Here is a 70414-nt window from a genome sequence, read left to right as displayed (position 1 = left end):
GATACAATGGCCGCATGAAATGAAGTTTGAAAATTTTGAATGAAACTTGTTGGACTTGCTTCATGTGATAAAAGACACACAATGGTGGTGGTGGTTTTCAAAATTAAAAAGAATTGCAAAATTTCAAATTGGGTATGATGTTGAATCTGTTAAAAAGTTCCAACTTTGCTTGAGCATAACTTTAGATCTAGGATGAATTTGCAGGGGTGGTCTTTACCAAAGTTCTTCAACTTGATGTGGTCTTGGATGAGGTGCAAAGAGTTAGATTTGTTTGGTTTAAAAATCTATTAATACAGAGGCTCAAAGTAGGCATCAGGCTAAAATTGGCAGATTTGACCATTAGTGCATGTGAGCACAATTTGATTTCAAATTTGATTTGATTTGAGTTTCTTTGATTCCAAAAGTGTTTATAAGTGTTTAGTAACATTATACAACTAATGGTGCGAGCCAAAATGGTCTAGGTTGAAGATTTGCAAAAATGGCATAAACCATATGTGAGGGTTTTGTGAATTTTCCATTTTCTTTATTTTCATCCTTTTTGATTTGCTTTCTGATCTTCTAAGGATCAAGTTAGGGTTTTAGATGTTAAGCATCATCACACAAACAAACATCATGGCAATCTCATACAATAATGCACCAAACCTTATGCATGGCACTAAATGCAATTAAAAGTTTTTGTTGGTTCTAAATTTTGAGTATTTGACATTCTTCTTCTTCATTGATTTGAAATTTGGGATGTTACACAAGCTAAAGACGAACATCCTTCTTCTCCGGTCAAGGAGAAGTAAAAATCTTGTTCATGTGGGATAGTTATAAACACTACTTCATTTTGGCCCCTTCGAGGGTTTGCGATATAACTTAAATATTCGAAGTAGCTAGGACGAAACGAGTGCATGGGCGGAAAAAACTTATCCTGCTATCCATTTTATTATATATGCATGTTTCGTTATTTGAAAGCAAGTGCTAGTTTCTAAGTTTTTCGGCTTGCTTATTTGACCTTCTACGAGCCGGAAGATCTTTAGCCGGAAATGCTCGCTGACGGCGACGAAGCCCAATGGCGATCCGTCAATAACCGCGGAAACAAGGCCCCAGCCGAGGTGCCGGAAGTCGCTACTAGGAATCCATAAGGTCGCAACGAAAAACTCATCCACCAGAAAACTTAAAGTCACGTCCTAATGGACGATTTTGAAAATCACAACTTTCATACACGCCTAGGCGGGAACATCCAACTCTGCGGTTTTAGTTGGAAAACATACACGATCCATAAAATGAACAAGTAAAGGAGGTAAAAGACTCAAAGAGTGAACCGTATGCTTTACTTCATCGATCATGTATCATAACTATTACAAAGTATGTAAAGTTAAAATTGCTAAGTGTGGAAAGGACGTAGTTGTGCTATATTCCAGGGACGGTTTGTTTCATCGTATACGTCACCCGGATCCTCCCTCTTGAGTTTCTGATGACAGTTGGCAGGTCTATCCTTTAACTCACGAATATCAACGAGGTAGTAAGATCCGTTATGCAGCACTTTGCTAACGACGAAAGGTCCTTCCCATGGAGATTGCAACTTATGCTCTTTCACCTGCCGAAGGCGGAGGACCAAGTCACCTTCCTTAAACAAGTGGTTCCGAACTCGACGGCTATGATAGCGTCGGAGTTTTTGCTGGAAGATGGTGGAACGTTGATCAGCTAGGTTCCGAGCTTCTTCGAGCAGGTCCACATATAGCTGTTGAGCATCATCAGCAGTTTCTTCATTGTAGGCGGAAACTCGCGGGGAATCATGGATGATGTCGGAGGGTAGCACAGCTTCAGATCCAGATACTAGGAAGAAAGGTGTGAATCCAGTCGATCTGTTAGGGGTAGTTCGTAAACTCCACAGAACAGAATCTAACTCCTCAGCCCAAGCTCCGGCTGCTTGTTGCAGCGGTTCTTCAAGGCGAGGTTTGATTCTAGCTAGTATGAGGCCGTTGGCTCGTTCGACCTGCCCATTGGATTGTGGGTGAGCCACAGAGGCAAGGTCAAGCTGAATCCCTACGTCATTGCAATAATCCTTCAGTTCTCCCTGTGCGAAGTTTGTGCCATTGTCTGTGATAATGCTGTGTGGGATGTCGTATCTCACTACGAAGCTGCAAACAAATTTTAGTGTCGTAGCACCATCGGCTTTTCTCACTGGCTTTGCCTCAATCCACTTACTGAAATTTTCAATAGCGACCAAGAGGTACTCAAAACCACCAGGAGATGATTTCTTCAATTTTCCGACCATGTCAGTGATAGGGATGGTCTTCAGCTCCTGAGCTGGAGCGTTTGGTTGAGTAGGGTAGTACTGGCAACCTCGACAAGTTTTGACTATCTTTTCAACATCTTCTTTAGTTGTTAGCCAGTAAAAACCTTGCCGGAAAGCTTTTGCAACGAGGAACCTGGGAGCGGCGTGATGCTCGCAATCACCTTGGTGGATCTCTCTGAGGATTTTGATGCCATCTTGATTGGAGATGCATTTCAGAAATACCCCGTTTGCACTTTGTTTATAGAGCTGTCCATCGACTATTGTGTAGGATCTTGCTCGTCTGACGACCTATCGTGCGAGGACTTCATCCTCCGGCAACTTCTGGTCGATGAGGTAATCCAGGAAAGGTTAGGTCCAAGCTTGAGCGATAACCATCACTTCCTTAGCCGGAGATACCGCCACATCTGGGTTTTATGGTTTAGCGCCCTTTATTGAGGGTGTCCGTAGGTGCTCGAGGAAAATACCATGCGGAATAGGTTTCCTGTCGGATCCGAGCTTAGACAGCATATCTGCCACTGTGTTGTCATCTCTCCTAACGTACTTTACTTCGTATCCGAGGAAGCACTTGGCGATCTCGTCAACTTCATCTCTGTAAGCCGCCATAACGGAGTTTCTGGCGTTCCAGGTTCCGGCTACTTGTTGTGCCACCAGGTCGGAATCTCCGCAACATATGATGTGCTTGATCCCAATTTCCTTAGCAATGCACAGACCATGTAGTAGAGCCTCATATTCCGCGATGTTGTTGGTAGCTTCGAAGTGAATCTGCAAAACGTACTGCAGTTCTTCTCCGGTTGGTGACTTCAGGGAAACTCCAGCCCCTGAGCCTTGATGCTGCTTGGATCCGTCAAAGTGCATGACCCAAGCTTCAGGTTCTTGCACAGGTGTGCCCTCCGGCGCTTCAGTCCAATCGACAAAGAAATCCGCCAAAATTTGGACTTGATCGAAGACCTGGCTTTGTAGTTGACGTCGAAGGCGAAAAGTTCTATCCCCCACTTCGCTACTCGCCCTGTTGCATCAGCGTTGTTGATGATTGTCGACAATGGAGCTTTGCTCACAACTGTCATGGGGTGCTCCTGGAAGTAATGTCTCAGCTTCCGGCTACCTAGGAATGCTCCGTAGGCTAGCTTTTGAAAGTGAGGGTATCTTTGCTTGGATTCCGTCAGGACCTCGCAAATGTAATAGACTGGTCTTTGGACTCCATACTCATGACCTTCTTCCTTTCGCTCCACCACAATAACGAGACTGATGACCTTGTTGGAAGCTACCAGGTAGAGGAGCATAGGCTCTGACTCATCCGGAACTGCCAAGATAGGCGGGGAAGAGAGTATATCCTTCAACCCCTGAAGTGTTGCATCAGCTGCATCATCTCAGACAAAAAAATTTTGTTTTCTTCAGCAGTTTGTACAAAGGTAGTGCCTTCTCGCCAAGACGGCTAACAAATCTACTGATTACAGCAACGCAACCAGTTAATCGTTGCACATATTTGAGACAAGTTGGCCTCTTGATGTTCAGGATAGCCTTGATTTTTTCCGGCTTTACTTCAATGCCTATGTGAGATACAATGAAGCCAAGGAGTTTTTTGGTTGGCACGAAAAAGACGCACTTTAGCGGATTCAACATCATCTTGTACCGTCGGAGATTTTCAAATTTTTCCGTGAGGTCCCTGATCAAGTCGGATCCTTTCCGGGTCATGACCGCGATATCATCGATGTAAGCGTGCACGTTCCGGCCAATTTGGTCCTTCAGGCATCGCTGCATCGTACGCTAGTAGGTGGCACCTGCATTTTTCAAACCAAAAGGCATGGTGACATAGCAGTAAGTGCCAAAAGGTGTGATGAACGAGGTCGTCTTTTGGTCGGACTTCTTCATCCGGATCTGGTGATATCCGGAATATGCGTCAAGAAAACACAGAAGTTCCGCCCCTGCCGTCGAATCAATGACTTGGTCAATGTGCGGCAAGGGGAACGGATCCTTTGGACAATGCTTATTCAAGCCGGAGTAATCGATGCACATTCTTAGTATTTCAGAATTCTTTTTGGGTACAAGGACGGGGTTTGTGACCCAATCAGTATGGATAACTTCTACTACAAATCCCGCCTCTAGTAACTTTGCTAATTCCATCCCTATGGCGCGGCGCTTCTTATCTCCAAAACATCGCATAGCTTACTTCACCAGTTTTGCACCTGGATTTATGTTGAGGTAGTGCTCGGCGAGTTCCCTTGGTACTCCGGACATGTCAGAAGGTTGCCATGCAAAGATATCCATGTTAGCTCGCATGAACTCGACGAGCGCGTCTTCCTATTTGGAATCTAGGCCAGCTCCGACAGACACTTGCTTGGAACTGTCGCTGTGGTGACCCGGCATACCACTGCATGGTGTAGTATGCAAGTCTGATATAACACCAATGAAACACCGTTCCACTAGTATTATATCGCTCAGAGTGGTACAACAGAAACATATGCGGGTCCAAGGTATGTCTATAGAATTACAACATTGACTCTATTACATAAGATCAAGACAAAGCCTCCTACTTTACAATGAGGTAAAACTGCAGATAACTCCAGAAGAACGACTCGTAGTCTAATCCTATCACGAACTCTATTTGTAGAGTTTTTAACTAGCTATATAGGCTAAGAATAGATTCTAGCTAAATAGGAGCTAGATTTAGGAAGCTAGTTCCCTTCTATGGCTAAACTAGGTTTTCTCCATGTTGGATGTGGTATCTGACTCCTCTGACAGGGTCCTGTCTCTTGAAGTAGTTGTTGACTCCTCGGCCTTCAAGTTGCACTGTAGATCCTCCTTCGATGCCTCCATATCTAAGCAGGGGATTTAAGAGTGGGATGAGTACGAGCGTACTCAACAAGTTCATTATAGGAAAGAGGTGTTTAATGCACTAGCTACAGCATTAGACCGGAAAGTCTAATACCAATGCAGGTTTTCATAACCATTTCTTCAAAAGGTTGCTTTTATTCGGAAGAACTATGTCCGTCAGCCTTCACCGGTTTACTAGAACTTCATGGAGCTCCTTTCCGGCCGCGTTCGCAGCTCCATATCCCGGAACGAGGAGTGACAGGTCACGATTCATTACACTCGCGAGAGGTGTGTTGCTTTACCCATAAGAGATCTTAACCTTGGTGCCAACCGGGCATATTCCCCGTCCACACTTCCTATGGTGTGAGGTCCGGTATTAGGTCTAGCCAATCATGTTCCTCCGCTACCTCGAACACCCACCCGTTGCTGCAATCTCTGACCCTGGGTCCACGCCGGTCCCATTATTCCCATATATTTCAGGGTGGACCCCAACCACGACGTCAATGCAGGGCTCTACCATACATTCCTACGCCGGCAGTTGCAACCCATCATAGACCTCATTACCGTTGGGACTTCTACGGGTTCCCACCCCTGCATCATGTCTCTCGAGATCATGTGCACCCAGTAATGAGCATCCGTTGATGAACGAGAGGTGGAAACACTTTTGACTACTCCGTCCCACTCCGGATCTTATGGTTAACACGGGTATTACGGCACAAGAATCACTGGATGACATTTGTTGTCTAATCCTAGATGGATATAAACCCTTGCAATGGAACCTCCACCATATCAACACAATCCATGGTTCCATTGCCCACCACATAGTCATATTCATAGTTATGAAAATAGTGGTTTTGGTTTTTATGCAATAGTGATAAACATAGTACTTTGCAAGTAATTTGATAAAAATACTCAAATGGCATGAGCAAGTGATGAACTTGCCTTTCTTGACTGCAAGATTATGCAGACAAGGTCTTCGATGCGTAATAACTCCAAATTCTGAAATAGCATCATCGTCCGGTAAGGACGATGTTTAAAAGATTGGCAAGGATGCAATAATGCATAAGAATGAGATGCCATCGCTCTAAGCGTGACCTAACCCCGATGATTTAGGATTAGTGAGTGGTAATGATCAATTCAGGGTGTGTTGCACTTTTAGAGTGATTCACAAACAAGGTTCTTATTCAGGTGTGATTACTTGGTATTATAAACATGTGTTGCAATATATCATAGCAATAACATTAATAGCACACAACAATAAGATTTGGTGTAATCCTAACATGTAATGAATAGTGGTTGGTTTTAGCACTATATGTCATGGTTAATGATTGATTATTATATATACTTCAAAAAGAATAACTTTTGAAGAACATGTTCTTGAATAAAGAACAAGTATAATAATCAGGGTTGTGGAGTTCTATGGTTTATTATGGGTTCCAACTAGTTTCTAGGGTAAGTATTAGATGGATCCCAACAATGTTGGATTCATCAACACCTAGGGCTTGTAAGGTTGAATTAAGCCCGGGAATTCTAAGCAATTGTTCATACAAGGTTGCTATCAGGATTGGTTCATCTTATTGGTGATAGCTAGCTAGAGTTTATAGGTCCTTATAAGCAGGGTTGATGATGATTCTTTATTTACTTCAAAAGAATAACTTTTGAAGAACATACTTCTTAAGTAATAAGAAGTATCTCAATTAGAGTTGAGGTTGACTAGGTTTTACTGTTGGTTCTATTAAGTAAGGAATATTTGGCTCCTAAATGGGTTGGTTGATAAGTATCCAACACTGGTAGGGTTTAGTGGAATATGGTTAGGTAATGCTCAGGATTTGGCATAGTTGCTCCTGAGGTTCATCACATTGGTGTGATGCTAAGTAGGAATGATTAAGGATGATGACTTTGGTAATAGGATCTAGGGTTCACACTTGGTTGGCCCTACTTGATTATTCAGGGCTGATGAAGATGAACACATGGGATACCCATATATTAGTGATAGGTCTTCTACATTTTATGTGGCCAAGACAAGTATTTAGTTGCTATTAGGGTTATATGCTTTGAAAGAAGGTACCATGATCACATGTTCTAACCTAGGTTTAGGTTTAGAGGCAATTTAGGGTTCACATGTGATAACGGAACTTAGGGTTCCTAATGGTATTAGGGTTTTAGGGTTTCTCATAAAATGATAGGTTTCTAGTTTTCTCCCTTATGGAACTACGGTTTTCTAATTACCTTAAAATTCTTGAAGTAATAACTTGTTTGCAGAGTTAAAGTTATTAATAATTTTGAATTAAAAATAATATTTGATTTGGTATTTTCTTATTTTTAAAGAGATAATAATTAAGATAATTATTAATCAGGGTTTAAATCCCTCTAATAAGGATTTAACAAATTAACAAATAAAGCAAGTAAATTTTAATGTTTTCTTTATTTATTTACTAGTTTTATTTAATTTAGAAAGTTTTCCTAATTATTGAATTTTAATTGCATTTTGAATTAAAAGAAAAGGCTTAATTAACAAGTATTAAATAATTTTATTTTTATTAAAAATAAAAATTTCATTTTATATTTTTATGGGATAGAGTTTATTTTTCTAAGAATTTTAATATCTTATATTTATTTTTCTGAGTTATATTGGATTTTATATGATTTTGCAAAGTTGCAGTAATTGATGAATTGGAATTTAAACAGAAAAATGACTAAGTGTACCCGGGTGAGTTTCACCCAGGACCACTGACGAGTGGCCCAACGGTCCATTTTAGCTGCCACGCGATATTGACCAAAGTCAAAATCGCTGGCATGGCACGGGCTACTGGCCGGCGCAAACGGCGACGATCGCCGGCGATTACGTGCGCGAGAGGACGGCCGACTGGGTGCTCTAGAACTAGCACACCGAGGCGAACCAGATGGTGGCGGCGCCGCTCCGAAATGGTCGCCGGAGCGTGGCCGTCGACGAGGTGCTGCGGCGGCGCACGGTGACTAACGGTGACAGGGCTCTACGGCGCGACCTAGGGCTCGATAGGATGCTCAAAAGACGTGCAAGATCACCTGGAAGCTTATTGTAGGGTCGTCGGTGTTGATTGGAGATGGAGGCGTCACGGCGGTCGCCATTTCCCTCGCGGTACTACGGAAGGGAACGGCCGAATTCGCCCTCTACCGAGCTCCCCTTGACGTGTGGCTGCACCAGATGAACTAGGACGTCGAGGCGCTCCTACTGAGCTCAACGGCGGGCTCTGGGGTGGTCTGAAACGGTGGGGCGAGATGGTCTCCGGCGAGCTAGGGTTTCGGATTTTGGGCGCAAACGAGACGAAGAGAGGGAATGGAAGGGCTTCTGCGCCTTTTATACGAGCTTCGGCGTGTGCTGGCGGTCAGCGTCGGCGGCGGCGACCGCGGGACGTGTCCTTCCCGTCGCGGTGTCGACCTCCTGTGCGCGCAGTGGAGAAGACGAAGACGATGACCTTCGTCTCGTCCTTATCCACGACGAAACGGTACGTGGGTCGGATTTTGATGGTGGACTGGGTCGTGCTGATGGGTGATACGTCTCGAACGTATCTATAATTTCTGATGTTCCATGCTTGTTTTATGACAATATCTACATGTTTTGTTCACACTTTATGATGATGTTATGCGTTTTCTGGAACTAACCTATTGACGAGATGCCGAAGTGCCGGTTCTCGTTTTCTACGTTGTTTTTGGTTTCAGAAATCCTAGTAAGGAAATATTCTCGGAATTGGACGAAATCAACGCCCAGCATCTTAGAATTGCATGAAGCTTCCAGAACACCCGAGAGCCGCCAGAGGGGGCCACAGGCCCCCCAGATGATAGGCTGGCGCGGCCAGGGGGTGGGCCGCGCCCCCCCTACTGTGTCGTCGCCTCGTCGACCTTCCGACTCCGCCTCTTCGCCTATATAAAGGTCCCTGACCTAAAACATCGATACGGAAAAGCCACGGTACGAGAAACCATCCAGAGCCGCCGCCATCGCGAAGCCAAGATCTGGGGGACAGGAGTCTCTGTTCCGGCACGCCGCCGGGACGGGGAAGTGCCCCCGGAAGGCTTCTCCATCGACAACACCGCCATCTTCATCACCGCTGCTTGTCTCCCATGAGGAGGGAGTAGTTCTCCATCGAGGCTAAGGGCTGTACCGGTAGCTATGTGGTTAATCTCTCTCCCTATGTACTTCAATACAATGATCTCATGAGCTGCCTTACATGATTGAGATTCATATGATGATGCTTGTAATCTAGATGTCGTTATGCTAGTCAGGTGAATTTTACTTATGTGATCTCCGGAGACTCCTTGTCCCACGTGTGTAAAGGTGACAGTGTGTGCACCGTGTGGGTCTCTTAGGCTATATTTCACAGAATACTTATTCGCTGTTATGGATAGCATAGTGAAGTGCTTATTTATATCCCTTTATGATTGCAATGTGTTTTGTATCACAATTCATCTATGTGCTACTCTAGTGATGTTATTAAAGTAGTCTATTCCTCCTGCACGGTGTAATGGTGACGAGTGTGTGCATCGTGTAGTACTTGGCGTAGGTTATGATTGTAATCTCTTGTAGATTATGAAGTTAATTATTGCTATGATAGTATTGATGTGATCTATTCCTCCTTCATAGTGTGATGGTGACAGTGTGCATTCTATGTTAGTACTTGGTTTAGTTGTGTTGATCTATCATGCACTCTAAGGTTATTTAAACATGAATATCGAATATTGTGGAGCTTGTTAACTCCGGCATTGAGGCTTCGTGTAATCCTACGCAATTAGTGGTGTTCATCATCCAACAACAGTGTAGAGTATAGCATTTATCTATTTTGTTATGTGATCAATGTTGAGAGTGTCCACTAGTGAAAGTATAATCCCTAGGCCTTGTTCCTAAATACTGCAATCATCGCTGCTTGTTTACTGTTTTACTACATCTGTACTGCCTGCAATATTACCACCATCAATCACACGCCAGTTGTAGCATCAAGCTATTTTCTGGTGCCGTTACTACTGCTCATATTCATTCATACCACCTGTATTTCACTATCTCTTCGCCGAACTAGTGCACCTATACATCTGACAAGTGTATTAGGTGTGTTGGGGACACAAGAGACTTCTTGCTTTGTGGTTGCGGGGTTGCATGAGAGGGATATCTTTGACCTCTTCCTCCACGAGTTCGATAAACCTTGGGTGATCCACTTAAGGGAAAACTTGCTGCTGTTCTACAAACCTCTGCTCTTGGAGGCCCAACACTGTCTACAGGAAAAGAAGCGTGAGTAGATATCAAGCACTTTTCTGGCGCCGTTGCCGGGGAGGAAAGGTAAAAGGTACTCACACTCCGGATCTCAGCTACTAAGCTATTTTTCGGCGCCGTTGTAAGTACTCGAAGCTATTTCCTTTAGATCCTGCAATTGCATCTTTTTGTTTCTTGTTTTACACTAGTTTGGCATAATGGAAAGCAACATGGAGCTTTTTATTCTTTTTCCTGAGTTAAGACATGGATGGTTTGATGCGAAAATTAAAAAACCCATGGAACATATTAGTATGAACACTTTGAACACCATTGTTGCTAATGATATGGAAAATTCTAAGCTTGGGGAAGCTGGTTTTGATGAGCATGATCTTTTTAGTCCCCCAAGCATTGAGGAGAAAATTTTCTTTGATGATACTTTGCCTCCTATTTATGATGATTATAATGATAGTAGTCTTTTGGTGCCGCCTGTTATGGAGGATAAATTTGATTATGATTACAATATGCCTCCTATATTTGAAGATGAGAATAATAATGATAGCTACCTTGTTGAATTCGCTCCCACTATTACTAATAAAATTGATTATGCTTATGTGGAGAGTAATAATTTTATGCATGAGACTCATGATAAGAATGTTTCATTGATAGTTATATTGTTGAGTTTGCTCATGATGCTGCTGAAAGTTATTATGAGAGAGGAAAATATGGTTGTAGAAATTTTCATGTTACTAAAACACCTCTCTATGTGCTGAAATTTTTGAAGCTACACTTGTTTTGTCTTCCTATGATATTCACTTTGCTCTTCATGAACTTGTTTATTTACAAGATCCCTATGCATAGGAAGCATGTTAGACTTAAATGTGTTTTGAATTTGCTTCTTGATGCTCTCTTTTGTTTCAACTCTCATCTTTATGAGTGCATCATTAAAATTACTGAGCCCATCTTAATGGCTATAAAGAAAGCACTTCTTGGGAGATAACCCATGTGTTTATTTTACTACTGCACATTTATTTTATATTTGAGTCTTGGAAGTTGTTACTACTGTAGCAACCTCTCCTTATCTTTATTTTATTGCATTGTTGTGCCAAGTAAAGTCTTTGATAGTAAGGTTCATACTAGATTTGGATTACTGCGCAGAAACAGATTTCTTGTTGTCACGAATCTGGGCCTAATTCTCTGTAGGTAACTCAGAAAATTATGCCAATTTACGTGAGTGATCCTCAGATATCGAAACTTTCATTCGATTTGAGCATTTTCATTTGAGCAAGTCTGGTGCCTCTTAGAAATTCTTCTTTACGAACTGTTCTGTTTTGACAGATTCTGCCTTTTATTTCGCATTGCCTGTTTTGCTATGCTTGATGGATTTTTAGATTCCATTAACTTTCAGTAGCTTTGTGCAATGTCCAGAAGCGTTAAGAATGATTATGTCACCTCTGAACATGTAAATTTTAATTGTGCACTAACCCTCTAATGAGTTGTTTTGAGTTTGGTGTGGAGGAAGTTTTCAAGGATCAAGAGAGGAGGACGATACAATATGATCAAGGAGAGTGAAAGCTCTAAGCTTGGGGATGCCCCGGTGGTTCACCCCTGCATATTTCAAGAAGACTCAAGCGTCTAACCTTGGGGATGCCTGATACGCGTACAGCACGCGTCCGTTGGGAACCCCAAGAGGAAGGTGTGATGCGTACAGCGGCAAGTTTTCCCTCAGTATGAAACCAAGGTTTATCGAACCAGTAGGAGCCAAGAAGCACGTTGAAGGTTGATGGCGGCGGGATGTAGTGCGGCGCAACACCAGAGATTCCGGCGCCAACGTGGAACCTGCACAACACAACCAAAGTACTTTGCCCCAACGAAACAGTGAGGTTGTCAATCTCACCGGCTTGCTGTAACAAAGGATTAGATGTATAGTGTGGATGATGATTGTTTGCAGAAAATAGTAAAACAGTATTGCGGTTGATTGTATTTCAGTATAGAGAATTGGACCGGGGTCCACAGTTCACTAGAGGTGTCTCTCCCATAAGATAAATAGCATGTTGGGTGAACAAATTATAGTTGGGAAATTGACAAATAAAGAGGGCATGACCATGCACATACATATTATGATGAGTATTGTGAGATTTAATTGGGCATTACGACAAAGTACATAGACCGCTATCCAGCATGCATCTATGCCTAAAAAGTCCACCTTCGAGGTTATCATCCGAACCCCTCCGGTATTAAGTTGCTAACAACAGACAATTGCATTAAGTATTGCGCGCAATGTAATCAGTGACTACATCCTTGAACATAGCACCAATGTTTTATCCCTAGTGGCAACAGCACATCCATAATCTTAGAGATTTCTGTCACTTCCCCAGATTCACGGAGACATGAACCCACTAACGAGCATAAATACTCCCTCTTGGAGTTACAAGCATCTACTTGGCCAGAGCATCTACTAGTAACGGAGAGCATGCAAGATCATAAACAACACATAGACATAACTTTGATAATCAACATAACAAGTATTCTCTATTCATCGGATCCCAACAAACGCAACATATAGAATTACAGATAGATGATCTTGATCATGTTATGCAGCTCACAAGATCCGACCATGAAGCACAATGAGGAGAAGACAACCATCTAGCTACAGCTATGGACCCATAGTCCAGGGGTAGACTACTCACACATCACTCCGGAGGCGACCATGGCGGCGTAGAGTCCTCCGGGAGATGAATCCCCTCTCCGGCAGGGTGCCGGAGGCGATCTCCTGAATCCCCCGAGATGGGATTGGCGGCGGCGGCGTCTCAGTAAGGTTTTTCGTATCGTGGCTCTCGGTACTGGGGGTTTCGCGACGGAGGCTATTTGTAGGCGGAAGGGCAGGTCAAGAGGCGGCACGAGGGGCCCACACCCTAGGTCGGCGCGGCCAGGGCTTGGGCCGCGCCGCCCTATGGTGTCGCCACCTCGTGGCCCCACTTCATCTCCTCTTCGGTCTTCTGGAAGCTTCGTGGCAAAATAGGACCCTGGGCGTTGATTTCGTCCAATTCCGAGAATATTTCGTTACTAGGATTTCTGAAACCAAAAACAGCGAGAACAACAGCAATCGGCACTTCGGCATCTTGTTAATAGGTTAGTTCCGGAAAATGCACGAATATGACATAAAGTGTGCATAAAACATGTAGATATCATCAATAATGTGGCATGGAACATAAGAAATTATCGATACGTCGGAGACGTATCAGCATCCCCAAGCTTAGTTACGCTCGTCCCGAGCGGGTAAAACGATAACAAAGATAATTTTCGGAGTGACATGCCATCATAACCTTGATCATACTATTTGTAAAGCATATGTAGTGAATGCAGCGATCAAAACAATGTATATGACATGAGTAAACAAGTGAATCATATAGCAAAGACTTTTCATGAATAGCACTTCAAGACAAGCATCAATAAGTCTTGCATAAGAGTTAACTCATAAAGCAATAATTCAAAGTAAAGGCATTGAAGCAACACAAAGGAAGATTAAGTTTCAGCGGTTGCTTTCAACTTGTAACATGTATATCTCATGGATATTGTCAACATAGAGTAATATAATAAGTGCAATATGCAAGTATGTAGGAATCAATGCACAGTTCACACAAGTGTTTGCTTCTTGAGGTGGAGAGAAATAGGTGAACTGACTCAACATTGAAAGTAAAAGAATGGTCCTTCAAAGAGGAAAGCATCGATTGCTATATTTGTGCTAGAGCTTTGATTTTGAAAACATGAAACAATTTTGTCAACGGTAGTAATAAAGCATATGTATCATGTAAATTATATCTTACAAGTTGCAAGCCTCATGCATAGTATACTAATAGTGCCCACACCTTGTCCTAATTAGCTTGGACTACCGGATCATCGCAATGCACATGTTTTAACCAAGTGTCACAAAGGGGTACCTCTATGCCGCCTGTACAAAGGTCTAAGGAGAAAGCTCGCATTGGATTTCTCGCTATTGATTATTCTCAACTTAGACATCCATACCGGGAAAACATAGACAACGAGATAATGGACTCCTCTTTTATGCATAAGCATGTAACAACAATTAATAATTTTCTCATATGAGATTGAGGATATTGTCCAAAACCGAAACTTCCACCATGAATCATGGCTTTAGTTAGCGGCCCAATGTTCTTCTCTAACAATATGCATGCTTAACCATAAGGTGGTAGATCTCTCTTACTTCGGACAAGACGAACATGCATAGCAACTCACATGATATTCAACAAAGAATAGTTGATGGCGTCCCCAGGAACATGGTTATCGCACAACAAGCAACTTAATAAGAGATAAAGTGCATAAGTACATATTCAATACCACAATAGTTTTTAAGCTATTTGTCCCATGAGCTATATATTGTAAGGTGAATGATGGAATTTAAAGGTAGCACTCAAGCAATTTACTTTGGAATGGCGGAGAAATACCATGTAGTAGGTAGGTATGGTGGACACAAATGGCATAGTGGTTGGCTCAAGGATTTGGATGCATGAGAAGTATTCCCTCTCGATACAAGGTTTAGGCTAGCAAGGTTATTTGAAACAAACACAAGGATGAACCGGTGCAGCAAAACTCACATAAAAGACATATTGTAAACATTATAAGACTCTACACCGTCTTCCTTGTTGTTCAAACTCAATACTAGAAATTATCTAGACCTTAGAGAGACCAAATATGCAAACCAAATTTTAGCATGCTCTAAGTATTTCTTCATTGATGGGTGCAAAGTATATGATGCAAGAGCTTAAACATGAGCACAACAATTGCCAAGTATCACATTACCCAAGACATTATAGCAATTTACTACATGTATCATTTTCCAATTCCAACCATATAACAATTTAACGAAGAAGAAACTTCGCCATGAATACTATGAGTAGAGCCTAAGGACATACTTGTCCATATGCTACAGCGGAGCGTGTCTCTCTCCCACAAAGTGAATGCTAGGATCCATTTATTCAAACAAAACAAAAACAAAAACAAACCGACGCTCCAAGCAAAGCACATAAGATGTGATGGAATAAAAATATAGTTTCAGGGGAGGAACCTGATAATGTTGTCGATGAAGAAGGGGATGCCTTGGGCATCCCCAAGCTTAGACGCTTGAGTCTTCTTAGAATATGCAGGGTTGAACCACCGGGGCATCCCCAAGCTTAGAGCTTTCACTCTCCTTGATCATATTGCATCATACTCCTCTCTTGATCCTTGAAAACTTCCTCCACACCAAACTAGAAACAACTCATTAGAGGGTTAGTGCACAATAAAAATTAACATGTTCAGAGGTGACATAATCATTCTTAACACTTCTGGACATTGCATAAAGCTACTGGACATTAATGGATCAAAGAAATTCATCCAACATAGCAAAAGAGGCAATGCGAAATAAAAGGCAGAATCTGTCAAAACAGAACAGTTCGTAAAGACGAATTTTAAAATGGCACCAGACTTGCTCAAATGAAAATACTCAAATTTAATGAAAGTTGCGTACATATCTGAGGATCACTCACGTAAATTGGCATAATTTTCTGAGTTACCTACAGAGAATTAGGCCCAGATTCGTGACAGCAAAGAAATCTGTTTCTGCGCAGTAATCCAAATCGAGTATGAACTTTTCTATCAACGACTTTACTTGGCACAATAAAACACTAAACTAAGATAAGGAGAGGTTGCTACAGTAGTAAACAACTTCCAAGACACAAAATAAAAACAAAGTACTGTAGGTAAAAACCATGGGTTGTCTCCCATAAGCGCTTTTCTTTAACGCCTTTCAGCTAGGCGCAGAAAGTGTGTATCAAGTATTATCAAGAGACGAAGCATCAACATCATAATTTGTTCTAATAATAGAATCAAAAGATAACTTCATTCTCTTTCTAGGGAAGTGTTCCATACCTTTCTTGAGAGGAAATTGATATTTTATATTACCTTCCTTCATATCAATGATAGCACCAACAGTTCGAAGAAAAGGTCTTCCCAATATAATGGGACAAGATGCATTGCATTCAATATCCAAGACAACAAAATCAACGGGGACAAGGTTATTGTTAACGGTAATGCGAACATTATCAACTTTCCCCAAAGGTTTCTTTGTAGAATGATCAGCAAGATTAACATCCAAATAACAATTTTTCAGCGGTGGCAAGTCAAGCATATTATAAATTTTCTTAGGCATAACGGAAATACTTGCACCAAGATCACATAAGGCATTACAATCAAAATCTTTAACCTTCATCTTAATGATGGGCTCCCAACCATCCTATAGCTTTCTAGGAATAGAGGCTTCGTGCTCTAGTTTCTCTTCTCTAGCTTTTATGAGAGCATTTGTAATATGTTGCGTGAAAGCCAAATTTATAGCACTAGCATTAGGACTTTTAGCAAGTTTTTGCAAGAACTTTATAACTTCAGAAATGTGGCAATCATCAGAATTCAAACCATTATAATCTAAATCAATGGGATCATCATCCCCAATGTTGGAAAAAATTTCAGCAGTTTTATCACAAGCAGTTTCAGCAGTTTCAGGCAGTTTCTCGCGCTTTGCATTAGAAGTGGAAACATTGCTAACACCAATTCTTTTATTATTAATAGTAGGAGGTGCAGCAACATGTGTAGCATTAGCATTACTAGTGGTGGTAATAGTCCAAACTTTAGCTACATTCTTCTCTTTGGCTAGTTTTTCATTTTCTTCTCTATCCCACCTAGCACGCAATTCAGCCATTAACCTTATATTCTCATTAATTCTAACTTGGATGGCATTTGCTGTAGTAACAATTTTATTTTCAATATCCCTATTAGGCATAACTTTCGATTTCAAAAGATCAACATCGAGAGGCCGGACTATCAACCTTAGAAGCGAGAATGTCAATTTTATTGAGTTTTTCCTCAACATGATTTGTTAAAGGCAGTTTGTGTACTAATAAATTCTTTAAGCATAGCTTCAAGTCCAGGGGTGTGTTCCTATTATTGTTGTAAGAATTCCCATAAGAATTACCATAGCCGTTGCCATTATTATAAGGATATGGCCTATAGTTGTTACTAGAATTGTTCCGGTAAGCATTGTTGTTGAAATTATTATTTTTAATGAAGTTTACATCAACATGTTCTTCTTGTGCAACCAATGAAGCAAACGGAACATTATTAGGATCAACATTTTTCCTATCATTCACAAGCATAGACATAATAGCATCAATCTTATCACTCAAGGAAGAGGTTTCTTCGACAGAATTTACCTTCTTACCTTGTGGAGCTCTTTCCGTGTGCCATTCGAGTAGTTGATCATCATATTATCAAGAAGCTTTGTTGCTTCACCAAGAGTGATGGACATAAAGGTACCTCCAGCAGCTGAATCCAATAGGTTCCGCGAAGAAAAATTCAGTCCTCGCATAAAAGTTTGGATGATCATCCAAGTAGTCGATCCATGGGTTGGGCAATTTTTAACCGAGAGATTTCATTCTTTCCCAAGCTTGAGCAACATGTTCAGTATCTAATTGTTTAAAATTCATTATGCTACTCCTCAAGGATATAATTTTAGCAGGGGGATAATATCTACCAATAAAAGCATCCTTGCATTTAGTCCATGAATCAATACTATTCTTAGGCAGAGATAGCAACCAACCTTTAGCTCTTCCTCTTAATGAGAAAGGGAACAATTTTAATTTTATAATGTCACCATCTACATCTTTATATTTTTGCATTTCACACAATTCAACAAAATTATTAAGATGGGCAGCAGATATCATCGGAACTAACACCAGAAAATTGCTCTCGCATAACAAGATTCAAGAAAGCGAGGTTTAATTTCAAAGAATTCTGCCGTAGTAGCGAGTGGAGCAATAGGTGTGCATAAGAAATCATTATTATTTGTGGTTGTGAAGTCACACAACTTAGTGTTTTCAGGAGTATTCATTTTAGCAGTAGTAAATAAAGCAAACTAGATAAAGTAAATGCGAGTAACTAATTTTTTTTGTGTTTTTGATATAGCAAACAAGATAGCAAATAAAGTAAAGCTAGCAACTAATTTTTTATATTTTGATTTAGTGCAGCAAACAAAGTAGCAAATAAAATAAAGCAAGACAAAAACAAAGTAAAGAGATTGGGAAGTGGAGACTCCCCTTGCAGCGTGTCTTGATCTCCCCGGCAACGACGCCAGAAAAAGAGCTTGATACGCATACAGCACGCGTCCGTTGGGAACCCCAAGAGGAAGGTGTGATGCGTACAGCGGCAAGTTTTCCCTCAGTATGAAACCAAGGTTTATCGAACCAGTAGGAGCCAAGAAGCACGTTGAAGGTTGATGGCGGCGCGATGTAGTGCGGCGCAACACCGCAGATTCCGGCGCCAACGTGGAACCTGCACAACACAACCAAAGTACTTTGCCCCAACGAAACAGGTGAGGTTGTCAATCTCACCGGCTTGCTGTAACAAAGGATTAGATGTATAGTGTGGATGATGATTGTTTGCGAAAAACGATGAAACAAGTATTGCAGTTGATTGTATTTCAGTATAGAGAATTGGACCGGGGTCCACAGTTCACTAGAGGTGTCTCTCCCATAAGATAAATAGCATGTTGGGTGAACAAATTACATTTGGGCAATTGACAAATAAAGAGGGCATGACCATGCACATACATATTATGATGAGTATTGTGAGATTTAATTGGGCATTACGACAAAGTACATAGACCGCTATCCGAGCATGCATCTATGCCTAAAAAGTCCACCTTCGAAGTTATCATCCGAACCCCCTCCGAGTATTAAGTTGCTAACAACGAGACAATTGCATTAAGTATTGCGCGTAATGTAATCGAGTGACTACATCCTTGAACATAGCACCAATGTTTTATCCCTAGTGGCAACAAGACATCCATAATCTTAGAGATTTCGTCACTTCCCGCATTCACGGAGACATGAACCCACTATCGAGCATAAATACGCCTCTTGGAGTTACAAGCATCTACTTGGCCAGAGCATCTACTAGTAACGGAGAGCATGCAAGATCATAAACAACACATAGACATAACTTTGATAATCAACATAACAAGTATTCTCTATTCATCGGATCCCAACAAACGCAACATATAGAATTACAGATAGATGATCTTGATCATGTTATGCAGCTCACAAGATCCGACAATGAAGCACAATGAGGAGAAGACAACCATCTAGCTACTGCTATGGACCCATAGTCCAGGGGTAGACTACTCACACATCACTCCGGAGGCGACCATGGCGGCGTAGAGTCCTCCGGGAGATGAATCCCCTCTCCGGCAGGGTGCCGGAGGCGATCTCCTGAATCCCCCGAGATGGGATTGGCGGCGGCGGCGTCTCAGTCAGGTTTTCTGTATCGTGGCTCTCGGTACTGGGGGTTTCGCGACAGAGGCTTTAAGTAGGCGGAAAGGCAGGTCAAGAGGCGGCACGAGGGGCCCACACCATAGGGCCGCGCGGCCAGGGCAGGGGTCGCGCCGCCCTAGGGTTTGGCCACCTCGTGGCCCACTTCGTCTCCTCTTCGGTCTTCTGGAAGCTTCGTGGCAAAATAGGACCCTGGGCGTTGATTTCGTCCAATTCCGAGAATATTTCGTTACTAGGATTTCTGAAACCAAAAACAGCAGAAAACGAAGAATCGGCACTTCGGCATCTTGTTAATAGGTTAGTTCCAGAAAATGCACGAATATGACATAAAGTGTGCATAAAACATGTAGATATCATCAATAATGTGGCATGGAACACAAGAAATTATTGATACGTCGGAGACGTATCAATGCCCAAGGCATCCCCTTCTTCATTGACAAAATTATCAGGTTCCTCCCTTGAAACTATATTTTTATTCGGTCACATCTTATGTACTTTACTTGGAGCGTCTGTATGTTTTAGTTTTTGTTTTTGTTTGAATAAATTCTTGTGTGGGAGAGAGACACGCTCCGCTGGTTCATATGAACACATGTGTTCTTAGCTTTTAATGTTCATGGCGAAGGTTGAAACTGCTTCGTTCATTGTTATTTGGTCGGTTCAGAAAATGCTGCATGTGGTAGTGGTATAATGAAACACTTGCATAATCTTGTAGATCATTGATCTTTGATAACTTGATTCTTTGCAAACGTTTTGAGGTATTTGGATGTTAAGGCTTGCTGGATAAATAAGTTAAAATTAGTAGTGGATTGTTGTCTTTAAAGCTTGTGTCGTACTACAAACTCTATTTAAATAGTTGAAGGTGTAGTTGGACTTGATAGCTTTCCATGTCTGAGAGTTCATCGTAATAACTAAGTTGTGCTGAAGGTCGAGGGAGCTAGCGGGGTACTTGTGCCACCGTGAATGGCCCTCCTTGGAGTAAATTTTAATCATGCTCTTAATGATGAACCTGCTAGTTGTTTGCAATAAGCTTGTGAGTTCTTTTTGACTAATGTTAAGCTACGGTTTTTGGCACTTCCACCATCCAAATTTGCTAGCCTCTTCGGTACCGTGCATTGCCTTTTGCTCACATTGAGAATTGTGCATACTTCGCCGGTACATCCAAACCCGTGGGAGGACTTTCTCTTGTTCTCCTACACATAAGCCCATACATCTCCTCAAAACAGCCACCATACCTACCTACCACAGCATTTCCATAGCTGTTCCGAGATATATTGCCATGCAACATCCATTTTACATTACATGTCATGTTGTTATTTATTATTTATATATTGCTTTGCATGATCATATACAGCTGATGTGTGGTTTACCCATGTTACGCTAGATCATTGCACATCCCGCTACATCGGCGAGGCATACAGTTTCATACATCATGTTTTATTCATTATGAGTTATTTGTACCAAAGAGTGTGTTGTCATATTAGGATGTTGCCCCCTAAAAGTGAAAAGAGCCATGGAGGCCATCAAAAAGAGAAAAAAGAAAAGAAAGAAAAAAAATAGAAAGAAAAAAAAAGGAAAAAAAGGAGAATAAAGAAAAAGGGGGCAGCATTACTATCTTTTATCCACACTTGTGCTCATGTTTTAGCACCCGCATTATTCATAGTCATCATTTGTGCTCATGTTTAGCACCTACACTTCATATGAGAGAGTTTTCATGTTTTACTAGTATAACTATGTGGGGAATTTACACTATAGAACTTGGGTTGTATATTCCAATGATGAGCCTCCTCAAAAGTGCTCTAGGTCTTCGTGAGCAACCAAGTTGGATGCACCCCCACTAGTTCCATTGGAGAGCTTTCATACACATATAGCTCTATGTGCATCCGTTGCATGGCAATCACTACTCCTTGCATAGCTTCGATCATAAGGCTTCCTCTTGTCTAATGGTCACTTATAGCTTTGCAAGCCTTTCTTCCTTTTGGCCTTCCAAACCCCCATTAACGTTCTTTATGCCATAACATCCTGGTGCTAATACCAAATGCTTGCGCTCACCAGTTGAGTAGACTTCGAAACAGTTGATTCATGACGTTCATGTTTATGTTTACTTGACTGAATCCTTCTTATGTTGTGAAAATTTACTTGATGCTTGGAATGAAGGATAGAACTTCTACGCTGAATACTTAACACATCTTTAATGAACTTCAATAGTTCATGAAAACTTCTAGCTTGTTTAACTCTTGCATTATCATTTCTTATATCAATATAGACATTTGCTTTGAGTGATTTGATCTCAGTTCATATGCTTTACATTATTATTGGATCAAGATTATGTTGGTAGCATGTCACTTCAGAAATTATCTTTTATCGTTTACCTTCTCGGGGACGAGTAGGAACTAAGCTTGGGGATGCTGATACGTCTCCAACGTATCTATAATTTCTGATGTTCCATGCTTGTTTTATGACAATATCTACATGTTTTGTTCACACTTTATGATGATTTTATGCGTTTTCCGGAACTAACCTATTGACAAGATGCCGAAGTGCCAGTTCCAGTTTTCTGCTGTTTTTGGTTTCAGAAATCCTAGTAAGGAAATATTCTCGGAATTGGACGAAATCAACGCCCAACATCTTAGAATTGCATGAAGCTTCCAGAACACCCGAGAGCCACCAGAGGGGGGCCACAGTGCCCCGCGATGATAGGGCCGGCGCGGCCGTGGGGTGGGCCGCGCCCCCTACTCGTGTCGTCGCCTCGTCGACCTTCCGACTCCGCCTCTTCGCCTATATAAAGGTCCCCGACCTAAAACATCGATACGGAAAAGCCACGGTACGAGAAACCATCCGGAGCCGCCGCCATCGCGAAGCCAAGATCCGGGGGACAGGAGTCTCCGTTCGGCACGCCGCCGGACGGGGAAGTGCCCCCGGAAGGCTTCTCCATCGACACCACCGCCATCTTCATCACCGCCGTCTGTCTCCCATGAGGAGGGAGTAGTTCTCCATCGAGGCTAAGGGCTGTACCGGTAGCTATGTGGTTAATCTCTCTCCCTATGTACTTCAATACAATGATCTCATGAGCTGCCTTACATGATTGAGATTCATATGATGATGCTTGTAATCTAGATGTCGTTATGCTAGTCAAGTGAATTTTACTTATGTGATCTCCGGAGACTCTTTGTCCCACGTGTGTAAAGGTGACAGGGTGTGCACCGTGTGGGTCTCTTAGGCTATATTTCACGAATACTTATTCGCCGTTATGGATAGCATAGTGAAGTGCTTATTTATATCCCTTTATGATTGCAATGTGTTTTGTATCACAATTCATCTATGTGCTACTCTAGTGATGTTATTAAAGTAGTCTATTCCTCCTGCACGGTGTAATGGTGACAGTGTGTGCATCGTGTAGTACTTGGTGTAGGTTATGATTGTAATCTCTTGTAGATTATGAAGTTAATTATTGCTATGATAGTATTGATGTGATCTATTCCTCCTTCATAGTGTGATGGTGACAGTGTGCATGCTATGTTAGTACTTGGTTTAGTTGTGTTGATCTAGCATGCACTCTAAGGTTATTTAAACATGAATATCGAATATTGTGGAGCTTGTTAACTCCGGCATTGAGGGTTCGTGTAATCCTACGCAATTAGTGGTGTTCATCATCCAACAACAGAGTGTAGAGTATAGCATTTATCTATTTTGTTATGTGATCAATGTTGAGAGTGTCCACTAGTGAAAGTATAATCCCTAGGCCTTGTTCCTAAATACCGCAATCATCGCCGCTTGTTTATCGTTTTCATCGCATCCGTATCGCTTGCAATATTACCACCATCAATCACACGCCAGCTTGTAGCATCAAGCTATTTTCTCGGTGCCGTTACTACTGCTCATATTCATTCATACCACCCGTATTTCACTATCTCTTCGCAGAACTAGTGCACCTATACATCTGACAAGTGTATTAGGTGTGTTGGGGACACAAGAGACTTCTTGCTTTGTGGTTGCAGGGTTGCATGAGAGGGATATCTTTGACCACTTCCTCCCTGAGTTCGATAAACCTTGGGTGATCCACTTAAGGGAAAACTTGCTGCTGTTCTACAAACTTCTGCTCTTGGAGGCCCAACACTGTCTACAAGAAAAGAAGCGTGAGTAGACATCAATGGGCTCGTGCTGGGCTGCGGTGGCACGTCAGGTAAGCCAGGTAGGCTCTCTTCTCTTTTCTATTTTCCATTTTCTGTTTTTAATTTCATTTATTGAATTCTGTTTTAAATCTAATTTGTTTTCAAAATTTTCTTGCAGGTTTATTATACTGTTAATTCAATTAAAAATTAGTGTGATATATTACACCACACTCCAATATGAAGCAAGTATTTTATATTTGATTACATTTCATGCTTGTTGGCTTATTCAAAATAAATAGGCATGAGTTTATATTCTCATTTTTAATTTTCTTTTTCCTTGTGAATCCAATTATTTGGATTAGTATAGTTGATACTTTCATCTCAAAGTATTTTAAAGGTTGTATTAAGACTTGGTTTAAATTTAGGGAATTTGTCACTTGCACATAATTTTATGTGAGCAATTGCTTGTTAAGGTTTTGTGGTTTTTATTATAACCACATTTCAAAGGTGGCACTAGGATTATATTTAATAACACCTTGAATTACCTAGAGTAGACATTACTCTTATAAGGGTTTGGTCTTGGTTATAAGGGCAAGTGGTTGATCACCAGACATGGGTTTAATTATAGGATTTAGCACTAGGTTATTCTTAAGTTCCATATTTAAGCATGAGCTTTAATTAGTGAACAATTCTAGGGTTCTCATCATATTCACCTAATGGTAATTGGTTTGAATCTCAATTATGGTTTAGGTTTTATTTGTGATCACCCAAGTGATACTCAAACTAGGGTTGAGATTTAATTCTAGGGTGTAGAGATGAGATGACACCATATTGCATGAGCTAGGGTTTAATCTCCCCTGACCATGATAAGGTGGTTACTTGCTTGATATTTCATGTGCTTCTCTAATTACTAAGGATTTGGGAATTGGTTTTATCTTCTACCAATTAACTTCTATTAGTATTCTCAATTCTACCATTAAAGTAACTAAAGTGGTTATGGTCTTTTTATAGTTAACTTTGGTTCTAATGATGAATGGTTTCCCACCATACAAAGTATAGAGTTTGACTCTAAAGGTTTTCTTGGGGTTCTTAAGTGAAGAATAGGTGTAATGTAGATGTGGTAGAGTTGTACTTATGATCACCAAGTGATTCACAAGTTAAGGTTAGGATATAAGCCTAGGGTTGCTTACTATTGATCTCCCTATAATTTCATGTGGTGAATGATATCTACTTATCCTATTAGGTTTTAACTTATCCTCACATACATCAAGAGCATGATCATGGATTAGGCATGATCAACTTGTTCTTAATATCTCTACCTCAAGTTCTTAGGATTTATGATCATCACTCAATTTATAATGATCAAGGTTTGGCTTCCTAAGGTATCTCTCATTAAATGGATTTCTCACTTCTACGATCAATCATTGTCTTGATCAACTAAGGTATAGTACTTCTGATTTACCTTCTTGAATGGGACTACTATGGTGGCCTCATTAGTTTATATCCCAGGAGAATGCCTGAGATATTACTTAGGGTTCTTTCCAGGGAATGATGATATAATCATCTGGTTATATGGATAGTTCTTTCCCTCAAATCCAAGTGTTGCCTCACTAACTTGAGTGTAACACCATAACTTGAGCCCCCTCATAAATGAATAGTTATTCTAGGGTTTAGGGTGTACTCTTAATATCTTCTTAGGTATCTAGGCTAAGACTCCACTTGGCTATCTTGGTTGGATTAGTCTCATTCTTACTTTATCAATTCATGGATATAATCTTGTTTCACTTGATATTAGGTTATCTCACCACTCCAAGAGGAAATGGTTTACAACCTAATATTTTAGTTCAAAGATTGTCCTTTATTCATTAATAGGTAAAGCTAGAATTGATATGAATGGTCTCTCTCATTTGGGAAGGACTTTAATACTAACCTGAGGTTAGGCTCCATAGATATTGGTGTGATCATCAATATCTATGTTTAACACAAATGGTTTCTCTCTCTAGAGATTGTCTTGAATAACATCCTAAGGTTTCTCTTAAAGATGATGATTTAAATGCATGGATTATATCCAAGGGTTAACTCAAGGTTTGTTAATGCTTCTCTAATAATTATAATAGAACTCTCACCTCTCTAGGTTTGATGCTTAACTATTTGGAATAGAGAAGAATTTAAATTTCTAGAGTTGATCTCCTTGTCATGTTCCCAAGAATGAAGTAAAATGAATACCATGAGGTTCATGGTAGGATCAAGGATTAGTTTAAAACATGGAAAAGATAAGTCAAGAATGGTTTCTCCATTTTATTGTTACTTGATTTGCAATTGAATAGATGTTCATATGCTATGGCAAGGAATATCATGTTGTGATCTTTAATAAGATAAAGTAGTTGATTCTTGATTAATAAGTTCTTGTGTTGATTTTAATTCCATTTGATCTAATCCCTTAGATCAAATTATCTCTACCAAAAACAAGGTTTTAGCAAAGTCACATTGAGGTTTATAGCGCTTGACTTGATGAGCTACTTCAGTTCCACCAAGGTCAAGTGTAACTTCGGTCCATCGTGGATCTGTTTTACTTTAAAGCACGAAAATTCCCCAGATTTTCTATGCATGAATGCAATGCACACATCTGTTTCCTCTATTTTTGTAGCCCCAATACCTGGGATATTACAGTCTCCTACCTTGAGGTCGACCTTCTTGGTGTCTATCGCGGCCTTGAACGAGGTCTTCTGTTTGGAGATCTGCTTCTTGGTGGTATGCATCTCATTTGGATCCACCGCGGCCCTGTAGCCTTGCAGGTCCTCTCCATACAGTACGGATTGTTCAAAGGCGGCTTCGCCCTCCTCGCAGTCTCGAGCTTTCTTGTAGTCTCCGAATATGGTGATCATGCCATTAGGACTCAGAATATTGAGCTTATTGTAGATGTAACACGCCCTTGCGTGAAACTTGTGGTAGGTGGGCCTACCGAAAATGACACGGTAGGAGCTCTTGAAGGGCACAACCTCAAACGTGATCATATCTTCGCGGAAATTATTAACATTACCGAAGGCCACGGGAAGTTTGATGCTGCCCAGAGAGTTTGCCTTTTTACCCGGAACCACACCATGGAACTCCGTGGTGCTGTGCTTGAGCTGCTCCTTGGTAAGGTTCATCTTCTCCAGAGTCTCCAGGTACATGATGTTCAGGATAGCTCCACCGTCCATGAGGCACTTGGAGAAGTCATACCCATCAATGCAGGGACTCACAATCAAAGCATATCACTCTTTTGGGATGTCAGTCGGATGATCTGCCCTATCGAAGGTGCAAGGGTTTTCCGACCACTTGACGTATTGTGGCACGGGCGGAAGCGTGGCGTTCAAGATCCGGAGGGCTGATTTTTTTTGCCCGGACCGTCGGGGTTTCGAGGAACGTGTGGTATGCACCCACACTCTTTTGATGAAGGGATTGGATTTGTTAGCTGCGGAACCCTCTTCGGGATCCGACGAAGCTTCACCCTCTTCCATCGCCTCGGAACTGTCATCGTCCTTCTCCTTGTTCTTACCTTCGCCTCCTTTGTTGTGTGGGCGGTGCTTCCGAGCGCGCTTGTATCCTGCTTCCGGATTGGTCTTGAGATCGTTGACCCACTTGCAGTTGCGATTGGTGTGAGAGGACTTGCCAGTAGCCGGATCAATATGGGCCAGGCACGACATGTCTCTGTATTCTTCGTAGGTTTGGGGAGTGCGGAACCTGGGACGGTGAACTCGTCAGCGCGCTGCTACCCCCTGCCGGCTCCGCCACCATGGCCGCGGTCTCTTCCGCCTCCTTAACCTCCGCGTTGGAACGTCATGGCTACCATGACGGATCCGCCGCTCTTTTGGTTGTCAGAGGGGTTCTTCCGCTTGTTGTTGTTGCTGCTGCCATCACGGTTCTTCTTTTGCTGATGCAGGGGTATGGTTGTGGCCGAGAGTTCTTCACCAGCGTCATCATCAGCGGCGGTGTGAGTGCTGGCGATGTTGATCATGTCATCCAACGTTAGTTTATTCTCATTGACAAGGCAGGTTAGCTTGTGCCGAAGCAGCCCCCTCTTTGCAAGCCACCTATGAAAGCTAGCATTGTTATGCGGTTATCCACGTTCTCGCACTCGTTTCTTGTTGCTAACCACCGAGAGAGGAAGGCTCGGGAGGTTTCGTTCTTCTTATGAATACATGCCTATAGGTCGCTGGCTGTGGAGGGTCTTTTGTAGGTGCCCCTGAAGTGTTTCTCGAAGGCGATCTTCAGGTCAAACCAGCAAAAGATGGAGTTTTCCTCAAGGTCGCCGAGCCAAGTACGGGCTAGACCAACAAGGTACAACTGGAGCATGCGGTAGGCCACATTGGGGATCCCTCCGGCAAAGCTGACTGCGTTGAAGTAGTCATTGATCCAGGTATTGGGCCTTTCACTGCCATCATAATGCTTCAGGTTTCCGGGTAGCTTGAGGTTCAAGCCTTTTGGCTTTAGCTCCTCTCGGATCATCCTGCCAAAGCACTTTGGGCCGATGTATTCAACTATGTACTCGTTGAGACGTTCCCGTGCGTCGCGCGAACCGTTGCGGGCGGGAGATTTTGAGCGGGAACGGGATCTCCGGCCTCCGCCCCCACCTCCTCCACTGGGTGGTGGGGAGGGAGATCTGCGAGGGGGCTGATGAGACCTTTTACTTCACTCCAAGCCGTAGAAGGGAGATCAAGCAAGACCGTCACCAAGCTAACCACCACATCCACTTAAATCTTCCCCCTTCATTCCAAGATGGCCTTCCTAGCACCCTCCCACCACTCTCTTGTAATGGTATCCATGATAGTCAGATTCATCATCATCAGCTTGTTCTTGTCGGCCAAAAGCTTAGCCATAGCTTTCTTCTCCCACGCCTCCTCCTTCTCCTTGGTAAGAACTGGCCTCTCCTCTAAGAACATCTCAAACATGGGTCTGAAACAACCGCGCGCTAAACTTATTTACATCGTCTGTTTTGGCAGTTTTACGCGCGCGGGAGGGGATCGCTTCACCGGTGCGCGGAAAGGAGTGCTTCACCAAGGGCGTTAAAATACAGCACCACAAACACTATTCTCGGTACAAATATCGATAAGCATAGATTAAACATAGCAACTAAAATAGATAAAAAAAAGCAAATATATTGCAAATACGATAACTAGTGCAAAAAACTAAAATAGGATAAAGAGATCTAGCAGTTCGTGCCCAATAAACTGGACGCAGTGGACGAAAACAGATCCGTCCGCCGGGATCATTATCGTTGTTGTATAGTGATCCAAATTCATATACTAAAGGGAGGCTAACTTCTGACGAGCGGAGCGAGGCCCGTCGCCGGAGGCTTGGGCCCATACGTCGTGCCCTGCAGGGACGCCTGCGGGCAGGGGGTGCGGGGGGCGGCAGCCCCCGCAGTACGGTACGGATCGTTGACACCGCCTATATATATATACATCTTGTAAGCCGCCGGCTAGGGTTTATCAGATTATAAGATAACCCACGGCGTTTGTAAACACCTCCCGATATAGTGAAGTTTTGTTGGCTGGCGCCCGTGGTTTTTTCCCCTTCTGTGTTGGAAGGGGTTTTCCACGTTAAATCTTGTGTCCCCTGCGTGTGTTCTTGTTTCGTTCTTCGTTATTTGCTTGTCGCTTTTATAACAAGTGGTATCAGAGCCCGTGTTTCAATCTAGGGTTTTGCGACATGTCTTCTTTGAAGTTCGATCTACCGCAGCTGGATTACACCACGAGATTTTCTTCGTGGCAAGTGAAGATGAGGGCGATACTTACCCAATCTTCTGATCTGGATGAAGCTCTTGATGGTTTTGGCAAGAAAGATGCCAAGACCTGGACTGACGATGAAAAGAGGAAAGACCGTAAGGCTTTTTCACTAATTCAGCTTCATCTATCCAACAATATCTTGCAGGAAGTGCTGGCTGAGAAATCCGCAGCGGCGCTGTGGTTGAAACTGGAATCGATCTCGCATGTCCAAAGATCTAACCAGTAAGATGCACGTGAAGAAGAAGTTGTTCTCGCACAAGCTGCAAGAAGGTGCGTCAATGATGAATCACCTATCGATCTTTAAAGAGATCGTTTCGATTTGCTATCCATGGAGGTAAAATATGATGATGAGGATCTAGCTCTTATACTCGTTAGTCTCGTTGCCTAATTCTTTTGCGAATTTTCGAGACACCTTGTTATACAATCGTGATGAACTAACCCTTGCCGAAGTTTATGAGGCCCTCCAACGAGAGGGAAAAGATGAAATCTATGGTGCAGGCGAGAGGGTTCGTCATCTAAGGCGAAGCAACTGCAGAGTCCGAGGCGGGACCGAGAACGAAACAACAACTACAACGAGAGATAAGAGCAAGACCGACGGAGGTCGCTCAAAGTCCAAGGGACGAGATGGTAAGTTCTGCAAGTATTGTAAGAAAACTAGCCACAATATTGATGATTGCTGGAAGTTGCGGAACAAAGAGAAAAGAAACGGTACTTACCAACCGAAAAACAAATCCGAGGGTGATGGTAAGGCTGCCGTTGTTTCCAGAGGATAATTCTGATGGCGATTGCCTAGTTGTGTTTGCTGGTTGTGTTTCTGGTAATGATGAGTGGATCCTTGATTCCGCATGTTCGTTTCATATTTGCTGTAACAAAGACTGGTTCAGTTCTTATGAGTTTGTGCAGAGTGGAGATGTTGTGCGTATGGGAGATAATAACCCACGTGAGATCGTGGGCATTGGCTCCGTTCAGATCAAGATGCATGATGGCATGACACGCACTCTGACAGATGTTAGACACATACCTGGCATGGCCAGAAAATCTGATCTCTCTCGGCACCCTTGATGTTGACGGGTACAAACACTCCGGTTCTCGTGGAGTTCTGAAGGTAACAAAAGGTTCTCTCGTTCACATGATTGGTGATATGAATTCTGCAAAGTTATATGTTCTTAGAGGTAGCACTTTATCTGGTATTGCTGCTGCTGTCATTCCTGATGAACCTGGTAAAACTAATCTGTGGCATATGCGTCTTGGACATATGAGTGAACATGGCATGGTAGAATTGCACAGGAGAGACCTGCTAGATGGCTGCAATTTGAGTAAGTTTGAGTTCTGTGAGCACTGCATTTTTGGTAAGCATAAAAGAGTTAAATTCAATGCTTCCGTTCATACCACCAAAGGGATTTTAGATTATGTGCATGCTGATGTGTGGGGACCTTCCCGCAAGACTTCTCTTGGTGGTGCAAATTACATGCTTACTATCATAGATGATTACTCCGGAAAAGTGTGGCCTTTCTTTCGAAACATAAATCTGATGTGTTTGATGCTTTTAGAAAGTGGAAAGTTATGGTAGAGAAGCAAACAGAAAAGAAAGTTAAATTGCTTCGTACTCGACAATGGCATGGAGTTTTGTTCTATCGTTTTCAATGATTATTGCAGTGACGAAGGCATTGTCGGGCACCACACCATTCCATATACTCCTCAGCAGAATGGTGTGGCGGAGAGGATGAACAGAACCATCATCTCCAAGGCTCGCTGCATGTTGTCTAATGCTGGTATGCATAGACGTTTTCGGGCTGAAGCAGCCTCCACCGCTCGTTACTTGATAAACGAGTCACCTTGTATTCCGCTTGATAAGAAAACTCCTATTGAGGTATGGTCCGGTTCACCCGCTGATTATTCACGCTTGAGAGTTTTCGGTTGCAATTGCTTATGCTCATGTTGATAATGGAAAGCTAGAGCCCAGGGCTGTTAAGTGTGTGTTTCTTGGTTATGGTTCAGGAGTTAAGGCATACAAGTTATGGAATCCTGAAACTAAGAAAGTTTTGCATAGCAGGAATGTTGTCTTTAATGAGGCTGTTATGTTTTATAAGAGTTCATCTACAGATGTTACTGATGCTGTTGATTTTTCTGATAATTCTGATGATGAACAACAGAGGATTAGCGTGCGGGTGGAGCACGTGGAGGAGAAAGAAAATGCTGTTGCTGAAAATGATAACACCGTTGTTCAAGCACTCACCACCTGTTTTGCAGCAAACAAATAGTTCCATTGCTGCTGATAGACCGAGGCGTAACAAAGGTCCACGTCCTCGTTTAATTGAAGAATGTAATCTTGTTGATCATGCTTTGAGTTGTGCTGAACAGGTGGAGCATGGTACTGAACCTGCTACATATACTGAGGCCGTTGCATCCGTTGACCGCGTGAAGTGGATTTCTGCTATGCAAGAGGAGATGCAATCGCTTGACAAGAATGGCACATGGGATGTTGTGCCCTTGCCTAAACAAAAGAAGGCTGTCCGCTGTAAGTGGATATTTAAAAGAAAGGAAGGTTTGTCTCCTAGTGAGCCTCCGAGGTTTAAGGCAAGGTTAGTAGCAAAAGGTTTCAGCCAAATTCCAGGTATTGATTATAATGATGTATTCTCTCCGGTTGTGAAGCATAGTTCCATTCGTGCATTCTTTGGTATTGTGGCTATGCATGATCTTGAGCTTGAGCAGCTAGATGTAAAGACTGCTTTTCTGCATGGTGAGCTTGAGGAGGAGATATACATGGACCAGCCTGAAGGTTTTGTTGTGCCTGGTAAGGAGGATCTTGTTTGCAAGTTGAAGAGATCCCTTTATGGTTTGAAACAGTCTCCAAGACAGTGGTACAAAAGGTTTGATTCATTTATGCTTGCACATGAGTTTAAGAGATCTAAGTATGATAGTTGTGTCTATATCAAGTTTGTCAATGGATCACCAATATACTTACTGTTATATGTTGATGATATGTTAATTGCTGCCAAGAGCAAGAAAGAGATCACTACTTTAAAGTCACAGTTAAGTAGTGAGTTTGAGATGAAGGATCTTGGTGCTGCTAAGAAAATACTAGGTATGGAAATTACAAGAGACAGAAGATCTAGTGTGTTATTTCTTAGTCAAGCATAATTACATTCAGTAAAGTTCTTCATCGTTTTAATATGCATGATGCAAAGTCTCGTTAGTACACCAATTGCTTCTCACTTCAAATTGTCAGCATTGCAATGTCCTAGTACTGATGAAGATATTGAGTACATGTCTCGAGTTCCATATTCTAGTGCTGTTGGTTCCTTGATGTATGCCATGGTTTGTTCTCGTCCCGATTTATCCTATGCTATGAGTTTGGTCAGTCGATATCTTGCTGATCCTGGTAAAGAACATTGGAGAGCTGTTCAGTGGATTTTCAGGTACCTTCGTGGCACATCCAAAGCTTGCTTGAAGTTTGGCAAGACCGGTGAGGGACTCGTAGGCTATGTGGATTCAGATTTTGCTGCCGATTTGGATAAGAGAAGATCCCTCACAGGTTATGTGTTCACTGTTGGTGGATGTGCTGTGAGTTGGAAGGCAACGTTACAATCTGTTGTTGGCCAATCTACAACCGAAGCAGAATATATAGCAATTAATGAAGCTGGCAAAGAGTCTGTTTGGTTGAAAGGTTTGTATGCTGAGCTTTGTGGAGATGATTCTTGCATTAACTTGTTTTCTGACAATCAAAGTGCAATATACCTTACTAAAGATCAAATGTTCCATGAGAGGACAAAGCACATTGACATCAAGTACCATTATATTCGCGACATTGTTGCTCAAGGTAAACTGAAGGTATGCAAGATAAGTACTCATGATAATCCTGCTGATATGATGACAAAGCTAGTTCCTGTTTCCAAGTTTGAGCTTTGCTCGAGCTTGGTTGGTATAACCGTTTAGCCCAAGTGGCTGTTGGCGCCAGCAAGTGTTTTTCCTTTGTTGTTCAGGAGATTGTTGAAGTTCATGCTACAAGATGGAATTTGTCTCAAGGTGGAGTTTGTTGTATTGTGATCCAAATTCATATACTAAAGGGAGGCTAACTTCTGACGAGCGGAGCGAGGCCCGTCGCCGGAGGCTTGGGCCCATACGTCGTGCCCTGCAGGGACGCCTGCGAAGGGGGGTGCGGGGGGCGGCAGCCCCCCGCGGTACGGTACGGATCGTTGGCACCGCCTATATATATATACATCTTGTAAGCCGCCGGCTAGGGTTTATCAGATTATAAGATAACCCACGGCGTTTGTAAACACCTCCCGATATAGTGAAGTTTTGCTGGCTGGCGCCCGTGGTTTTTTCCCTTCTGTGTTGGAAGGGGTTTTCCACGTTAAATCTTGTGTCCCCTGCGTGTGTTCTTGTTTCGTTCTTCGTTATTTGCTTGTCGCTTTTATAACAATCGTCGATGGCGGTAGGGCCTTTCATCTGCAAAAGGATCAACGCCTTGCGCCGCCCGCTACTACACGAAGAACATATTTGCGTCGACGATGTCTTGCGGGAAGTTTGCGCGTCACGCCGCCATGGTGAGACTGCGCTGGCGGTGGCGCTGCCTGTCATCCATGGATGATTGGATTTCACTTGCCTGGTCATCCATGGATGATTGGATTTCACTTGGCTGACTACGTTTCCCTCCGTGCATGTGCTCGGGATAGGTGTTTTGTAGTCGAATTCCAGTGTATTCTTACCATGGGCAACTGTCAGCATTTTATGGTAAATAGACTTTTTCTTCATATATATTTCGCAGCAAAGCTGCTGCAACTTTCACAGTTACAAGAAGATGCTGTTTTCGGTGTTGAGCTCATCTTTTCCATAATGTGACAACTGATTGCAAGCTCTCTAACCAATTGCATACACAAAATCATGCTAAAATATTAGATCAATTACATACATAAAATCAAACTACTAGTGAATAAACCAACAAAATGAAACTGAATATACATCACTACACACGCAACGTCCCCTTTTGAACAGAAAAGAAAACAAGAAGTCGAGTGGAGGTGACGGATTTTCATTTTTCAAGGACGTCTTGCTTGAGCGTGGAATGCGCTGGAGAAGTTGGGAATCCTGTCAAGGTGACGGAGTGCGCGCTCGGCGGTGTGCCGGGTGCGCGGGTCGCCGTTGCGGTACGCCTCCACCAGCGCCGATGCCACCGTCTGGTCTACCGCCACCTCCTTCGCAATGTCCTCCACCCGCAGGATTCGCTCCACCACCCACACCGCCCGCCGCCGCAGCGCTTCTGTCCGGTTCTCCACCAGGATATCCACCACCGGCCGCAGCCCCTCTGCCTCCCCAAGCACCACCACCCCCTCCGCTGCGTCCACCCCGTCTCCCACCAGCGTCGACAGCGCCGCCAGCGCAGCCTCCACCACCTCTGGGTTCAGGTGATCAAGGCACGCCACCAGCCGCTCCACCGCCTTCCCTCCAGTCCCGCCCTCAGCCAGGCAGAAGGTCTCCCGGAGCGAGCAGAATCCGCCGTGCACTCGGCAAACCCCAGCCTGTCGAGCTGCAGCTGCCGCCGCTGTTGACGATGTCCCCCCGAACAAACATGCGCACGACAAGAAGCCAGAAGCTGCCGGCGGCGGTGGCTCTGGGATGGTCGTGAGGTTCCTTGTCTCGAGGGACAGCTTCTCCAGTGCCATCGCCGAGTAGAGCTGCACCGTGTCCTGCCCGTTCACCTGCAGAAGCTCCACAAAGAGTGGCGCCAGCGCAGCCTCCCTGGCAAACTCCACGTACTCCGGTGCCTCCTGCAGCGCGCACGTCAGCCTGTACATTACCTTCACCATGCCATCCGTTAGCGGCGTCGTGTACCGGTTCCCACGGATGGCGCCCCGCCGAAGCTCCGCCAGCTTCGAGCTTAGCATCCCAAACGCTCCCAGCTCAAACAGCTGCCGCGTCAGTTTTGAGTCTCTCTCCGGAAGGTCACCCAGCAGACCCACGGCGGCCGCTTGCTCCTCCGTCACGCCGCCGCCTCCACCCTCGGAGATCACCCGGAGCAAGCTGCTCAGGTGGCCGCCGAGGGCGTCTGCGAGCTCGGCGCCCATGTACGGCGACACGTTGCGCAGGAGCTTGAGGGACTCCACGCGGATCTCCTTATGTGCGGCCTCCAGGAACTGGATCAGGCTGATGGTCGCGCCGGAGCTCTTGATCGCTGAGACGACATCGGGGGTTGTGTCCGGGGAGCTGGTGAGGCCAACGAGGACGTTGAGGAGCTTGCACTCCACGGCAGGGCCAGTGTTGCTGATGAGATGAAGCAGACTGTGCACCACATCCTCGGACAGGAGTGTCTGTCTGCCGGCATCGTCAAGGGGGATGGAGCGGAAGCTAGCGCCAGAGGCGACGAGGTTGGCGAGGATGGTGGCGGAGACCTCCTTGAGCCTCATCGGAAAATGGCTGCTGGCACCAACGGAGAAGAGGTCCTTAACAAGGGGAGGAAGGATGCCGGCCTGCAACAGTATCTTGGCGCTTGACTCATTGGATGACATCTCCCTCAGTGCTTTCAAAGTCGCCTCCCTCGCCGGCAGGCCACCTGTCTTGATGATGCTCACCAGCAACGCCCCAACCTGCTCTGCCACCACCACCTTCACGTCATTAGCCAATGCAAGCTCCCCAAGGTACTCAGCCATGGTAACCTGCACCTCAGGCCCTCCTACATTTAAAAAATTGTATAGTATCAGAAATGGACCATGTTATTTCAAAATTTCCTTCTGGAAAAATACAAAACGTCTAGTTTAAAACAAAGGAGCATAGTATCAGAAAGTTTGAGAAATAGCAGCACTATAGCAGAGATGAAGCAAAATAAAGATAATGCAGGCTGGCAAAATTTTACCTTCAAGCAGCTTGGTTAGGAGAGGTTGCAGCCTGCCATTTTCAGCCATTTGCTTGATGTTAGTGTCATACTTCTCCAAATTCTTAAGCGTCTTCTCTGCTTTGTCCACTGCCATCATATTCTCTGACTTGCTACTCCCCATACCAACCAGCAGGAGTATAGCCCCATAGACGGCACCAATCCTTTCGCACACGGGCTCGTACTCTGAGAGTTCATACAATAGGGAAACTGCTAGTTCCCTCTCCTGGATATGCTCATTCGACAAGAACTTTATGATGGTGCGCACGGTGTCACCTTTCCCCAGCTCTTCCTGCAAAAACCAAAATATATAGTTACTTAACAGCATATATAGACTGGATCAATGTGGAAACTCTATCGAACCATCCATCCATCCAGAGGGGCCAGAAAAACCTTGTTTTGATCATTGTCCTCGACAACGGCGCGAAGGACCTGCAGGGACTTGAGCCGAACCCTCCTGCTGCTGCTCTTCAGCATGTTGGCGAGTGCCGGTATGATGCCCTGGTTGCGCACTAGGTTCTTCTTGGCGCTGCTCCTCTGGCATATCTGCGAGATGTACGCCAGGGCGTGGAGTGTGTCTTCCTCCCCGGACTCGGGGTGCACGCAGAGGGCAGTACACGCCTTCTCGAGCTCCTTCTCATCGTTCCGGGACCTCCACTCATCGATGACATTGCGCAAGGCGATGCTGGGGGTGATGTCGGTGCTGCGGAGCTCCCTCTGCGTGAGAGGGCAGGTGGGCTTCCTCCCGTTGTCCCTGCACTCCCTGAACCACTTGAGGATGGCCTCACGCTCGAAGGTCTGCCCCGTCTCAATGGTCACGGGGTCTTGCATGACCTGCTTGGTGAGAGGGCACATGAAGGCCTCGAACGCGGCCTCCTGGTAGAGCTCGGTCGAGTGCTCCTCCAGGTCGCCATCAGAATTATGGGCCATCTCTGGTTGTGCAAATACCACAGAAATTCAGAATCTGGACACCCCAGGCATGTAAATTACATGACCGATTCCGGTATAACTATATATAGTTGCAGAGAGCTAACATCGGCAATGGCATGGATACAGCAGCAGCAGTAGCATATAAGTTGGTAATAATGAGCACAGATAGTATATACGTTGAAAATAAAAGATGGGGATTGTGAAACACAAATTAACAGGATTACAAATCACAGAGGTAGTTGGCTGGCACCAATGAGCTAAGCATAGCTGTTTTTTTAGCAAAGTTACGGATAGGTGTCCCCTTCGTTATCTGAATTTAGGTACTGTCCATGGCAGGTCATTGATCCAAGAACGAAGTGGAATGAAATGAAATGATGATGTACCATAGAGTCTACGCACAGAAAAATTAAGCGCTATGCAGCATGGCATGGTTAGCTTAAAATGCAATCATGGAGCAAGTTTCGTAGACAAAGCAACGCAAGGACTGAAGCATTAGAGTTGGTAGTCAAAGAAGGTCCGAAAACTCGTAGTGTGTAGAACCTAGCTTCGAATTCAATGGGGACAAGCAAGAATTGGGCGTGGGTACCTCAAGGAAGCTAATCAAGCCTAAAACCCGTAGCTTCTTCAATGGGGGCAAGCAAACAAATCAATTGTTCTCCGGCGGAATTAACAGACATGATTGGAGGTAGCGTAGGGGATCGAATCGAATAAAAGAACAAACCTGCAGGGAGGAGAGGAAACCGGAGCTGGATCTGCGCGGCGGCGCCGGCAGCGTGCAGCACGGAGGCAAGGCGGCGCGGGAGGAGTTATTGATGAATGAGAGGGCGGAGGGAGGGGAGGAGCCACGGCACGGGCAGAAGGAATTGGACGGCGACGGCGACGACGACGACGACTTGTATAATTTGTTAGGAGGGAAGGGAGAGGGAGTCGTAGGCAGGCAGCTGGGCTGAGCTGAGAGCTGAGCTGAACCGGAGAGGACAGAGGCAGCCAGCAAGAAATTCATTTTCTTTTCATGATGATGACTAAGCAATCTATCAATGACTCTGACCCATTACTAAGTAGTAGGTGGTGCGTAGAGTAACTGTGCCATTATGACTCTCAAATCTCAACCCACAAAAATTTAATCATAGAAATACTCAGCTCACTCGAGGAATGGGTCTCTTGTTTTGTTTTGGTCAATATTTACTTTTTTCTCAATTTTTGCTTCGAAGAAGTCAATTAGTGTCATCAGCTGCATTGTCATATGCGTATGGGAACCCTTTGACCGTTTCAACATTCACCATTTCAGTCAGCAGCTATAGAACCCTAATGCATCACAAACTTACTGGGATGCAACCATAGAAATGGCAGCTCCTGTTATACCAATCTGAAACATATAAGTCCCACCTAATCCTACTGGAAATCCATATGGTGAGTTGTCAGAGTCAAGCGCACTGGCCATGATCAACAAGTCAGAGGAAGAGAAGTTTTTAAAAAAAAAAAACTTAACAGAGAAAGCCCAAAGGAAATATGTTCAAATGGTTGATGATGAAACAAATATCCTTTATGTCCCATTATTTCTGACACGTGTCCACCGGATCTTTTGCAAAACTTCTGGAAAGAATGAAAATTGCACAGTAGTGATTCTAAGTTTCAGACATGAACGGTCAAGAACAGAGAAGGCAAGGACGATAAGGATACAGGGAAACAATTATTGCTTGAAAATACTCAATGGAGATAAAGGATTGGTCAATCAACTACAGACACTAATGCTGATGCATCAGAAACTTAAGCCCAGCTCTTACTGGGACGCAGCTGCAGAAATCGGAGCTCATGTTGTACCAAGCTGAAAACAATACAAGTCCCACCAAATCCTAGGAGGCGTCCAAATGGTGAATTGTCAGAGTCAACAAAAATCCAAGCAACTGGCCAGGATAAACAGGTCAAAGGAAGGGAAGAAATAAATGAAAAGGTCAACAGAGAAAGCCCAAATAAAATAGGTCCAAATGGTTGATGATGGAAATGATTTTTTTAAATGTCTCATTACTTTTATATGTACTAACCAGAATGTTTGCATAACTTTACAGAAATAATGAAAATTAAACAATAAAGATTCTGCCAGAAAATGCAAGGAGGATAAGGAAACGGGAAAACAATTATCGCCTCAAAATGCTCATTCAGGTCATATTAGGCAGTGATGGTCAATCAAGTTAATGACAGCTTAGACATAAAGATGACATATTGGTCAAATTAATGGATCTGTCAAAGAGCAAAGTGGCAACAGACAACTTAGCCAACAGTAGAAGCAACGTGCTCCACTTCATAGTTAGATGACTTCCAAACTGCTAGCACCTAAGTGGTACAGTATTTCATCCATCTGACCCTTCAAATAATCAGCTCAGAGAGTATCTATCCTTTCTATCATACAACACATTTTGCCACTAAAAACAGCACGACACTGAAGGATATATACATGTAAAGGGAAATAGGCATTGAACTGTCAGCAGTCCCATAGCAGCAGATGTACTGAACGGCAAACATAATCATACTTTTCTACATGGAGAGATCAACCGTGGTAAACTAGTTTTCTTGTTGCAAATCAGAGCAAAGGACCAAAGCAGTTGACAGAGTGCAAGTAGATGGACCAAACCAAAACAGGTAGTGAATTAACATAAATGATTGCACATCATTCAGAACATACTTGCTAGAGCATATTCGCTAAATCGACAGATAACTTGACCCAGGAATGCATCTAAGACCAACATTTCACAGCTACACATGCATGGCCAACATGACATTAACAGTTTCTAGCAATAAGCTAAAGAGTTGCCAGTGCAGATTGCTTGATGATTTCTCGGAGCATAGGGATCTAGATAAGCACATTACATTTTTTTTTTGGTGGAACTGGTCCTTTTGTTGGCAAAAGAATTCAGCATGTAGCATTGTAGCTTTTACTTGTCCTCTAACGAAAGCTTATGCGAGCACGGCTCCTCTTCTCCCAAGCATCTGTTAATGGACAGGGAGAACTTCTTTTCAAAAGCTGGTACCCTTGACTTGCCACCACAGCATCGATTCTGTTGGAAGAATCCATAAAATCGACGCAAGCTTCTTTAAGCTTGTGGCAGTTGTACTTATCAGCCAGCCACAGCACACCAGCCACATTCTCCACATCAAGGTCCGTGCACAAAATGCGTGCACACATAAGCTTCAACCTCTCTAAATCATACTGATCCGCAGCTGCAAGTAGACTCTGGAGCACAGCATTATTTTCATCTCTATCGAGATCATCCATCTTAGGCAAGGAATCAGTGTAAATGAAATGGAGCAGAGCCTTGAAAACTGTCGGTTCCATGCGATTGATGGTTATGTGGCTCTTCTTCTTCATGGGTTCACTGAGCTGCTTCTGGAAGACCGATGACCTTGCAGCAAGCACTGCCCTGTGTGCAGCAAATGTTTCTTGTTCAACTTTGAAGGTCACATCTGTTGTAGACGTGTCCTCCAACATCTTCCCAAAATGCTGTAGCGCGTTAGGCGGAGGCACATGAACTTCACATAAGGCTTTGGTTTCAGACACCCTTAATTCGCCTAAAACAGTGATGACACATTCAATCACAAGGCAGTTATCTCGGACATACACTGAATCCTCCAATGCCTCCCTTCTTATAAACCTCTCTTTTCCCCATGTAGCCTCTTCAAAACTGTCAGACTTGAACCGAATCGGATCCTCATCCTCTCTGAAGAATGAACACCACGACTTGGGCTCTCCGGTGACTTGATTGATCAGCCTCAGGTCAACGAGCGCCGTCGCCCCATCATACTTGCTCATAAACTCAACGAAAACCGATATGAATCCCTCGCTGTCATCCCCGTAACCATGCGGGTAGTATAAGATAGCCCAGTCAAATCCCCCAACCCTGAATGTGCTGGAACGGATGAAACCATCGGCGTTAACGTCCGCACCAACATTCCCGTAGCTGTACTGGCAGATCTTGAATCGGTGCGCGCCTCGCACCATCTGCGTTGTGCAGGACGATATGGTGGTCGCCGCCATCACTCTCTGCAACATTTGCACATGCATGTATGTCAATATATCTATCTACAAGAGTCAATTGCACATTCGACTATTTCAACCGAACTCAAAAGGTTCCATACAAAAAAAAAATGCAATGCCCGATTCAGAGCTCTAGATGGAATCAAGAAAGAACTCGCATTTCATCCAATCACCCAACAAACCCCAATTCCTGTTCTAAGTGGAACCAAGAAAGGGCACGCATCTGATCCAATAGTCCCAATAGATCAAACAAAAGATGGTGGATTTCGGATTGAAGCAACCAAGACGAACAACTCGTGGCCTGCCTATGATGTTCTTTCTTCTTGTTATTTCAAGCAATGCTACCTGGATTAGGCTGGCAGCAGGGGAAATTAATTAGGGGGTGGACGCGGAAGCGCCGTCGAGCTGCGCATAGCCTCCTTACCTTCAGAGTTGCCGGCGGCGGAGAGGCGAAGCTACAACGTGTTTCGTAGGAGGGGTTAGGGTTTTGAGAGATGTGGAGGAGACGAAGGTGAAAGGGGAGAGGTGCGGCGGCCGTTCTGGTTCCTTCTGTTCTTCGCTATAGAGCGAGAATGGTAAAATGGCATTCCCGTCCCGGATAAAAATATAAATAACCCAATCAGATACTGTGGGTCAACAATAGATTACTCACTATCCTATATTCCTATTTAATTTGATAAAATAAATAAACTACTCTCCGGTCTAAAATATTTTTATCTAAAAGTAGTACTACATGTATTTATTTTATACGTGTTTCACTCTGTTGATTCGCTCATTTAGATGAGTAGTTAGCTGAATAAAAATTTGGCTCCTCTGACGCCTTACCTTGTTAAAAAAACATCGAAAGAAGTAGGGGTGTAACGGGTTGGATCGAATCGGATTTTGTTTATACCATATTCCCTCCGTTCCTTTCTATAGTGTCTATAGATTTTTGGCATTTGTTTTAGAATATAAGGTTGTAGCTTGAATTTTTTTTAATTACCCCCTCCCCCGTTCAGCTCTCACACAACATGCGTGAGAAAAAATCCAAACAAAATTAAACAATTAATTGAGATTCCTAATGCATGGCCAACGATTTCTTGAAATTAGGCGGCAATGTTTTACTTTCCTTAATTGAACTTGGTTGTACATATATGGAGAATCAACAAGAGAGATTTGTGAGATTTGTTACGGTAAATTAGGAAGATATGGATTTTTCAAATTTTACGTTGATGTCAAATCGTTCAGCTAGGGGGTCTTGTGTAAAAAATACTCTTGCGCTAATTTCCGTGCCGAAAAACTATAGGCACTATAGAATGAAACGGGAGGAGTATCATTTACCATATATTTTTCTCCGATTCGGATTAGAGCAGATTTTGACCGGCTATGTATTCCAATGCGGTTATACCGAACATCGGATTCCAATTGGAAATTGAACGGACTCGGGTCATAAACAAAAAAAATAGGATATATGCTCTTATCGGTAGATAGTTATAGTTCTTGCGAATCTTGAGATGGATTTAAACTTTCTGTCTTGTGTAGCTAAGAAAAAAAGATGAAATATGCTAAAACTCAAGCATTAGCAGAAATTTAGAGCTAAGCATCCTCGCTAAATAAATTTGGCAACTCAATAGCTACTAACCTTGTGAGATTGGCCTGGCCTTGGCATTGGACTAAAAAATCAAATTATTTGATTTAAAACCTTTAAAATATCCTAATTAAATTTTGGATAATCCATATTTGCATGTTATTTGCTATACCATATCATGTGCCGTATTTGGAGCACTACTTCAAAATCGGATATCCTTATATGTCAGGTTCTTTAAAATCGGATATGAATACCTTAAAACGGTTTCGGGACCGATTTGGCGCGGAAGTTATTCTATCTGTTTACACCCCTAACTAAAAAGTAGGGACCAATATGTAAAATGCAAATACAGCCCAAAAAAGAACTGGGGCGGGGGAAGCACCCAACCATTCTCCCAATCCCCACACCGGCCGCCTCTTCTTCTTCACTTCTCCAAAACCCTAACCCCCAGAGATTCAGACGAAGAACGCACTCTCGCTTCGCCTAATCCGCCGGCGAAACCTGACGCTCCGGGAGAGACGGACGGAACGAGGGCGCCCCCAGAGGTATGCCTGTTCTCGCCACCTAGTACATTCGTCGTTTATCGCTGCTGTCTGACCCTCGCCCTAGTAGAATTTGCTGGAACGAATGAAGAAGGTAGACTGGTGTATTGTTATGTACCTATGTTGCTTCAATCGGAATTCCACCGAGTTATCTTGCAGAATCGTGAACGATTGGGTCAAATGCATGTCCTTTATTGATTCCACTTAGAATATGAATTTGGGGTTTGTTCGGTGACTCGGCCAGATTTGGGTCCTTTTGGTCCTTTCCTGATTAATGGGATCTGTATTTTCTTGTATATATGGATCCGTTCCATCCAAGAGATGAATGCGTGACTGATTTCTTGTACATGTACTAACTCAAATACCTGTGCCAATGCTGCAGGGACAGTCAAGCAAAGAGCAATGACATCAACCACAGAATCTTCATGCACAACTCAGACGGTGCAAGGCACACACCGGTTCCAGATCTGCCAGTTCAGCTACGGGAATGTTGGTGACAATGACTACATCCGCTCCGGCACCTTCAGTGTGGGGGGATTCGACTGGGTTATCGTGTACTGCCCAGACGGCGATGGCGTCGATGGTGAGGAATACATATCGGTTTACCTGGAGTTGATGAGCAAGTATGCGGAGGCTTCGGCGCTCGTGGACCTGAGACTGATCAACCAGGTCACTGGAGAGGCGTGCACGATATGCGCGGAGAATGAGGTGCCAAACCAGTTCAGGTCTAGCAGCTTTGAAGAGGCTACCTGGGGGAGGGAAAAATTTATCAGCAAGCGTGCTTTGAAAGATTCGGTGTATCTTAAAGATAACTGCCTTGTTATTGAATGTGTCGTTACCGTGGTGAATGAACTTAGGGTGTCTGGAAACAAAGCATTCTATGAAATTGAAGTCCCTCCCCCAAATGCACTAGAGCATTTTGGCAAGATGCTCAAGGATGCGTCCAGGGCAGATGTGACCTTCAAGGTTCGAGGAGAAACGTTTCCTGCCCACAGGGCAGTGCTTTCTGCCCGGTCGCCGGTTTTCAAAGAGCAGCTCAGTGAACCCATGAAGGAGAACAAGATGCAGCATGTAACTATCGATCGCATGGAACCGGCGGTTTTCGAGGCTCTGCTCCATTTTGTTTACACTGATTCCTTGCCTACAATGGATGATCTTGACAGAGATGAAAAAGATGCAGTGGTCCAGCATCTACTTGTAGCAGCGGTTCAGTATGGTCTAGAGAGGCTGAAGCTCATGTGTGAACGCATCTTGTGTATGAGCCTTGATGTCAAGAATGTGGCTGTTATACTGCGTCTAGCTGATCGACATAACTGCTGGAAACTCAAAGAAGCCTGCGTCGATTTTTTGGTTCCTTCGGAGAGAATCGATGATGTGATGAAAACCCATGACTATGAGACTATGAAGTTGTTTTCTCCTTCTCCATTAGCAGATGTGTGGGAGAAGAGTCGTCGCTCCCGCAGAAGTTCCCCTTAGGTAACATGCAAAAGCTTTGCAGGCAAAGCATGTACAGTCAGCAGACTTGGGCTGAGTACTTCTGTCAACAGAGTCACTGTAGGTCTTTATTGAGTCTAGTTATCTGTTAATGTAGTGGATATGTGCCTGCAAGTATCTTATGAATGATGTGTGATCATCGGTGTTTGTTGCTTCTGTTAGTTATGCCTATCCACTCTATCTTGTCTTGAGTTACTTCGGTGTTGCAAATTCCTTCAGTGTTGGGATGTTTTTTGCGGAATCCTTTTGTTTGATTAAAGGATGGATGATGTCAACTTGCACTAAGGTCGCAGACTGCTAGCAGTTTCGAATTTTAGAGTCATTGAACTGGCAATTCAAGCATGTTGCTGCTATTTCTCATTACTACCGTTAGGTTTGGTGTGGTGTCCTTGCGGTGTGGAGAATTCATACCTGCTCCCTTAATCCGGAGATGCACTACAAATTTTGGTAGAACATCAGCTGTTTGACTTTCATGCCATCCAAGTTGTCATATTTGTGCATATACTCAATGTGTATCTATTGCTTTCCACTAAGATGTTTGGATGAGAAATAAGGTTGCAAACTTGTTCCTATGTGAAATCACTTTTAGGATACGGTGTGAGAGCGTTAAAGTAGTGTGGAGAAAAATATATACCATGATAGAAAAACCAGGGAAACAATCATAAACTCTTCAATGGAGTACACGGAGCCATTCTTCTACTCCCGTCTCAACATAGTGAACTGACCAGAAAGTCCGCTACTGACAAGCAAGTTAAGACTCTCTTTAGTTACGACAAGAAAAATTACAAAGTTATATCTAGGAACCGAGAAATATTTGGGAATTGGAGTAGCAGAGGACACAAACTGTCACTCCACACTGAAGAAAGTACTAGATGACTCTGAATGACCCTTGTCGGCCATATGAATGTCAAGAGGTTGATAACTACTGACAAATGGTTGGGTTTCTTCGTCGTTTTCTTCAATAATTTTACAAGAGGTCAACCTTTTTTTTCGCAGGTATTGTAATGTACTCTCCACTTGCTTCATAGTAGGCCTTTCTTCTCCCTGGAGACGCAGACACATCTCGGCAAGAGAGGCAATGGTATTGATTTCATCCTCATTTGCTTCTTCAAGAACTTGAGTAGCCACCACCTCTCTTACTGGTCTCACTTTGATCTCTGAAATGAAGTAAATGGACAAGTTCTGATAGTATTCTCCACCTGCATTGCTTAAGAAAACAGGCTCCTTTCTTGTAAGCAACTCTATGAGCACCACACCAAAACTATACACATCACTTTTCTCATTTAATTGCCGAGTATGATAATATTCTGGATCCAAGTATCCAAATGTTCCTTGTATATTTGTTGTCACATGGGTTTGGTGAATAGGAACTGTTCTTGAAGCGCCAAAATCTGAAACTTTAGCAGTGTAATTCCCATCTAACAATATATTAGATGTCTTCACATCGCGATGAAAAACTGATATCGAAGCAGATGTATGTAGATAACATAGTGCTCCAGCAGCTTCTAGGGCGATCCTCAAACAATCGTCCCAAGATAAAGACAGCCTAGTAACCGACTCACCATGCAGAACGTCAAATAAAGAGCCATTAGGGATAAAATCAGACACTAAGAGGGGCACCTCTGTTTCAAGACAGCATCCAAAGAGCTTCACTATATTTCGATGATTTATTTGGGACAGAATGACAACCTCATTAATAAACTGATTGATCTCAGCTTCCTCAACAAGTTTCGATTTTTTTATAGCCACCACGCGTTGGTCAGATAAGATGCCTTTGTATACCATTCCGTGTCCTCCACGTCCTACAATACGAGTTTCATCAAAGTTGTTTGTTGCCTTCTCCAACTCTTCTAAGGAGAAAATCATTGTCTTGTCACTTGCATTTTCATCCGATAATATGAGTTGTTCCAGTAGAAGACCATGGTTTTTCCGGAAATACATCTTTCCTTGTTGTTTTTTGATACGTCTTTTCCATTTATAGAAGAGGAATATCCCACACAAACCAACAAGCAGCATTCCCAAGCCAACACCCAGTCCAATCGTAACGAGAAAATTACAAAAAACCACCACATTTCAGGCAGTAGTTTCAAAAAACCACCACTTTACGATTTTTTTTTCAAAAAACCACCACTCTACGGGTAACACGTAACAGATAGCACTGATTCCACTCTGATGCTGGTTTAATCGCCAAACTGACATGTGGGTCCCAGTGTCGCAACTGATTAACGCTAAAGGGAGAAGCACCATATATTGGTTATAGTTCTGGACTTATTTGTAATTTTTTTTTTCCTTTTCCTTATTATTTTCCACCACAACCTCATTGTGCGTTGACCAATTTGCCTGGAGGCCGATGCTCTGTGCGCGTCGGTTAGAGGCCAGTCCGCACTGCTCTGGCTGGTGCTCGGCCGCGCCGTCCTGGTCGGCGATGGAGCTCGTCCCGCCAGCCCCTGGCCAAACCTCGCCCCGCTCTGCTCTAGCCGGCGCTCGAACGGACCACGCCCTGCCCGAACATCGCCCCACGCCGCTCTGGTCGGACCTCGGCCGGACCTCGCCCGTCCCGCCATGGCCGGCGCCCGCCCCGCCAGCGCTCGCCCGTGCTCACCTCGCCATGGCTGGCGCTCACCCGCGCTCGCCCCGCGCGGCCCTTGCCAGCCCTGGCCGTCGCGCCCTGGCGGGACCTCGCCCGTGCCGCCTGGCCGGAGCTCGCACCCATGCCCCCGAGCCCGCCTGCGGCTGCCGGAGAGGAGGACGGGCCTGCCTGCGCCCTTACTGCCAAGCCGCCGTCGTCGCGGCGAGGCCTTGTGCCGCATGGTCTGCGCGCATCTCCGCCGTCGGCTGGCCGTAGGCTTCACTGGAACCGGCCCCGACGGCTTCGGCCCGACCCGAAGATGGCCTGGCGCCCGCGCGAACTGTGCACGGTGGAGAATGGGAAGGAGCATGATGCCGACGGCGGCGCGCTCCGAATGCCGTTCGCGTTCTCGACCAACAGAGGAGAAGAGAGAGGCCACTTGGGGCCGGGATGAAGGTCACGACTAGGCAGGTCAAGGGCGCATGCATAGCCGAGCTGGGACGAGTTGGAGCTCGGCGGACGACGGCGACGCTCGTGCTGCAGATCGACGGCGGCGCTCGTGCTGCAGATCCCCGCGGCCGCCCCTTGCCGGAGCGGAGCTCGCCGCGACGCGCCCGCCCCTGCCCAAGCCGGAGCTCGCCGCGACGCGCCCGCCCCTGCCCAAGTCGGAGCTCGCCGCGAGACGCAGAACCTTATCTCTTCCCCGTCACTGTGCAGGAGGAGAAAGGCGATTTTTGGGCGAACTCCGTCGATCCGCCGCGCTCGCCGCTGAGCCGCGGGATTCTCCTCCTCCGTCGGCCGCTCCGGCGGCGGGAGGGTGGGGATCCCCGGTTCCGGCTTGTATATACGGTAGGGTAGGGTGGAGATCCCGCCGGCGGCGCCTTGGAGGAGGTGGGGCTGGTGGCGGGTGGTTTGGTGTCGGGGCGGCCTTCTCCGGCGGTGGAGCTCCTGGGGGCTCGTCGTCGTCGCGCTCGACTTGCGGGGGCTCGAGGCCCGGCGTGGTGCTTGAGTCCTTCGGCTTCCCGCCGGATTCGTGCTGGCGGCGGATCTGGCGGCCGGATCTCAGGGCTGGGCATCCGCGGTGGCTCCTGTCTGCGTCGACGGCGAAGACGGCTACGGCAAGGTGGAGTAGATGGAGCGGGAGGGCACTCGCCGTGCTCGTTCATCGGCACAAGTTCCGCCGCCGTGCGGCGGACGGGCCTTGCGGCGGTCTTCAACAAGAGAGGTGCTCTCGGGGCGCGGTGAGAAGGGGACGGCGGCCTTCGTCCTCGACGCCGGAGGAGATGCTGCGGTTTGCTCTGGTTCTGTTTCCCCTACGTATGATGCGATGTATTTCGTTTCTGTACTATGTACAATGTACTTGGTATTATGTTGAATATACGTGGGCTTTCAAAAAAAAAGTCGGAGCTCGCCGCAGCCCGTCCCGTGGATAGACAAGGAGTCTGGAGGGAGAAGAAACTGACAGTGGGCCCCACAATAACTTACAAAAAAACCCAAAATTTTGCAACCCTTCATCGATGGCCTCCGTTGACCGTTTTTGACTACCACGTCAGCCTGACAGTGGGGCCTAGATGTCAGTTTCGTCATTAGACCAGCTTTAGACAAGGATCAGTGCTTTTTGTTACTTGTTAGCGCTAGAGTGGTGGCTTTTTGAAACATTTTCGTATAGTGGTGGCTTTTTGAAACATCTGCCTGATATGTGGTGGTTTTTTGTAATTTTCTCAATCGTAACACCTATGTACAAACATATGCCACATAAGGTTTTTTTTTTTGACAGAAAGGTTTTGTTGTTTTTATAAACCATAGAGTAAGTGTAAGGTAGTACCTATGATAATATTTTGATGTTTGGTTGAGATGCACTGCATTCTGCTTGGATCATATTTTGTTCTCTGAGGACAACAAATGAAGTCTCCGATGGTATTGTGGCATGTCCCATCACAATTTCTTTTATCAAGACACTCGTCAACATCTGGATGTGAAGCACAACTTGGTAAAGCGCGACAACAGAAATGTTCAAAGTTTAAACAACGAACATTATTTCCCTAAGATAATATGTATGCTTTTTACAAGGTTAGTAAGGACTTGACTGATGCACGTGCGGTCGGTATTATGTTTTCTGCATTGCTTGACTTTTTTAAAGCCTTGTGTCCAAATAGCTCTTAAGTTTATGCAAAATAAAAGATTATCTGAAAATATACATTAATCTAAACAATTAACCAAAAGTTAAGGATCCATATGAGGTCTACTACATAAAATATATAATAATTGCGGGAACTGATTTCCTGGCAACTTAAGAGGTATTCTCAGAAGGGTAAAAGGACCGCCCCAAACTCAGATCTTAGTAAGACTATAAGAGTAAAGAAATGAGAAGATGAGAAATATCATTTGGCAGATTGGGTGAGAGTATGGATGCCTTCAAGTCCAGTTTTACTAGTGTAACTAGAAATTTTTGCTTGGGTACATCAGTTTAATAGTTCTCTCTACAAACTAGAGTTGTGGGAAAAGTTGTTTTAGTGGAATTTTTTACTTGTAAAGACTAACTGGGTGATGTACATTTAATAGTTCACACCGGAGTACAAAATTTTCTTAGTGGAATGCTAGTTGTATAATTTTAATGATGTTGCCATTTGCTCAAAAGTTAAAAGTTATGTTAAATTTACATTTTCTGACAAAATTTTACAACCACTTTTTAAATATACCTATCGAGATTCATGTTGCGCTTGCTTAACTCGTTTTTAGAATCTGTCATGCAAAACTTGGTAGCATTAGTTAGCTGGTACTTGTTGGGTGGACCAAGAGATGCATTAATATTGGAACCTTGGATGTATAGTAGGAATGACTTATGTTACCTTTGCATCCGTATTGAAGGTATGGATTTCCTTGGTATCCTTTCGAACAGTTGCAGATGTAGCCTTGTCCAATGGGCGAGTCAACGCACACGCTGTTGTCGCTAACGCAAGCGTACGAGCTCTGCTTGGTGCGGGCTGACTCGCACGTCTCCCCAGCCAGGGTACCAATAGCCCAATCCACCACCACCGGCGCCTGCCCACCGTAGGCGTCCATGAACGCTGATGAAGTAAGGTAGCTCGCCGAGAAGGTGAAGTTGGACGCCTCAACCAGGGCCGCGTAGCTACAGCTGCCGCCCATCCCCTTGGTGCTGAAGTTCTGGTCAAACCACACCCGGTAGTTCTCCAGCCCCCTGGGGATCGCCGTCCGGCAGCAACCTATCCCCTCGCAGGCGCCGTCCATCACCAAAGAAAGGTTGCCGCCCTTGCACGTGGCGCCGCACACGGCCGTGTAGGAGCTAACGTCGTCGGTGTCGCCGATGTACGCCAGCGTCTTGCACCCGATCACGGTGAACTTGTTGGCGGTGTCGGAGAGCCTGAAGATGGCGCCTTGCAGGTCCATGTTCGACGGTGGGCTCTTGGTCTCCATAAGCCCGGTGGTGGCGTTGTAGCAGTAAGAGGAGATGTTATTCAGCCACCGGACCTGGCCATGCTGCAGCGAGATGTCCAGCACCTCCTGGTTGATGTAGTATAGCCTCTTGCCACGGATCCCCTTGTCTCGGCAGGCAAGCTTGAACCCTTGACGGGTCTGGTTCTCGGCGATTTGGCACCCATCCTCGATGTCGATGCCAAACGGGTAAGGGATCTCCACTCCCCCGCATTCCCGAGTGCAGTTGCCCGGCGGCACCAACGCTCCAACGCTGCCGGCGAGGTCAAACGCCGGCTGGAGCGCTATGACGAACACGACTGCAGCAGCTGCTGCTAAGGTATTGAAAGCCATGATGAGCTGCGATTTGCAACTCTTCCTATTCGGTGATTTCGAGCTAGCTGCATAGCTTGTCAATAATCTGAAATTTCAGACTCTAAATAATGTATTGTCATGATTATACATATGCAGATACATGCACATATTCGTTTCAGAAAGAGGCTTCCCATCAATCAAAACGGTAAGGTCAGAGTATGGACTGGTTCGTCCTGGTAAATTTCTTTGCAGATTCGTGTTTCCTACCAAGAAAAATAGACACTGGGTCAGGGCGACTTATTCCATTCAGCAGTGCTACTCGTGACTTGTTTAATGGGTCACTTGCATCAAGTGTAACCGGCAACGAACGAGTATGTCTATTTTAAGTGGGACCGAACGTAGTTAGCCTTTTCTAACAGTCTGGAGGATGTGTATGCTGTGGTTAGTTCGTTAATAGGATCTCTAAGGGACACGGACACAAAATGTATCCATTTTAGTTCGTTTCGGTTGACCCATGCATAGAAATGCGTATGTGTTCCCCTTTATCTGTTTAGGTCAGGGAGCAAATTCAGTGGCAAGACACATTTCTTTAGATAAAATTTTATGTATTGCAGACTTAATTTACATAGGACAAAAAAATGGACATAAAAAAATAACTAGATAAAAACCCTAGTCTGATCTAGGTTTTTGCGGGCGTGCCACCTAGTCCTTGTTATCGCTGGTGAGGTCGACCAACTCCGGCACTAGCCATGGATAAGGCCACGTGACCATCGGTGTCGGAGCTGAGGCTGTAGTCGCTGGACTGGAAGGGCCGGTTCAGGTGCGGGCCACGCTGGATGGGCTGGTGTTGGCGCGTGCCACTTGTTCCATGGCGATGCTGGAGGTGATAGTGTCGACGTTGTGGAGTCCTTGGCGGCATGGAAGGGTGCCCCACCGCGAGTGCCTGCAACTGCACGACAAGGCCCTACCATGGCTAGGTCCTCGAGCTTCGAGGAAGCGATGGCCAGTTGGATAGCCTCATCGTAGTCCAGCTATGGAGGGGGAGTTCGTCCTCCTTTAGCTAGCTGCTCGCGCTCCAACGCGAGGAGGTTGACATAATCAACGGCGTTGTCCCTCGGCTCCTCGCCTGGGATGTTGTCACTGCCCACGATCGGCTCGTCCTTGTCAAAGGCCTCCTATTGGTCATGAACCTCTGCGTTGAAGTAGAAGATTTCGTCGCCCAGGAAGCCCGCTCGGCGTCACGACTCCCATTCCCATCGGTTGTAGGTATCCCACGCGTACGAGGTGATGTTGTATGCGGGGTCGGTGAGCAGATCCGCCGGCAGCGCCCGACAACGTCGTATCTCCTCTCGTCGATCACGTCCATCCCGTGGAACCGGCAGCACCGACACCTGGCGCAAGCTAAGCAATCAGCCGGTGGGGAAGTGGTCGGACGCCGTCCCACCCTGTTGGCGCATGTGGTACAATAACCACACAACGTTCACGGTGATGTATTGGCGGTTGCGCTTCGGCTTAGGTCGCGGCAGCCGGTCTCATGGTCATTCTTCAACTTCCTAAACGGCCATGACTTTCCCATGGCCTTGCTGAGGGGAGTTGTCGGTGGTCTAGGAGACATGGCTTTCTCGTTTTGGCAATGGTGAGGGCCTTTGTGGACTGGCGGGCACGACCGCGTGCCTTAACAAGGAAGTGGATGTGGCCGCCATCAATGTCGGCGCTCGACACCAAGCGTGTGTGGCATTGATGTTGTCGTAGAGGGCGGAGCGGCCCGTTGATGATGGCACGTAAGACCAGCGTTGCCCGCCAAATTAGCGCGCGCAGAAGGCGAAGCGGCCATGTGGACGCTTCCAGGCGGGCTAGAGGTGGGACGCGAGAGGACACGCAACGCAAGGACACGCACATGGCGGGTTCGCACACACGCATTGGAATAGATCGGCCTATTTGTGCCAGGCCGCTGGTTCACGTTGTTTGGAGTCATCCTATCCGTTTGGATCGAAATGGACCGTTGCGTCGGGCCCATGAAAATACCCTAATAAAGCAGAGTGGATTCTTTTAGCTTTCTCTTTCATTCTCAATTGAGGATGAGCCTTCATTAATTGGGTTTCCCAACCGAATGACTTCAATCATGGTCATTTTCGAGTACTCCAATATTGACGAAGTCCACTCTCTCTGGATATGCATAATCATCTATTACTAATATTTATAAGAAACTAGCATGATCGACGACGCAATATGTGTGCATTGCCACTATCAAAAGAAGGTCAAATTAGATGGGTGAGACTAAGTTAGGTTGTTGGTAGTATTTTATTTGTATATGAGCAACAGAAAGTTTCACACAACAAAAAGGTTCTGTGATTTCTAGCTAGCTGCAGAGCTTGTTAACATTGTCATGCGCATATTCGTTTGAGAAGGAGGCTTCCCAAACAAGAGGGTAGGTGCAGTGAGACTGTGAGAGTTTGGACTGGCCGGTCCTGGTAAATTTCTGTGCAGGTTCGTGTTTCCTACCAAGGAAAATAGACAGGGTGAATTATTTCATACAGTGTTACGGAAAAATCATGATTTGTGTTGTCAAAAAAAAATCGTGACTTGTCTAATGGGTCACTTGCATCAAGTGTTTTTTTAGCATAAGTCACTTGCATCAAGTGTTACCGGGAATGAGTATGTCATTTTTAAGTGGGACCGATGCAGCTAAGTATTGTGCTACTATATCAAGCATACAACCCGGAATGAGTATTCACGCACTCTGAACTCTTTTTTGCTTTCTCATTCATTCTCAATTGAGGATAAGCCTTCGCTATGGTCGTTCCAGCTCAGATTAATTCTAGGAGAAGCAGAGACCATGGCCTCACCTAGTCACCTTGGACCGATTTTTCATCCCTATAGGACAGGGCAGGATCTTCTTCGCATTTCAAAAGAAGCCGAATTGCAAAGGATGCAAGGCTGCAGAAGTGCAGATACTTCACCACAATACCAACAACATTGTACTAGAAACATACTTGATAGATAAGTCCAACGCACACATGCAAGGTTCAACGCTAACGACATGCCGTCCCAAGCGACAACACACCGATTGGATCCTTCTACGGGCACCCATAGTGACAAGTTTTAAGGTGCTTAACTAAGCTAGGTTTTTAACTTTTTATACAGACAGGCCGAAACACAGGTCCAACAACCCCATAGCAGCAGCATCTCAAGAGAGAGCGCATCAGCAGAAGAACATGGTGCTCCGCACTTTCTCGTGGAGCCGCGGCAGCTCCGGCACTGAGACGCTGCCCGCAGACGTGTGCCCTCCTCCTCCCTGGCTCGATGACGCATCCGACATGTCCTCGAATTTCATGAACGTGCCCACCTGGGCCGCCGCGAGGTGAGCGTAGGCTATTGGAGCAACTGCACGCACAGAACAAACCAAACCAGGATAAATGCAAGGTAACAGACATCATGGTCAACTTATTACGTACTATTAGCGAAAGACAAATAGTGAGGAGGATGGCATCAGCGTACCGATCGATATGGCCGTTGTGCTCCTCTGGTACCTGAAAAGACCACAGCAACAAAGTCAGGACATAGCTTGACAACATTTTATTTTATCAGAATGGCAAGTGGTACAGCCTCGGTCTGTCATCTACTTACACATAAGAGAGGGAATGCACAAATTCCTGAAGCGCATCGGCAGTGAAGCAGATCTCGTCGTGGAGAACATGGTAATGTGTTGGCCTCGAAGTTCCCTGGCACACACAGCAAACACAAAACAATTAGACCCAGCTAAATGTGCAGTAACTTGAAAACATGCAAACCACCACCACTGCATTGACAGGTAACAAGAAACAGAGCAGAAAGCATAGGTTGCTTACTATCATGCCAGCATGTGCACACATGTAGAAGTCGAAATTCTTAGGATGGCAGACTTGCTTATCCACGACAGTCCCTACAGAATGACATTGACACTTTTATTACTTCGTTTAACAGAAAATCACTACGTACATGACAAGGTTGGCGTTTCACTCCATAAGAAAAGTAGGAGACTTTGTCCATAGGGAAAGAAGTTTACCTGGAGGAACATTCTCTGGAGATCCAGTTTGAAAGAACTTGGTGTGATGGTTCTTCTGGGCAACAATGAGTGTGAACTTAGGTTCCCACTTCTCGTCAAGGAACTTGCATGCCTGCAACGATTTTAAAAGTAGATGAAATGACAGCATCAATAGTTACTTGTAAGTAGGTACCAGTATTGGATCTGTACCAAGCGCATGTTGAAATCAGATAAATACACTACCTCAATGATCTGCTCAAGCTCGATGTTTATGACCTGAGTAAACTGGCTTTCGCTTACCCCGTCCCTGAAATTAGCATGAGTTAATATGCGATGGTTAAGACATCATCAATTATCCATTTTCAGTAGGGCAAAAACATTTCAGGAGTTTCACTGCAAAATTCACTGGCATTTGCAAATAGTAATTTCAGAACTTAATACCTAAAAATAATAACTTGGTCTGGTTTTCGCTTCCCAGAACTAGTGTAGAAGTCGATCAGTGATTCCCTGAAAGTCCCAAGTGCAACGATATAATTCCATTAGGAAAGTGTGAATAAATCCTATATACGGAGTACATATGCACACAATATTGAAAAATACTGAGCTCAACATTGGATTGACATATCTTACCGAATGAGGCCATCATCTTCAGTTCCACGTGGTTTAAACAGGGAGGACATCATTTCTAGTTTAGGTGACTGGGTGTGCACTGTTGCTCTGTATCTAGAGATGAGAGGCCACTCACGAGAGCTCACCACCTAAATAGAATCAAAAGCCACAGTTACAAGTAGAGTTATAACAGCACGCATACATTCAGATGACATGTGAGCTACTATTCAGAGAGTAAAACTGTATTCCTCTTACCGCAGCAATAGAAGGTCTGTCAGACTGCCCAGGTTGACCATGTGACACATCCATGCCCAAGATGATAGTAGGCGCCTCTGACACAATAGGTATTCCACGGGATACTTCAACTTGCAGCAATGTGTTCAGACCACCAAGCTAGGTAATAACCGGTGAAAAGACAAATACCATAAGCCTAAGAATTAACACTAACCAATAATAAATACACAAAAAGAAAAAGAGTCCATGTCAACAAACCTTAGCATTTATCTTCAACAGCACATTGTTTAGGTAATTATCATTGACTCTTGCTGGAGCTAGACATTGTGTAACAATGCCAAATTCGGCAAGACACTTCCTCTTCCAAGGACCTGGTTGAAGCAAATATGTATCATATATTCTGCAACAGCTAATCATGCTTAAAGGGAAGGGTAACAAACAATGACAAAAAAAAGCCATGAACCAACCATAAACTTCGCAGTTTTTCCTCTCAGGAAGAAGGCACAAAAGGAACCTGGGTGCTCCAGGTAGCTTCTGTTTTATCTGCTCAAACATCTCCTCAACTCTAACTGACACGGGCGCTCGTCTCTTTGATGGATTCTCTTCAATTATAGCATGGGGGTCCTCGAATTCCTGAAAACAAACAAAGTTCAGCAACAGAAAAGAACAGTTGAAGATGTTGTAGACAAAGTAAAGCATACCAGTCCCTTTCCAATCGCAAGCCTTTTAAGGTCTCGGACAAGACCCTGAACATCGCACCGTGCAGAGAAATTAACAACCGACCATCTACTGATGGCACAGGTCTTAATCAGCTTCTGAAACAAAAATAGAATAAGCAAGTTAACAGAGGGTTCATTGATGATCAAGAAGTAATAAAGGGCATGTTAAAAGAGAAAACGTGCTGACCTTGTGTGCAAGATTCCAACGTCCGTTGCGTGGGACGAGATCTTCATTGTTACCGGCTCTCATCTACATGATAGAAGGATTACTGGTTAGATACATTCGGAAGAACATCAAGCATGAGCATGCCAAACTAAGTTTGGTGAATTATCACTAACCTTGGGTGCTTGCAGGACCCTCCCTTCAATTTGAGTAAAATTTTGTGAAATGGAAATGCCACATGCCTTCAGCATTGAGTCAGAGTCATAGTTGCTACGTTTCAGTGCCTTGCATTTAGGTACTATCAGTTAATTGCCAATATCACTAAAAACGAACTATACATGGTTGCAGTGAGGTAACATCTAGATAAGAACTCACATCATTAAGGGTTGACATTCTTTCTTGAGGCTTTTGTCTGGATTTCTCGACAAGTGAGGACCTTTGCAGAGTAGACAGAGCTTTGGTGTATCTTTGCAGAGGAACAAGCGTGCAAAGCTGGCAATACAAACCAGGGCTTGAGATTAATGGATGAAAGTTTAAGAATGGAGGAGGCTTTGAGGATGTAGAATACAAAACTGAAACAAACCTCCACAGGGAAATAAGTCGGACGTTTTAGCCTCCCCGCATTGATACAGGGGAGATTATCAGAATACTTGAGCTCTATGCCTCTGTGCACCCGATAGTAATCGGAGACTGTTATTTCAACAGTATTAGTGTCCCCGTTGTTACCATTCCTCTGCCTCAGCGGGAACCTAGTTAAACCCGCCAATCAGAAAGCAGTCCATGAATAGCAGTAAATTGTACGGAAAAACAAATAGTACAACAATCTAGAGACAATACGACACCCTTTAGAAATTATTAATTTATTTAAAGCACTGGGAAAAAATGAACAAAAGGGTAAAGGCAATTCTCACGTCTGTTCGTTGCAGTTTCTGTCACTCAAACCAATAATCTTTAACTCTGAATTTGTAGGAGCTGCTTTTATCCTCAAGTTCTTGAGAGCACGCTTAGCCTGTTAGTCAAACATCCAAATAGTAATAAACAAAAAGAAATATATGGTCGGAGACATTTCATGCTATGTTAGCAACAGCATTAAAGATGCAACTTACCTTTGGCCAGTCAATTCTGTTCGGGTGGTCAACTTTCTGGTTTGCGAGAAGAAAGTCGATAAGAGGACCAGGTTTAACAATCATTGTAGTCGAAACATCTGCAGGCCAAAAGAAGTTTGTCATGGCAATACACAGGGGCCATTGTAGTCGAAATGTCAGATGTAACCACTAACCATTGCAAAGTAAACTATGGAGTCATGCAACAGTACTGCAATGTGAGATGCGTACCGACGTTTAGGGAGAGTCCACTCTGTGTACCACGGAAACTCGAGTGAAATCCTCGGCACCCCATCACACCACCGCCCAAGTCAACAAAGCTATCAGGGTTGTTGTGGAAAAATGACTGACGAACTAAAAGGCAGCCCCTGTGCATGGACAGAAGAATCAACCACAGCAGTGACCACGAAAGTCATATAGAAGCCTAAGCAGAGAGAAATGCTTAGGACAAAGACATTCTGAAAGATACATACTGTTTTGCAGAATGCTGCCTGAGTATGATATCAAGAACTCGGAGCGCCTCCATTGAATTCTCTGATTCCTGTCCTCTAATGGCTTGCCCGATTGCGGCCATCGGGATTTTCCCTGCAAGGCACAGCTCCACTTTGAAAGTCTTCGTCTGGAATGGCCTCCTCACTCTCTTCCTGTCACCACCTCCAGGGCTGCTGTCATTGCCTCCGGGGCTCCCATTTGCAGCGCTCCTACAACCAAGTAAGATTTTGAGTTATACGGAACACCGAGCGAGCAGATAGCATGGAGGCAGGTCATCAAGGAGCAGAACTTACTTTCCAGTCCCAATATCCTCCAGAACCACAGTGAATTCATTGTTTACTTGCGGAAGAGCGCCGATAGTGAAGAGGCTCTTCTCACCATCATAGGCAAAGTCCTTGTTCAAGAGCTCGGCGCGGTAAGTATGCTGCAGTTTGTCAATCACCTTCCTGCCTACCCCCTTCCCATCAACCAGCGTATCATCTTCATACTTCATGATTACCTAGTCACATAGCATAGCAACAAGTCCCAAATTAGTATGGTCAAAACAATTGTACTATCTTTTTGAAATACTGGGCGGTGAAGTAGGGATAGCATATGCTATATACTTACATTGTAGTGGTGGAAAAATTCCTCTGAACTCTTCACAGAGACTTTATAGTGGTTGGCAAGGAGCTGGATGGGCAGTCCTTTCTTGCCCAATCCGGGCCTGACCATCAGGAGCCTCTTAGGCTTTGTTGGCTTGTCTGGTGGGGTATCATTGGCATCAGCAGCCGCAGCATCTTCGGCTCTGATGGGCACCACGTTGGGAGGCAGAGGAGGTGGTGGTGGCAACTCTTCCTCAAGCGGGTCCATCGTGAGCTCTCTGCAGATGCAATTGGTAAAAGGATGGTGATTAGTATGGAACAGGAGACATGATTAACTCCAAAATGGAGTAAAAAAAGGTGTCATATGTCGAATATTAACTTCAGATTAAGGGTAACTGTGGCCCATGCAGTGTATTTTAGGATGTAACGACGACAAATATTGGTACTATGAAATGGTCACTCTCTAGCTTGAGAACAAGTTGTTTATTTTTACCCTTGACCAGAATGCTAGCGAGGAGATGTTGCTAAGATTAGATAAAAAATGCGCATTTAATATGAATTAATCTTGCTGCGTGCAATGATATAGTAGAAGCAAATAAAATGCCCCCGCAAAAAGAAGCAAAAAATAATGATATAGTAGGAAGCATATTAGGTTGTGGTGCCTACAAAGTAAGACATGACAGATTTTGGTGCCTACAAAGCAAGACACGACAGATTGTAGGGAGTACATGACGCTGAACCAAAGAAAATGTTGCCAAAAAGGGGCAGAAGCACAACCCTGTCTTGCGAAAGATAAACCCGCAGGGTCTATTCTAGAGCATTTTCATTACATAAGAAAGAAAGAAAGACAGACAGCTGTTGGTAGATCCGTGGGTGAGAAGTGGAGGAAAGTAAGACACGACAGATTATAGGGAGTACATGACACTGAATCAAAGAAAATGTTGCCAAAAAAGGGGCAGAAGCACAGCCCTGTCTTGTGAAAGATAAATCCGCAGTGTCTATTCTAGAGCATTTTCCATTACATGAGAAAGAAAGACAGTTGTTGGAAGATTGATGGGGTGGGGAGTGGATAAAAGGAAGGGACACAAGACACTGAACCTAAGAAAATGATGCCAAAAAATGGGCAGAAGAACCAAACCCCTTTTTTGCAAAAGATAGATTCGCACTGTAGAACAAATAAAAAAACCGAGCAAAACCCTAGTTCATAGAGAAAAAAGAGAACTCTGTATCCCCTTGGAATGGAAGACAAGAAGAATGGGAAAAATGGTTTAATCGGGAAAACAAATACAAATCTACCCAAACTGCAAGACAAGTCTCCTCAGAGGGCAACATGAAACGGGGAAGACCTAAACCCTCCCTCGGATTTCAAATCTAGCACTCCCCGTAAAGATAGTACTAGCACTCTAGCAGAGAAATACATCTGGGGTTTAGATTAGTGATGCATGTCACTGCATTTCACCGCAGAGGAAGGCAGAGCAGCGGGCTAGGGAAGGAAGAAAGATTGCATGCCAACCTAGAGAGATATACTACAAGGGAAGGAACATGGCGAAGAAGCAAGAGGAGATTGGGGGAGCATTACCGGTCCCTGCGAGGCGACTGGTGTTCTCCTCCTCCTCCGGCGGCGGTGTGGTCTTCTCGTCCTCTCCGGTCCGGCGGCTTGAATGGAGAGGGGCGAGGTAGGGGAGGCGTAATAATGGCCCTCCTTCCTTCTTAAAGTGGAGAAGAGCGAGTATTGACAATGGAGCTCCTCTGTGTAGTGTATTTGTTTTCCTTCTTTTTTCTTGGAAGAAAATTTGTTTCCCTTCCCTAGGAGGAGATAGTGGAGCACTGGAGGGTGGGTCAGTGGGGTGGCACGTCAGGGCCGAGGGCCGTTGCTGTACCCATGCGGTGAGTACGTGTACGTCGGTCGCCATCCCTCGACTCCATCGTCCTTCTGTCCGTTGGTTCCTTCGTCCACCACGCCACGGCCACCGCTCGGAGAACGTCACTCCATTATCCACACTCCAGTCAAAGTACTCGACTGGCAACGGACGCGTGCCATCACCAAAGAGCGCGCTAGCTAGGACAATGCGCACTCCAGCTCCACACCGGCACACCCCACGCTGGGGACAGAAGAATCCACAAAAACTCGTACGCCACCAAACCGCAACGGCAACAACTCGGATCGTCGCCATAAAGCCACCTGCTCACTTTCCTCTCTTGCTAGAGGGTTTAACACATGAGAGCATCTCTGAAAACGTATCTGAAGAGAGAGGGCTCGAGCCAAACCAAACCAGGATAGCTGTAATTTGAGCTTCCACTTGTAAACATTGCGTGTCCAAGACATATCTGTAAAAAAACATATCTATACAAGTACAACTTCAACTCTTACGGAAGATCCGCATAATCTCCTAGTTTACAATAAGGTAAAAATGCAAATAAATTTCAGAAAACAACTAGTAGACTAAACTTATCGGTTTTAGCTAAGTCTCGGGTGACCGAGAATTCTTAGCTCTCGACCACCCAACAAAATGTACATGAGTTACACATTTCACAGTCGAAAGTGCAATTGCACATTTCGCTGTAAAAGTGCAACTCGTTTCGAGCTACATATTTTTTTAAACTGCAGTTGCGATTTTCTGAGCGTGATCGAGACTTAAGAAAATCTCGACTACCTGAGACGTAGGCAAACCCTAAACTTATTCTTCTGATGTACTTGGCTTGCTAAAGAAACTATAACCGAACCCTAATACTTAGGTTCTAAGATTAGAAAATTGGTTCCTTTCCACTCCTGGTCTATTTTTCCTCTTGGTGGATGTTGAAGTTGACTCCTTTAACTCCACTGAATAAGGGCATCTCCAACCCGGCGACCCAAACGGACGCGCTGGGCCGTCCGTTTTGGGCCGTTTGGGTGGCCGCGCGGACACCCGGACAGCGCCCCGTGTCCGCGTGTCCGTTTGGGTCGCACGCTGCGCCCAACGCGCGGACGCAGCGCAAATTCGAAAAAAACGAAATTTAAAACGCTAATTCGAACTAAATTTCATTAAGAATATGCCCTATTTTGGGCACATTTGTACATAGCCCTATTTTGGGCAAAAAAAAACTAACAAAAGAAGCTCTATATATGGGCTTTAAAATTTAAAACAAATAAAAAAAACCTAAACTAGGGTTTGGTCGGTGGCGCGGTGGCCGCCGGTGCGCCGCCTAGCCCCTGTGGGCATCGCCGGCGTCGTCGTCGATGAGGTCCCCGGGCGGCGAGGCACTGTTGTGGCTCGACCGAGCCGGGGACTCCGGCCACGGAGACCACAGGGCCTCCTCCCGGGCGGAGTGGGGGTCCGGAGCCACCCGAGGAAGCGGCGCACGGAGCGAGCGCCTCCTCCCCGAGGCGCCGCTCCTCTCTCCGCCGGCGCGGCGCCTGGCCTTCTGGCGCCGCTCCTCCTCCGCGCGGCGCCTGGCCTCCTCCCGCCGCGTCGCTTCCTCCTCCTCCCGTCGCGCCTGGCGGGCCTGGGCGTACAACTCCCAGGCCTCGATTTCCTCCACCGCCTGCCGGGCCGCTTCCTCCATCTCGGAGGTGCGAATGGCCGCATGGAGGTGCGGCCATTTCGCGTCCTCCTCCGCCGCCGAGATGATCAGAGCGGCGCGGAGGTCGGGGTCCTCCTCCGAGGACTCGGCCTTCGGCTCGAGCAGCAGCAGCGGCGGCGGTTGCGCCAATGTCGTGCCGCCGCGGGCGGCCTCTCCGATGTGGAGGCCGCCTCGGTTTCCTCCGGGCCGCAGCGCCGGCGGAGGACGACGGCTGCTGCTCGCCTCCTCGTCGTTGGCTCCGGAGCGAACCGTCGCTTTGGGGCCATGGCGGCGGTTGCGCTCGGGGAGTGGAGTGGGGACTGGAGTGGAGGGACAGATCCCCTCCAGTCCACATTTAATAGCCTCCCCAGTCACCGATAGGTGGGCCCATGGGATACGAGGCGCCAAGCGCCCGGACGCGACCGGACGCCGCGTGACATCCGTGGCCACGCAAACCTAGCCCGGATTTGGGCCGGGTTTGCGTCGTCCCGACGCCGCAGCCATCCGCATTTGCGGTGCGTCGCCGCGTTGGGCCGCTTTTTTGTCCGGCTCGACCCATCCGGACGCGCGGGCGCGGGATGGGTCGCCCCGTTGGAGATGCCCTAAGCTCCACTCTTCGTAGAGTTGATGCATCCATCTTCGAGTTCCACGGAAGATTCTCCCGCGGTGGCTTCCCAATCAAAGCAAGGGGGTCAAGACAGTACGAGTAAGTACGAGCGTACTCAGCAAGTTCAATAATAAAAATAGGTGTATCATGCACTAGCTACAGCAATAGAGACTAGAACGTTGTAGGAAAATGCAAGTTTTTATAATCATTTTATCAAAAGGTTGACTTTATTCTGAACAGCTATGTATGTCGGTCTTCACAGTTTGATTAGAACTTCACAGAGTTTCTTTCATATCGCGTTCGCAGCTTTTTTCCAGAAAAGGGAGTGACAAGGCATAATTTATTACGATCTGCAGAGGTGCGTTACTTTTCCCATAAGAGATTCTTATCTTTGTTGCCAATCGGGTCCGGTATCCCCATTCATACTTCCTTGGTATGTGCCCGGTATAAAATTCAAACCAATCACTGCCCTTCTCCGTGTCCACGCATACCCACTCTTTTGTAAACCACTGGCTATCGGCTGATTCTCTTATCAAGTCTCGAGCCAACCCGTTAGAATCCCTCATAGACACTAAAGACCACTCACCCTGCCGAATGAGGATTTAAAGGTTTTCCCAACCACTGGGCCTTTCTAGACTCTCAGCAAGGCCTAGTGTTTGTTGATATGCGAAAGGAAAAATGTACAACTGACTTTCTCAGAGCCATTATAGATCTCGTGATTAACACGTAATATGCGGCGCAAGAATCGATGGACGACATTTGTTGTTAATCCTAGATCAGTATAAAGTCATTTGCAATGGAACCTCCACCATCACACAAACCATGGTTTCATCGCTCACCACATAGTCATATTCATAAATGTAAAAGTAATACTTTCCTTTTTAATGCATGAATGATACGAATAGTACTTTACAAGTGGGGGTGAATAGGAGCTATGTCAAGTTTTACCCTTTTTCAATTTTAGGTGTAGCGGAAGTAAAGGTGATAGCTTTCTCCTAGTATGATGCAATGCAAGGAAACAATAAGATCAAGTAACGAGCAAGTGTAAGGAAGTGAGACAACCGGGCGGACGGTAGCGGAGACGAGACTCGATGTATTTACTGCAGCTTCTTCCCATAAAAGGGAGTACGTCTGCGTTGAGGAGGCAGTTCCTCCCAGCTTGAATGAGATCTTATCCACTATCTCCTCCATTGTTGCTCAGCTCAAATCTAGAGGATCTCCCGCCTCATCCAACCAATCAAGCCTATATTTCGAGGAGTAAAGGAGGAGGTCCCGATCTACACATCCACCAAGAAAGAATAAAAGGACTTGGCCCGCGTGCCCCTTGGTGATGGTTTGCTGCCCCTTCTCATGTCGTTGTATCTATCGGATTATACATTGGAAGGTATAATAGCTGCCCCCCATGGGGGCTTCACAGAGATTAAACCTTCTCAGCCCTACGATCGTCTTCATCGATAGATCTGGCCGTTCCTGCGTCTAGCTTCTGGTTGGCAGAGTCTCACATTGTAATTTTACACTCTGTCCCTCACAGTAGAAAAAAGATATGGAACAGCGGCTCCCTACCCGCCTCTGCATGCGTTTGGGCTCCACGGATGGCCGGCCCCGCGCGTCAGCCACTACGGCTCGGTGGCTGGTTGGTACCTCTTCGCGCCGCTGGCCGAAAATATCTGACCCGCCTGGGTAGATAGCGGGGTAGCCTCGGTCTTCTCCCTCGATGGTCGGTGCGAGCGGCTCCGTGCCGGCACGCCATTAGCCGGCGGTACAAGCTCTCACCGTGCCCGGCACTATACCCACGCGCGCCGTCGCTTCGGAGGACCATCTTACTCACCGTCCCCCGCCTCTTCCGCTTCGTTCTCTCGCTCCTCGCATCGTCGCCTCCTCCGCATCGTCGCTCCGCTGCAGATCCGGTGCCATCCGCCGTGTCCCGTCTCATCGTCGGTGGCCGACCTTGCCTCATGGTGCCGATCCGCCATGGATTCGGTTAAGGTGAGGCTCTGCTTCATCGGTGCGGGTCAGCTTGCCGGTTAGATTTTCCACTTTCCCTCCCCATTCGGTTTTCGATCTCCTCCGTGCCATAGCGCTGCTCGGCTTTCCGTCCTTGGCTCACGCGCGGGTCGCGGTGCTTCTGCCTCGTTCCTCCTTCGTCCCTCACTGCCCTTTTTTTTCCCCTGTCCTCGCAGGTCGTACGTCTGCTGGGTTTGCCGCGTTCGCTGGCCGCGGCTTCTTCGTTCGGGCTGCTGTTCGACTGTTCCCGTGGTGAGCCAAGGCCTGCTCATCCCTGCATCTGCCACTTTTGCTTCAACCTTCCTTCGCATTAAAGAATCACGCCTGTGTCTGACCCTGGCAATTTTAGATTTTGTGCATAATCTAAAAACACGCATCTGAATAAGCAAAGACTCAAACTTGGAAAAGAGCAACACAATATCCATATAGTTATGGGTTTTACTGGTAATCGAAAAAAATTATATGCATGTATTTGTTTGAAGATAACTTCGTTTGGAATCTCACTTATTCTCACAAATCTGATATAGATGATGGCGTGTTCAGATTAACCACTTCGTAGCAGGTTGTGTTAAAATCCATTGATTTACATATTATGTATTCAGGAATTGTTCATTTAAAAAAATAAGCACGAAATACAGAGGTGCACGAAATAATTAGGTTTTTTTTCTTTAAAGAGAACAAGCTGAATACGTCCTACTGCTTAGTGATGTGCAAGAACCCTGGTCTGGAACATAAGTATGCATGCGTCTGCGTTGTGTCGTCTGCTTCTCCCACATACCCTTCTTGAACCTGCATTTTCAGAGTTATACTCATTAAACAAAACAAAATAGAGGAACATGCAGAGGCAAAAACTAATTCAGTATGGCTAACTGGTTGCAAGTTAATTTGTTTCTTTTCACCCAAAATTATAATATGTACAAGCAGTCCAGTTATGTTTTGCCTCTGTATGTTCCACTATTTGAGAGTGACATTTCCTTTTTCGTGGGTATTTATTTTGGCATCTCATATTTCCGACAGCTCTAGACCTGAGTAGTGTTTGTGTTCTTCCGAAACCGAAGCTGTTTGTTTTCTCCGGCTTCCAAGGATGGTTGCTATGTACTACAAGTGCAACTTTATGAAATCACGATCCACTAATGACTTACAAACCAATTATTTTGTTTCCAAGTAAGCCATAATTTCATATATTTACTTGCTTCTTGCATGGTCAAAAGGGCAACCTTGGTAGCTGAAAACAAATGTGCATGTGAATTCTTTGCCTGTTAGAGGTTGTTAATTCCTGTTTTTTTTATTGTTGCAAATTATCTTAGCTTACCATGTCTGCCTCTGTTTGAACTTTGGATAGATTAACTTGGGTTATACTATCCAGCTTTGTTTTTTTAGGACAAAACTAATGTAAAACTCGAAACCCAGGTTTACCAAAATATTATGGTAAACCCTTTCAACTCAAATTTGTTATTGAGCTAAAATAGGATCCGTGTGATAATGCAAACTAATTATTTACTTCATGGGTTTTCTTTGCTTTTTTTGTTCTTCTATTGGTGCTTGCTCCTTCATTTATCCTGATGGTGACAACATAAGGACTTGCTTTTGTGTCCTTCTTTAGTACTAAATATAGTTTCCAAACACTCGCATCCAAACAATATTTTTCTCCCCTTGGATTTGAACCTGCTCTTGGTTTACGTCGCCTTACCTTCCGCATTTTTTCCTGTTAAAGTTATCTACCGTCGTACCTTCTGCATTTTCCCTGTTAGAGTCATGTACTGTCGATGTGTATCTCAGCTGTCATATTTTGTTTGTCGTTCCTGCTTGCTCCAGGTTACTTGCTGCTGTCACTGGCCTGCTGCTAGACTTGCCCGTGTTGTCTTCCTAGGATTTCAGGTTTCTCAGGTACCGATCTCTATCCGGTTGGCATGCCCGTCTATTCGTCTACTATGTTTATGTGTATTCTACTTATGTTACCGGATGATGTTGCTATGTTATCGACAAAAGCATGGTCTCAGGATTTTCTTGTGCTCCAGGTTACTTGCTGCCGTTACCTGCTGCTGGACTTGCCCGTGTTGTTTTCCTAGGATTTGTTCTTTCTCGTGTACTTATCTTTGTCCATTTGGTATGGCCCTCTGTTCATCTACTATGTGTATGTGTGCTTTGCTTTCGTTCCCAGACAATGTTGCTATGTTATTGATAAAAGTGTGCCTGTTGGTTTTTTTCACTGTTTCGGCGTGTGTCTTTTCCGCAAGTCCAAAAAGGTTTAGTGCAACCTCTTGTCTCTAGCTAGCTGTGAAGCTCCCCCACAAATATATAGAGCATGTAGCAATTGATATAAAATAAACTCAGTTTTGTTTAGTCCACCCAAATATATTGTTTGCAACTGATCTACAAACTCTAGCAACAAACTAATCTGCATAGACAGTCACACCCACGATGTGAATACAGGACTCGTAATGGTATAACTGGTTATAGTGAGCTGGATAACCTTTTTCATTTTCTATTTCTTTTACTCAAGTTCATTTTTAATCCATAACCAGCCTATTTGCCCCAAGCTTGTGGTCGACATACCACTTCCCTATGCCCATAAGATATATTGATGTTGGTAAAGGTTGAGAAAAATATTTGTAGAGATAGCATAGGACAAACCAGATAAAATTCAGAAACTAAAGTAAATCCAAATGACTAATGAAGACCTGCCCTATTTTCTTTTGGATCCATTTGCGGGTCAACGCGCTGCCGATACTCGTCGCGGCGGGTGGACGCAGCTACTTCTATTAGCTACTATTCGGTTCCAATCCTGGTGAGTCTACTCTTTTCCTTCCTTATTTACCGATACAGCTGACACTCTCGGTGTGTGCCTACTTTGTCCTCCATGTTGACCCTTCGCAAGTGTCCATCTATTCAGTTTTGTATATGCTTAGTTTTGTTGCAAATATAAATTTATCTCCCTATTGATTGTTTATAAATTTAATGGACCTCTCTGAAACAATCTTGCTAATATTTTACTGAGTCATTGGCAAGAAAATCATGTCCTCGCCTGCCATGTTCGGTGGGTATATTCACCATTATGCAAGAAAATAATAATAGTTTTTCCAGGTTTTAGAAAACATAGTGAACCACACAAAATTACAAAAAGAGTAACGATGGTTTATATATAATCGGAGAAACAATACGGAATATATTACATTCTTTGATTCTGTTAAGAGCAACAAAAGCAAGAAATGAACGCCAAATGCATCATCTACGTAGGCTAGGCATTGTCTCGATCTTTATAGATTAGGGCTTGCATCACCAAGAGTTAACACCGCTGCATATGGGGATAAGCAAGCAAAAACCATTTGTTTCATTTTACCAGCTACATAGAAGCAGTAGAGATGGAAAACTCGGCCTATGGAAACTGAATACAGTACCTCTTGTAAGTAAGCAATGCAGACTGTACTAATTGATATTCAGATAAATACTCGAATATAATAGCCTGATATTGGTTGCGTAAAGCGCCGCACGGATAATCGAACTTAGGTACCGTTGGGCATGCAAGACCAGCCTAAAGGGCAGCGAGATGTTAAACACAGGAAATAGAGAACAAATGTTGTGTTAAGTTTCACTAGATCGTGATACACAAAATTAACAGATTACCCGCACCTAGGTGATTGGTCACTAAAAGCTGATCTTCTACGCATTACTTAACAGTGCACGATACAATTTACATGGAGGAATGAAATGAACATACATACAGTATACGAATGCACCTAATTAATCACAGGAGGTATAGTAGGCACGTGAAAACAATACAAACCTAAATTCCATAATGTGTTACTCGTGCATATGGTATATGATATAAATCTTGAATCTACGATATATTGAATGGTGCTGCATTTTTTATCCATCATCTACTCTGCAGCTTACAGTACCATGGAAGGTACAGATGAACTGCTCTGTACACATGCAACGGCGTGGGCTTCCTTGGCTTATACGAAGGAACGATATATCTCTTTGTACCCAAATAATTTTATTCTTCGCTATCTTGAACTACTACTATTTAACATGTCGTCTATTGGTCTGTTTGTTTCCGAGAAGGAAGACTTACGGTACCACACGTTTCCCTCCGCCCGTGGTGCAGCTAACCGAAAAGAACGGCTGGTCATTAATTCAAAACGTGCTAGCTTTAAAGGTGGTGTTACCACCGTTCCTTAACACATTGTTTTTGGTTCTTCTTGAGATACGGCGACTAATTGTATTTACCTTCTTTTCTCTGTAGATCATGTTTTACATGTTACGATGCCTTCGGTTCATCAAAGCGAAACCAATGAACAGCCAGTTGAACTGACGAATAAAATATCTACCAAGGATGCACCGGTTATCCCACAAACAGTGGTCGAGCATCTGCCTACACTAAGTGATAAACAAGTAGGTACTTCTTCACCGATCGGCTTTGCATTTGTTCACATGACTTGACAAAAGATATACTTGCAGATATGGAACAAACCCCGTGGAACACATGCTCGATGCCGATGGCAACAAAAACATCGCTTGATTCCCCGTTAGGTGAGTATGAACCGTTCATGTTAAAATGATGCCAACTCTATATTGCTTACCATCAACTCGGACCTAGCGTTAATTGTTGCGTGAATTACTTTTCAGGAAAATTGTTTAATAGGTGACACGGGTCACCGATAGTTGTTCTCTTCCAGCTATCTAGCTGCTGTAGAATCTTACCGTTCTACTCTTCTCTTTTGCTATGTATTGTACATATGAATCAAGCGTACGATCCAATAGCTGTCTTCCGCACCTCTTCTAGCTGGTTGCTTGACCCTTCCGTGCCCTTCGTTATGTAGAACTGCTTTTGCTTCACGTTGCTATCTCCATTCTTATTTTTACTTCTTTGTAATTTCTACTAGCTACCATACTTGGTTTGGAGAAAAGACTTTGTACTGAAATGGATTATCATATTGGCAACTTTTTTTATCGCACCTATATGTCTATTTCATCTATTTTTTGTACCGCATTTGATCTTCATAATCAGTCCATTTAGT

The 70414-nt window shown here is 44.6% G+C and overlaps 5 protein-coding genes across 7 annotated transcripts; 1 reads left to right on the top strand and 4 right to left on the bottom strand.

Moving 5' to 3' along the window:
* Nucleotides 1-34416: 34416 nt before the first annotated feature.
* On the bottom strand, nt 34417-38328 carry LOC124689824 (U-box domain-containing protein 24-like). 2 transcript variants are annotated; one of them, XM_047223299.1, is made up of 4 exons: nt 38087-38328; nt 36829-37365; nt 36418-36727; nt 34417-36237 (listed from the first exon to the last, which is right to left on the bottom strand). In XM_047223299.1, the coding sequence occupies exons 2-4, from the start codon at nt 37363-37365 to the stop codon at nt 34607-34609; spliced, it is 2478 nt and encodes an 825-aa protein (XP_047079255.1). In that variant the 5' UTR covers nt 38087-38328; the 3' UTR covers nt 34417-34606. The 2 variants fall into 2 exon arrangements, with proteins under 2 accessions (XP_047079255.1, XP_047079249.1); XM_047223293.1 differs by lacking the exon at nt 38087-38328 and adding an exon at nt 37952-38062 and having other exon boundaries at nt 36829-37367.
* A 1532-nt stretch (nt 38329-39860) lies between these two features.
* LOC124683132 (BTB/POZ and MATH domain-containing protein 1-like) lies at nt 39861-41913 on the bottom strand. Its single transcript, XM_047217704.1, has 2 exons — nt 41820-41913; nt 39861-41401 (listed from the first exon to the last, which is right to left on the bottom strand). The coding sequence occupies exon 2, from the start codon at nt 41393-41395 to the stop codon at nt 40307-40309; it is 1089 nt and encodes a 362-aa protein (XP_047073660.1). The 5' UTR covers nt 41396-41401; nt 41820-41913; the 3' UTR covers nt 39861-40306.
* Nucleotides 41914-43892: 1979 nt separating this feature from the next.
* On the top strand, nt 43893-46184 carry LOC124689802 (BTB/POZ and MATH domain-containing protein 2-like). Its single transcript, XM_047223274.1, has 2 exons — nt 43893-44980; nt 45995-46184. The coding sequence occupies exon 1, from the start codon at nt 43907-43909 to the stop codon at nt 44978-44980; it is 1074 nt and encodes a 357-aa protein (XP_047079230.1). The 5' UTR covers nt 43893-43906; the 3' UTR covers nt 45995-46184.
* Nucleotides 45830-51353, bottom strand: LOC124689813 (wall-associated receptor kinase 5-like). The gene is made up of 3 exons (XM_047223285.1): nt 50417-51353; nt 49392-49536; nt 45830-47045 (listed from the first exon to the last, which is right to left on the bottom strand). Exons 1-3 carry the CDS (start codon nt 51351-51353, stop codon nt 45845-45847), a joined length of 2283 nt encoding a protein of 760 aa, XP_047079241.1. The 3' UTR covers nt 45830-45844.
* A 2937-nt stretch (nt 51354-54290) lies between these two features.
* LOC124689785 (protein argonaute 4B-like) lies at nt 54291-60846 on the bottom strand. Of its 2 annotated transcripts, XM_047223266.1 has the most exons (23): nt 60822-60846; nt 59268-59520; nt 58952-59157; nt 58640-58867; nt 58398-58534; nt 58170-58267; nt 57975-58072; nt 57647-57812; nt 57439-57555; nt 57240-57347; nt 57088-57150; nt 56883-56996; nt 56649-56814; nt 56440-56552; nt 56203-56340; nt 55969-56096; nt 55780-55845; nt 55582-55645; nt 55360-55471; nt 55163-55236; nt 54942-55036; nt 54813-54844; nt 54291-54698 (listed from the first exon to the last, which is right to left on the bottom strand). In XM_047223266.1, exons 2-23 carry the CDS (start codon nt 59508-59510, stop codon nt 54517-54519), a joined length of 2748 nt encoding a protein of 915 aa, XP_047079222.1. In that variant the 5' UTR covers nt 59511-59520; nt 60822-60846; the 3' UTR covers nt 54291-54516. The 2 variants fall into 2 exon arrangements, with proteins under 2 accessions (XP_047079222.1, XP_047079215.1); XM_047223259.1 differs by having other exon boundaries at nt 56440-56814.
* Nucleotides 60847-70414: the final 9568 nt, after the last annotated feature.

The sequence above is a fragment of the Lolium rigidum genome, chromosome 1 (genome assembly GCF_022539505.1).
Source record: "Lolium rigidum isolate FL_2022 chromosome 1, APGP_CSIRO_Lrig_0.1, whole genome shotgun sequence".
NCBI lineage: Eukaryota > Viridiplantae > Streptophyta > Magnoliopsida > Poales > Poaceae > Lolium > Lolium rigidum.
Note: the sequence above shows the minus strand (reverse complement) of the source record. Positions and strands in the feature narration are given on the sequence as shown.

Coding starts and splice junctions, on each gene's coding strand:
- LOC124689785 (XM_047223259.1), bottom strand. CDS start 59,510: ATGGACCCGCTTGAGGAAGAGTTGCCACCACCACCTCCTCTGCCTCCC. Junction 59,158..59,267: donor AATTTTTCCACCACTACAAT/GTAAGTATATAG, acceptor CTATGTGACTAG/GTAATCATGAAGTATGAAGA. Junction 57,556..57,646: donor CGACTTATTTCCCTGTGGAG/GTTTGTTTCAGT, acceptor TTGTATTGCCAG/CTTTGCACGCTTGTTCCTCT.
- LOC124689802 (XM_047223274.1), top strand. CDS start 43,907: ATGACATCAACCACAGAATCTTCATGCACAACTCAGACGGTGCAAGGC.
- LOC124689824 (XM_047223299.1), bottom strand. CDS start 37,365: ATGGCCCATAATTCTGATGGCGACCTGGAGGAGCACTCGACCGAGCTC. Junction 36,728..36,828: donor AGGACAATGATCAAAACAAG/GTTTTTCTGGCC, acceptor TGGTTTTTGCAG/GAAGAGCTGGGGAAAGGTGA. Junction 36,238..36,417: donor CCTAACCAAGCTGCTTGAAG/GTAAAATTTTGC, acceptor TTTTAAATGTAG/GAGGGCCTGAGGTGCAGGTT.
- LOC124683132 (XM_047217704.1), bottom strand. CDS start 41,395: ATGGCGGCGACCACCATATCGTCCTGCACAACGCAGATGGTGCGAGGC.
- LOC124689813 (XM_047223285.1), bottom strand. CDS start 51,353: ATGGCTTTCAATACCTTAGCAGCAGCTGCTGCAGTCGTGTTCGTCATA. Junction 49,537..50,416: donor CCTTCAATACGGATGCAAAG/GTAACATAAGTC, acceptor CTTCACATCCAG/ATGTTGACGAGTGTCTTGAT. Junction 47,046..49,391: donor CATCAAAATATTATCATAGG/TACTACCTTACA, acceptor TTGTAATTTTCT/CGTTACGATTGGACTGGGTG.